Genomic DNA, 72,089 nt, shown 5'->3' on the forward strand with positions numbered 1-72,089 from the left:
AAGAATATCAAGGAATAGAAAGGAGAAGTTTCTAGAGTGTGTCAAGCTGAAGTGTGGGGCAAGGATTAAAAGCTGAAGGCCGCAGTAAGAGCCAGCTTTGTCAAAATATTAGAGCAATAAAGAGTAAGTTCGTTGACAAAGGGGACATGGGTGTACCTATGGCTGATTCATGTTGACATTTGACAGAAAACCACAAAATTCTATAAAGCAATTATCCTTCAATTAAAAAAATAAAGTGGAAAAAAAAAAAGATCACAAACCTCCTGGGTCAGAGTCATTTCTGAATTAAAGAATCCATGTGAGAAAGGGCTAAGATAAAGCCCAGGGGACAAGAAGTTGCAGTCCTCCTCAGGCAGATTTGCTTTTTTTTAAACTGTGAAATATTTCCTCTTTTGTGGCCATAGCCTCTACGTATTTTATTTATTTGTATTGAAATGCAGTTGATTTACAGTGTTGTGTTAGTTTAAGGTGTAAAGTGATTCAGTTATACTTTAAAATACTGACAGTCCAATACTACTCCATTCTTTGAACATGTTCAGCGTTAATGCTGTTCCATTTTGTTTGGTTTTGGTCATGATTAAACTTGTTCATAAGCTCCTATGACATGGAAGGTCGAAGACTAGACATGCATATATATATTTTTTCAGATTCTTTTCCATTATCGGTTTTTATAAGACATGGAATATCCTTCCCTGTGCTATGCAGTAGGTCCTTATTGTTTATCTATTTCACATACAGCAGTGTGCACCTTTCTCTGTGTATTTTATAGCAGCATCACTTATGAATTACGAAGGACTGTGCATCCAAGTGAGTGAGATAACTGAGTTGCAACCTGTCTACACAGCAGCACCTCTCTCAGAGTCTGTACCCTTGAGACTTCTCAAGTTCCTAATAACTGATGTCATTGTTTGGAGAGAAAGCAAGAACTATGGTACACTGAATTCCCCTACAGTGGGTCTGGGTTCCCAGTCCCCCAACTGGATCACTCAGTCTAAAGTCCACAGGTGCAGGAGAGGGTGGGATGAATTGAGAGAGTACATTGAAACATACACATTATCATATTAAAACTGGATACGCAGAGGAAATTTGTTGTATGACACAAGGAGCTCAAATCTTCTGCTCTATGGTAGCCTAGGGGGGTGAGATCGTGTGGGAGGGGGAGGGAGGTTCAAAAGGGAGAGGATGTGTGTGTACCTATGGCTGATGCATCGGTTTCCCTGGTGGCTCAGGTGGTAAAGAATCCGCCTACAATGCGGGAGACCTGGGTTCAATCCCTGGGTTGGGAAGATCCCCTGGAGGATGGCATGCAACCCATGCCTGGAGAATCCCCGTGAATGGAGGAGCCTGACGGGCTGCAAAGAGTGGGACATGACTGAGTGACCAAGAACAGCACATGGCTGATTCGCGTTGATATATAAACAGAAAAATCCACAGGCTATGGCAGTGTCATTGTTGTGCTACATTACAGCCCCATCACCACTCCCTTCTGAACTTTGCAGTCAGTCTCTAGAAGCTTCCTTGGGTTCTTTAACCAGGAATCTGAGGCCTTCTACCATCTTTTATTTTCTCTAGCCTTCTGGGAGTCCTTTGCCTCCAAACTTGCCGGTTTCTCTCTTTCCAACCACCCAGCGCTCAGCTTCTCACTCTTGGGTCTGCACTCAACTTCTCCACCCTGTCCCACTTCTCTGCCTTCTCTTTTAGAGACAGAGAAAAAGCAACACCAGGGATTTAGTCAATCTGAATAGATCCTGCCTCCGACATCAATAGATCTTCACCCTGGGAGGAAGTCGCTTAACCTCTCTGCGCCTAGTTAGTAAAAGGAGCATGGAAATCTGATCCAGGTCCCTGCTCCGTTAATGTTCAATAGTTCCCAGCTGCTGACTTGCTCAGGCCATCTAAGTGCTCTTCCACCCTTATCTGATGTATTCTCAGGGGCACACTGGGCTTTGATAGTCACTCACAGGAGGTGCGTGCATGCTAAGTCACTCAGTCAAGTCCAACTCTTTGTGACCCCAGGGACTATAGCCCACCAGGTTCCTCTGTCCATGGGATTCCCCAAGGAAGAATACTGAAGTGGGGTGCCATGCCCTTCTCCAGGGGATCTTCCTGACCCAGGGATCGAACCTGCCTCTTTTACATCTCCTGCATTGGCAAGTGGGTTCTTTACTTCCAGCACCTGGAAAGCCCATACATTTAGAAGAGGTGGCAGCTAGACTGATGGAGATACACAGTTGCTACCCTCCCTACTCATGCTTGTTGTAACCTCTGCATTGATTTAGAAAAAGGCTCTTGTACAGAATATAAGTTAAGTTCCATTGCTTAGTATTCAAGGCACTTTGAGATCAGCCTGACTCTGACTCCCACTGTCCTACCCAGCCCACAGCCTCCCCGAAACACAATCCTTCCATACTCACACACACACACACACACACTTTAAGCCCCTGCAATACAGAACTAACCAAGCTCTCTTGTGCCTGCAGACTTTGGTCCACTTTTCCCCAAACACACCCTTGCAGTATTTTTATTTTGTTTTTTGTCAACTTTTCACCAGCCTTCAAGTCTCAACTCAAATTCTATCCTCATTAAGAAAACTCCCCTGATACCCCCAGGCAAACTACGTTTCTCCAGCAGCCATGGTGCTCCGCAGTTGAGACCCTCAACTAGGGCAGTTGTCTTGGTGTTTATCTGCAAGTCTAGCACCCCTCAGATGTTAAACTCCTTCAGATACTGTGTCTCTTGATCTCATCTCCAGAATGAACATAGTACCCACCACACTGTAGATGCTCAGTAAATGCTAGAAGAATACATGAATATTAACAAAGTCTTCTACAGATCCTCCCCAAAAACTACAAATAGAAGCAGCAAGCGTTCAGTATTGTGGCTTTCTCAACATGGCATTGTCTTCCCAAGTGTCTCAGACGGTAAAGAATCTGCCTGTAATGCAGGAGACGTGCATTCCATCCCTGGGTCAGGAAGATCCCGTGGAGATGGAAATGGCAACTCACTCCAGTATTCTTGCCTGGTGAATTCCTTGAACAGAGGAGGGCACAAGGAAATATGCTCAATATTTTGTAATAACCTATTAGGGAAAAGAATCAGAAAATGTATATTAATATATATATATGTGTGTATATATATATTATATACATATATATGAAACTGAATCACTTTGATATATACTTGAAACTAACACAACATTATAAATCAGCTATACTCAATTTAAAAAATGTACCAGTGGTCTCATACACTCTTCAGGCACTATGTCTATTATGAAGGCTGAATAACAATTTGCTCAAATTGTCCTACACTAAATGCAACTTCATCTAGAAACTTATCAAAATTGACCACGCATGTGAGGTCCACATAACCTTGATAGAGTTGTAGAGGATCAAACTGTGCAACCATCTAATTCACATTCATTGCAGTAACTAACTCCACGAGTAGGGAATAGAGGTAAAAAGATGAAGATAGCAATTCAGAGGCCTTCAGAATTAATGAGCTTTAGACAGGGAAAAACTCTGCTGCTTAGGGTCTGGCCACATTCTGAATTTTAGCCAAGTATTTTCACTAAGGTAAGAAAGTGCACACCATACATTCATCTCCATGGTTGGAAAAAGATTCAGTGCCTATATATCAGGGTGGAGGAAGGATGATATGATTTTGTTAATAGAAGTAAATACATAAATAAACATTACAACTGAATGCTTAGAGATGATCTAGTCTAGCCAACAATGCAGTCAGAATCACACTTAGATGTGACATGCAGTGCAAATTGAATAAGACAATCTTCCTCCTAATTTAAGCTTGCCTCCATGTTATCATAAACTAGTAATAGTATGCAGTTCACCTACAAATGCTGAGATAACAATAAGGCCACAAAGTACTCCTGAATCTCCAGACATGCTAAGCAAAGAAAAGCAATTTTTATTTTTTGCTGATAAATGGTTTAATCAAACCTAACAGATGAGGCAATATATTTTGAGAACATTTTGTTGTTCAGATCGTGGGGTCAGTAATTTTCTTTGGTGCAAACACATTACAGTGTAACCGAGTGTTTGCTGGGGGAGGAAGTAATGGGAAGGCATGACATAGATTTTCTGCAAAAGGTAGTATATTATGTTCTATCCAAAAAGTATTTTATATTCTTAGATTTCAAAAGGGCTATAAGAGTAGAAAGGTATCAGAAGTGAGAGTTTCCCTGTGATTTTGCAGAAAGAGAACAAAATAGAAATGCATCATCATGCTCCTCAAACAAACAAAAACACCAAAAAAAAAAAAAAAACCATTAAAGTAGCAAAAAGGTGGATGCTAAATTTCGGTACAGTTTTCAAAATTCAACTCATGCTGTCTGTGGTCTGAGGCCGACTTGGGCAAATGTCATGAAAAATAATGATCAGGTTGCTCTTGTATAATTCGCACAATTCAGCTCTGTATAAGAGATGGTCCCCGGCTGTATCACAGGAAGACATTGCTTGTAATGACCAGTCGGCCTTTCATCACAGCCAAGAGTGTCCAAGAATTGCAGCCATGCACCATGCACTTGCAGATTTGCCTTGTGATTTCTGCACAGGTCTTTTTTTATATGCTTGAGAGCAGACACTTCTCGAACTTACCAACTATAACCATTAGTGGAAAACAACCGCCGGCATTCACATCACATTGCTACCGGATAATGGAAGTCAGTCACATTTGCAGACTTTAGGTTTTTAGGTGATTCTCACACACTAGCCTATTGCATGTCCAACAACACTGAGATGTGTATAGGACAGGCACTGATCCGTTTTCCAGATGAAGACTCTGAAGCACAGAGAGGCTAAATAGCCAACCCAAGTCATCCCTAAGGGGTGGTAGGTCTTCCAGCCACCCACCCCAAATCCCTGGACCCCAGCGCCAGGACTCCACTCCTCACAGTTGCCAGAAGAGGGGGCTCTGCAGATGCTCAGTTCTGTGTTTGCATTTCTGTTCCATCAGTTACCTCTCCGGGCTCCTGCGAAGATACTGCCAAGACCTCTACCTCCTCAGGGCTACCCAGGTGGTGCTAGAGGTTAAGAACCCACCTGCCAATGTAGGAGACAAAAGAGATGCAGGTTTGATCGCTGGGTCAGGAAGATCCCCTGGAGGAGGGCAATGGCAACCCACTCCTATCGTTGCCTGGAGAATCCCATGGACAGAGGAGCCTGGAGGGCTACCGTCCATGGGGTCGCACAGAGTCGGATACGACTGGCACGACTTAGCAGGCTTGCACTGCCTTCTCATTTTACGGAAAGCTGATGTGATCTCAGAGACCCTCCCTTCTCACTTCACCTTTTGTAATTTTTCCATACAGTTGCTTTACTGCCAGAGGTTCTACAACTTAGGAGGGCAGGAGTCCTAGAAAGACAGCTTCCAAGGCGTGAGAATTCTTGTCCCAGTAGGCCCAGTTGGCGCTGGGGCTGAGGGGGTTCCCCACGCATGCACCACTTTCTGGGCTGAGGCCAGGAACAAGGGTTCTCTGAAGAACTGGGTCTTTAAGTATAAAAACTAGGACATAGGTATGTGCTAAGTCACATCAGTCATGTTCCAGTCTGTGAGACCCCACGGACTGTAGCCCGCCAGACTCCTCTGTCCATGGGATTCTCCAGGCAAGGATACTGGAGTGGATTGCCATGCCCTCCTCCAGGGGATCTTCCCAACCCAGAGATTGAACCCAGGACAGTCCCAGGCAAACCAGGGCAACTGGTCATCCTAGTTTGCAAAATTTTAATGAGCTATCAGAAACAAGAACTTAGTTCACCAAAGATGTTTGGAATGTTGTGTCGTTTATTTCCCATTCACCCATCAATGACAATGTACCAAAAATTCATAGGAAATGAAGCCAAATTGTGAAAAACCTAGTTTGGGCAAAAATTGGAAATGAACTGATCCTTCATGGGGGAGCACATGGAGCCATGGGAGAACGCTGGCCCACGAGGGCTTCTGGAAGAGACGATGAGCATTGACCCTCTACAGACTTCTCTTAGAATGTGCTATGGATTTTCAGGTCACACCATCACCTTCTAATGAGGGAGATAGAGAAGGACTATGTCTTATCACAAAACTTTGCATAATAGACACAATAAAATGGATGGAGGAGCCTAAGGAAACATGACAACAAAATGTAATGTATTCTGGATAGGATCCTAGAACAGAAAAAAGGATGTAGGTTAAAAACTAAGGGATTTCTCTGGCTGTGCAGTAGTTAAGACTCTGTGCTTCCGGGGATACCAGTTCGATCCCTGGGTAGGAAACCAAGATCTGATATGCTCCATGGTATGGCCAAAAAAAAACCTAAGGAAACCTGAATACAATGTGGACTTTAGTTAATAGCAATGTATTGATATTTGATCATTAATTGCGACAAATGTACCATGTAACAGTACAATGTTAATTGTAGGGAAAATACTAGGTATGGAGTACATGGAAGCCCTGTACTATTTTCGCATTTCTGTAAATATAAGTCTATTCTGAAATTAAAAGTCTTTCTTAAAAGCAAAACTAAATAAAGAAACATTTTAAAAATAAAAAATATGTGAGAGCAAAGAAATAAAAGATGGATTGATGGATGGGGGTGTAGATGAATGGATTAATGGTGAATGAAATGAGTGAAGGGAATAAATGAATACTGACCAACCTGAAAGGAGTGAGGCAGAATGGTCATCAGTTCGTGGAAATTGCCAGCCAATAGCACTTTTATGTTGAAAAAGGATTTATTGAAAAGGTGCTGGATTAAATGGGCCACTAGTTCAATTTTGTTTTGTGGAGTTTGACCCTTATCAGTTGATTCTTGTTGTTTAGTATTTATTGAGAGAGATTTGTTCTGTACTTAAGCTACTCCCAGGGAGGTTAGACACTTCTGGAAACTGCATTAACTCTTTCAAGCCACTTGGGTGCTATTCAGTAAATTACTTCTCAGTAATTAAAGACGCTGCGACCCAGAAACACAAAGTGCTGTGAAATGGGAGGTAATCTCTCTGCCCGCCCTCTCCAGCTGCCTCCCTCTGATGAGCAAAGAGATAGGGTGCAAATATGCAGGGATTACACAGTGACAGTCAATCCTGCTTTCATATAAGAACCTACGGTAGTCTCTTCCTAAAGCCCAAGAATTTTTCACATTAGAGAACAAAGATTAGCAGGATCAAGTGACTAAAGCACTTAACGGCTCTAATCCTCATTCCTGCACAAATTCACTCTGTGGTTTTGTACTTATCGCCTTCAAACTCTTTACCTTCTTTACCCCTCTCTGTGCATCTGGAGGATGATAAGCACCATTGTGGGCTCTGGACAACCAACATCTCTCATCTTTTTCCCCCTAATATAAAAAATAGTGCTAGGCTTGAATGACTGCCTGTCTTTGTTCGTACCCATACACATGCCTGAAATCTATTCATTAAACAGAAACCATCTGCCCTTCCTATCCTCATCAGCTCGCCCCTTTAAAGCCAGTGATATTCACTTTCCATTTTCAAACATCTTGAGCTGCTCTTTTGCATCTTTAATTATCCAGGGCACCGGTCTTGTTTTGTATGACTTACAACATGCAGTTTTGCCCTTAGTTCATTTAAGCAAAATCCTCCCTCGTTTGAGCCAAGACATATTCAATATACAATTACCTAGTGGGTCAGGGCTCTGTCGTTTTGTCATTTTTACTGGCATTTTCTCCATTATTGCTAAGTACTGAGCAGTTGAAGCTGTCAAAGCCACATGGCTGGTCTGAAACTTAATTTTCCTAAATTGCACAATTCTTCAGGAACAGCTCCCCCCACCCCCCACCGCCAAGTGCGGTTCCCTTGAAAAGGGGCAAACAGGGTTAAACTTCAAACTGAGTTATACAGAACTTACCAAAAGCAGTGGTAGAAGGAAGCAATTAAGCAGAAGTTGGGTTTGCAAGACTGCATGAGATTTTTAGAGACAATACAGAACATAAGAGGCTGTCAAAAAGGCTGCTCAAAAAACTTTGAGTAGCAAGAGATCTCAGAACACGACATGCTGGGGTCAAAAGAAGCAGAGACAAGGCAAAGATGCTTACTGAACACCCACCATTTAGAAACTGTGTGCTCGACATTTGATATGCATGGGTTCATTCATTCTAATAATAACCAAGTAAGGTAGATAGGCTTATTCCCATTTTAGAGATGAGGGGAAAAGAGAAAAGTTAGTGGATTGACTCAGGATACACAGCTGGGAAGTGAGACAGTCTTCTGAATGGCTGTTCTGAATCCATGCACAGTGTTATTGTGTTAAACCATCCCAGAGATGGTTTAAAAGTAGTTCTTTATTAACTGAAGACTGATCATCTAGTATTATAGTCTCTCTGGCTATAAGCCCTGAGAAGCGGCACACGGTCGCACACCGCCCAGAGCTTCCTGGCCTTACCCTATGACGCTCAGCATACGCACCTGTATTCTACTTTGCCTCCAGGTGATTTGAGGGAAGCGGCGCCTACTCATTTTCCTATTCAGGGTGACTGTGAGCTCCCTGCACTGACTTCTCATGAAGAAAAGCTCTTTGAAACCCCATAAGTCACCTGATCTCCATCAGTGGGTTGGGCGATGAGGCTAAAGCAAGCTTAGCCTCTTGCTTTGCGTTAGTCTCAAAGACAAACTGCCTGTTCCCACTTTTAAGGAAGAGCAGAACAAGATTGCTGACCATTTCCTAAATCAGAGTGTCTCAGTGAGCAAACGCAAACCTCAGAGCACATCAAAACACAAGTGCTAATTATTTGGAGATAACCTGACAAGTTTTCCAAACCCATCCTCTCTCAACCTTACTATAAAGGACTGAGAGCTTTGAGAATTAGTTTTAACAATGTTTCTTACTCAGACACCATTAGGTATTTCTGTTTTCATCTGCATGAGGATGAAAACTTAGATTATGGGTTCCCAGCCACTGGTGAACTACTTGATCATAAAAACTAGGACAAGCCCACAGATTGGACTATTTTGACCAAATACGCTTAATACTTTCACTTCCACTCAAATGGCATCTCCACCAGGGTTCATGTTGAGCACAGCTCAGCACACGCAGATCTGGGCCATGGCAGGTGAACAAGAGTCTCTGGACAGCAGCGTGGTCCCACCACCCATCCCTTCCCTCTGTGCCCTACCCTTTCACAACCCAGCAGGTTTACCCGTGTAGGAACCTTGGGTCAACCCCCACTGCCAAGCTGCACTGTGAAGAATTAACTCTACTCAAGGAGAGGTCTGGCCTCGTCCCCACTGTGGGGAGGCAACCTCTAAACTCTTGGAATTTCCTGAGTGACAGGGGTGTCTTTGTTGGTGGTGATGGATCCCTTAGACACACGTAATAGTGCATGCTAACTAGGTGAGCTGTGATGGGCACCCAGTAGTTTATGCTGAAATGATGTCAGGTGAGACCGCAAATCGGGGGATAGGCTTAGACTGGGGGCTGCCAGCACCAAAGAGACTGACCCTGTGATTACAGTGGGAGTTTGGGGTCACGTGGAATCAGCTGTCCCTGGGGAAGAACGAAGTTCAGTCACATGGACAATCACTCAGTCCATCACACCCATGTAATGAGTTTCAGTAAAAACTCTGGACACCGGAGCTAACTGACCTTGCTGGGTGGAAAATTCTCTGCACATTGCCACACACTGATATCAGGAAAATGCTGTGTTGCTGAGGACCTTGGAGTTTCATATTCGGAACCCTACCAGTCTCAGATTTTACCCTAGGCATTTTTCCTTTGACTGGTTCTGATTTGTATCCCCCTACTCTAATAAAACTGCAACTGTGAGTATAGTTCTCTCTTGGTATCTCTGGGGGATTGGATACAGGACCTGCCATAAATATCAAAATCTACGGATGCCCAAGTCCCATAGTTGACCCTCCATATCCTTGGATTTCACATTTAAGGATTCAACCAACCGCAGATCATAAACATAGTAGAAGACCTACGCTTGGTTAATTGATGCAGAACCCATAGACACAGAGGGCCAACCATATATTTATTGAAAAAATATCTGCATATAAGCAAATCTGTGAAGTTCATGGGTAAAATATACAACACTTCCCTGAGTTCTGTGAGTCGTCCTAGTGAAGGATCAAACTTCAGTAATTCTCTAAGGACCCCCAAATTTGTAGCCAGCTGGTCTGAAATGAGGGTAGCCCAAGGGACTCCCAGACTCGAGGCATACCTGGAAGCAGACAGGACTGTGGCCTCATTTTGAGTCTGACTGACCCTGGATACAAAGCCACTTTCTTGAAAGTAGTTGTTTCCATCTAGTTTCCCTTAGTTCTTCTCCTGGCTCTGAATCACACCTCCTATCTTTCTCACTTTCTAATTCAGTCTCATTCTAACACTTCGTATAGTGTCCTGAGCTGTGTCTTTCCCAGGTTCGCCCTAAAAGTCAAAGACGAAAACCTCTAATTTATGATCACTACTCCCTCTGTCAAAAGACATGACTCGAATAGAGATTCATGGCTTTATTCATTCCACACACATCAGGACTCATCCAAAGACCAGAGAGGCGCTGAGTGGGAGAAAAGCAGGACTGGAGATTTACAAAGTGAGCAGGAGAAGAGAAGAGTGTCTCTGTGGTCTCACTCAGGTAGCTGTTTTCACCTTTAAATGATCTGAAACTCACACTTGGAATGTGGCTCAGGATCACTGGCACAATCCCACCCCAACAACTGTCAGAACAGAGTTTGTAAGAGATGTTTGTGCCAGCCGTTCAGTCTGTAGGGCACTTGGGGTTTGGAAGCAGGAAAGGTAGCAAAAAGGGGAAAAGAGAGAGAAAAGGGAAGGAGACCAGGTTCAAAGGTAAGAGAAACAGTGTCCCCCTCTATCAAGCCTGGTTTAGTCTCAAACTCCTTACTTAGAGAGCCCAACACCTGGACATTTAGAAGTGAGGTAGTCCCCCCCAGTACCTCCTCCAAGCAGGCAGACAGGCAGCAGCATCACTGTGTGGACTAGACCTTCCCCCGTGAGACCCAGGCCCAGAGCCCCACTCCCCATGGGTCTGCATGCAACAGAGAGATGCATGGCTTGTCTTCTGGGATCTTTGCTGAGACATGCAGAATCTTGTTGACATTTTACTTGGAGGCTTAGAAGTGAGTCTTGTGGAGACAACCTTCTGAAAGGAAGAAAATGTTTGCAAATGAAGCAGCTGACAAAGGATTCATCTCCAAAATATACAAGCGGTTCATGCAGCTCAATATCAAACAAACAAACAACATAATCAAAAGATGGGTGGAAGATCTAAACGGACATTTCTTCAAAGAAGACATACTGATAGCCAACTCACACATGAAAATATGCTCAACATCAGTCAAAGTCATTTCTTTCTATGAGAGAAATGAAAATCGAAACTACAATGAGGTACTACCTCACACTGGTCAGAATGGCCATCAGAAAAAAATCTACAAGCAATAAATGCTGGGCAGGGTATGGAGAAAAGGGAACCCCTTTCCATTGTTCATAGGAATGTAAATTGATATAATCACTATGAAGAACAATATGGATGTTCCTTAAGAATCTAGGAATAAAACTACCATACGACCTGGCAATCCCACTACTGGGTAAATACTCTGAGAAAACCATAACTCAAGAAAACACATGCACCACAATGCTCACTGCCGCACTCTTTACAATAGCCAGGACATGGACGCAACCTAGATGTCCATCAACAGATGGATGGATAAAGAAAATGTAGTACATATATACAATGGAATATTACTTAGTCATAAAAAGGAACAAAACTGGGTCATTTGTAGTGGTGTGGATGAACCTAGAGTCCATCATATGGAGTGAAGTAAATCAAAAGGAGAAAAACAAATATCATATATGAGCATACATATATGAGCTGATTCACGTTGTTGTACGGTAGAAATTAACACAACATTGTAAGGCAAGTATCCTCCAATTTTTAAAAAAACTAAAAAAAAAAAAAAAAAAGGAAGAGAAATGAGTCTTGCTGGCTGCCTGGCTCTCTGAGCGTCAGGGATGGTGATTCTGCATTTTTACACTTCCACGGAAAATAAGCCTAGCACAACAGCAAGCCTCACTCACGTGCTCACTGCAACGCTGCTCCTCCTCTGGTGCCCAGGTCTCTCCCCTTATCTTCCTCTCCCTCGACAACCAGGACAAGCGTGTTCACTGAGCTGTTGGATGCTTGAAACACAAAGGACCCTTGAATGTCCCTAAATACTTGTGCTACTTGCTTTACACTGTTTATTTTGTCGAAAACAGTTTGTCAGTTTTCTGCACAAGGTATCAGGTTAGCCTTCCATGTATAAAAGTGGGAGAACTGGGAAAATTTAAACAAGCACCTTTTTAAAACAAGAGAGAAGAAACCTTAAAGGAAAGTCTTGCTATTGTAAAATGTAACATGGATTGTCCAATGCTTCTACTGCCCCTGCCCCTTCCCAAGCCTGGTGGAAGGGAAAAGTCCCTGGTGTGAAAGTCCAAAGACCTGGTCCAGTTCAAGTCCAGTCCTGCCCCTAACGGGCTACGTGACCTCAGGCAGGTCACGTGACCTCTCCAGGCCTCAGCTTCTTCATCCATCAACTTACAAATGATCTTTTTTTTTTTTAATGGAAGGATAATTGCTTTACAGAATTTTGTTGTTTTCTGTCAAACCTCAACATGAATCAGCCATGGGTATACTTATGTCCCCTCCCTCTTGAACTTCCCTCCCACTTACAGATGATCTTTGAGGTCCCTTTCGGCTCCACATTTTTATAATAAAAAGCAGGCAAAGGAACACTTGCTCCTCAAAGGACTGGAAGTGGGACAGAAGAAGATGAGCAAGAGAAAGGAGGCCCTTGGCCACGTGACTGGTGTGAGGAATGGTCCGAGCCCCCTTTTGTAATAAGGGACTGCCTTGCCTGCAGAGGCAATGAACACCTCAATGCTGAGGGATGTATTAAATATCTAAGAACTGCTATTATCTAAGTGATGACAGGAAGCCGCAAGATTGCAGTGGAGGTTCAACTGAGGCCAATGAATTTTATGCCATCCTTAAGAGCCGACTGTCAGACAACTCCCTGAGAAGGCATGATGGACCCTGAGAAAGAAGAAATGGTATCTACCTGACAATGAAATAAACTGCCATGAACCTACAGGGATCACTTTAATAGTGGGATGGAAGGTAATTTGAGATGATTCTCTTAAATATCCTTATTTACATTTCAGATGCAGTGGTCACTGATGTCCCAGTTGTACATGTGTTATTACTCAGACACTGAGAAGACAAGGTCATGCTTGGAAGTTTTTTCTGTAGTGTCCTGGTTGGAATTTAAATCTGTTGTAAGTTTCATAGCACTAACACCCTTCTAGTTTGAATCCATATTGTTGAGCATCTGAAGAGCAAAAGCATCAGCACTCTGAAATATAAAGAATAAAGCAAAATAAATGAATATGCCAAAGGTTCAAGGATTATTGAGATCCATGTAGCTTCCTTGTTGACAAAGCAAAAGTCAGTAGCAAGCAGGTGTTTATACTGTGGGAACAGAAAATAAACATTTAATCAGCGATGAGTCTCTTTCTTTTTAGGGATGGAAGTAAAGTTTGTTTCACTTTTTTTTATTAAAATTAACACTATTTGTGAATTCCTTTCAACCTGAGTTTAGATGGACTCATCTGAGTTCTGTGTTCATATTAGCAGATATTCCGTGTTTGAGATTTTATCAGATTTTGCCAGATTTTAATCCTCAGCTCCAAGGTGCATGGGTTGAGAAGTATTTAAAAAGCAAAACCACCTATTATATGCCAAACTCTATCCTAGAAACTAGGAGGAAAACAAAGATGGCAGAGATTCCTGTCCTAACGAGGGAAACAAACATGCAAACAAATATCAGAGGATTGTTAAAAGGACAACAGGGAGACAGTCAGAAATGACTAAGTTTGCTTAAAGCCCCTGGAGAAGGCTTCTTTCCACAGAGCTCTGTTTTCACACAGCAGAACATGCCTTCAGTTCCTAAACCCTGCAGACGGCAAAAGCCCTCTTAGAAGAGACACAAGGGCACATGACCATTGGAAAGGGTGAGGATGGTGAGTTATAAGTAACGACTGCGTGCACTCAGTCACTAAGTTCTGTTCAACTCTTTTGAGACCCCGTGGACTGTAGCCCACCAGGCTCCACCGTCCATGGGATTCCCCAGGCAAGAGCACTGGAGTGGGTTGCCATTCCCTTTTCCAGGGGGTCTTCCTGACCCAGGGATCCAACTCACATCTCTTGCGTCTCCTACATTTGCAAGCAGATTCTTTGCCACTGGGCCACCTGGAAAGCCACTACCAATCACGTCATCCAGCCGTCTTTCTGTCAGTTAATCCTCACACAGAGCAAAATACACCATGAACCTCTATTCTGGGAACGTTATTTCTCCTCACTTCCCAGGGGTGCTAACTGCCGGGGTCCCAAAGACCCTGCTTGCTCCTCTGACTGTCCTGCCAGTAGCATTGGCACATCAGACCCCAAAGAAAGAAAACAAGGCTATATATAAAACATGACTGTTTCTTCATGAACCCACTCAACCCCCGAGAAGTACCAGAGAATGAAAAATCAAGCCTTACGTGCATGCTCAGTCACTTCAGTGGTGTCTGACTCCGCGACACTAAGGACTGTAGCCCATCAGGCTCCTCTGTCCATGGGGTTATCCAGGCAAGAACACTGGAGTGGATTGCCATGCCCTCCTCCAGGAGATCTCCTTGACCCAGGGATTGAACCTGTATTTCTTGCATTGGCAGGTGGATTCTTTACCGCTGAGACACCAGAGAAGCCCTAAAAATTAAGCTGACACCTGCTATTTAGCTTTGCTGCAGAAAGTCTATTATGGTAGTTGTTAGCATTCCAAATAATACTTAAAAAATGGTCATCTATTTATAATTTATTTTCTAACATAACACTATTATTTCTGGAAAGCTTGCAGCAAGATGAAAATGGCCTTATTCCAACCACCAAAATCAATTCTTCTGTACAAATTTGATATAGGCAGCCTGTGTACCATTTGAAAAAGCTCACTGACCTGTGAAGCCTGGCATTTGCACCATAAAATTTAGACCTGATTTGATGAAGTTATTGAATACTGTGCTTACCTCATCTAAGGTTTAAAAGCAATCATACATACTTTCACTTTTTCTCTTTAGGAAGAAGTTTGGGCTAAGTGGCAAATCAAGTTGTTTGTGCTTTGGATTGGGGTAAAGACAGACAGTCTAGACTGCACTTAATGAAAACTATAAGTTAATTTTGAGTGCGATGCTGGAGGTTCATTGCCAAGTAAAAATGATGGAGATTATCTTTAAAAGGCAATAGAAGAGGGGGGAAAAAAGACATAATGCAATATTTGAATATGAGTCTATTTTCTTCACTAGATTGCTAATTAAAAGTTTATTTTCATATAGTCTAATCTTAGGATTCAGGGGACATGAATGATGCACAAAATCTATCTGGCCTGTTAAATAGGGATAATTAAGAATAAAAATATTCACCCTCCTTAATATTTGGCTCTGCAGCAATCCAGACACAAATGAATCTCCTGATTTTTCACTGCCACATAGCAGCCAATCATGGATATTGACTTATAATATTAAATAGTAAAACAAAAGCAATCCCAGCCTTTCCACTTTATTTATAAAAAGAGCAGCTTAGTTATAGCCATTCAACATCATTTAACGAGGTCATAAAAATATCAATATTTAACAGGCTGAACCATGAGTGAGAACTGTTGTGCACAATTCTTATCTCACACAGGTTCACATCACTGACAAGAGCTCCTAGCATCCAATTTCAGAAGCCTCACACTTGAGATTGGCTGGAGTGGGACAAAAGATCCAAACTTTTCAGGGTTGCTCTGAAAGTGCTTGTTTGGTGGGCAGGAATTGTTTCCATCTCAATCCATTTCTTTAGAAACTTAACCAAATTGAAAAAGCAGACACTTGATTATTTGGATAAGTCCTAAGGTTTTGATTTAATAGGCAACAGAAGGAATTTAATGCACTCAATGAAATCCATAAATCTGTTCTGAAATTGTAACTTTGTTTCTGCAAATTTTTAAGTGATCTGAGTGATTCTTTTAAGCACGGGCTGTTTTGCTTTAAAAAACTTCTTAGTCTGTACTGTTCAATTCACAGACACTTTGAGTCTGGATACATGAGTATGTCATAGGTATGTGTGGGAGAGCAACCATAAGATGATCTGTGTAAGCATGGAAATAAGGTTGTCTTCTGAGCTGTGCCCTCTAGAATTAGCAAATAGGGGTTCAAAACATAAGTATATACAGTCACCATAAAGAAGGAGACTCTCTCTCAGGACAGTAGCTCTTGTCCATAACCTATTGGAAGTAAGTAGCCAGCTGCATTGTGAACTTGACAAGGACTGTCTCTGCTTCCTGACTCCAAGGGCACTGAAATGGATACATCATGTGGTTATCTGCTACATAGTGCTATATAGGCTATACAGTGCTAGGAAGCACACAGCCAGAAGTAGTAACTCCTTCCACTGCCATAACCACTGAGCAGCTGCTGATAATTTGGCTTCTTATGTGGTCTGTCTACAGGGTGAAATAAGCTAATCAAGCCAATTTAAATACATAGTCCACTTGACATTGAATATATCAATGCAAATCATAACAGCTAACCATGATCCATTGCTTACTGGATGCCAGACAATGTTCTAAGCACTTTACATCTATTATGTTGTTCAGTCCTCTCAATAGGACTAAGAGCTGAGTCACTTCACCAAGGTCACACAGCTTGTTAGTAGAGAAGCCAGGATGTGAGCTTCAGAAACCCGCATCTCGAGTGTGTAGCCTTCACCCTTGTGCTACCAATAATCTGAGGGTAGTCAACAGGGTTGCTGTGAGTTTTGACATCACTAATTAATATCTTAACACCCGTCATTTGTGAAGCACCAATAATAAGACCATATTTCCAACACTAAAGGGCTACAGCTAACCCAGGACCATAGACAATTCCCCAATGACACAGCTCCCTGTTGGGTGAACTGCCAACCCATGGTTCTCAGAAAACATTTCCACACACCACTATCCAATGCACCTTGATTTTAAATTCCTCACTTGGAGAAATTAGCTATGCTCTTGTTTTCTGTGTTGCAGTTTTGATTTGACTGTGTTTGGATTATTTGTTGCTTTAGTAAAATATTATCATCCCCTCTGTCACTGGGAATGCGAGAAATTGTATTTCTTGTATGGGTTAGTTCAGAAGTCAGTAACCTAGCCTCCTGGCTGTGTAAACCAAATCCCTAGACTCTGCTTTGAGGTTTTCCAAATACCACCCAAACTGTAAAGAGTTAAAGACACGGACAGGAACACCATGGGAATTCACAGTGTGGTCAGTGGCTCCAACATGGAAAGCAGGCGTGAAAACTGGGTTCAGTGTCCCTCTACTTCTGATACAAATAAACAGTCAAAATCTCCCTCCCCCATCACTTTCACTTCTTATTCCTTAGTTGAAATAAAATTAGTTTATCCCTACATGGATTACCTCTCTCAAATACCCTGAAGGTACATGAGTAGGTGCTACCAGTTCTCATGTCCCAATTAAATCATTAAAACATACATTTGTGAATATGGAATATGTGATCACGTTAGAGCGTGATATTTGCCTACTGATTCCATTTTAAATATGCTTTTGATAAGGTAATATATTATTGTGCTTTTTAAAATATTAAGTGCTTTACAAACACTGTTCATCATAATTCAACATTTTCCACAATGTGTTCTCTAGAACATTCATTACATAGCATATTAACAGCAGTGACCCCAGAAGGGAAAAAATGCAGCGTCTAAGGCCTAGTAAATATTAGAAACAGTGAGTGCAGTGGGTCTCTCTGTTGCAGGGCTTCTCAGGGATTTCAACTTATGATGTATTATACATTGTGAAGGGGCTTCCCAGGTGGCACATTTGTAAAGACCCTGTCTGCCGGGGCAGGAGAGGCAGGAGACCCGGGTTCGATCCCCGGGTGGGAAAGACCCCCTGGAGGAGGAAATGGCAACCCACTCCAGTATTCTCGTCTGGAGAATTCCATCGACAGAGGAGCCTGGCGGGCTGCACAACAGTCCATGGGGTCACAGAGAGTCAGACAGGACTGACCACACACACATATATTGTGAATTTCTAAGGAAGGGCAACAGCATGTTGACATTTCTCTCCCTGTGGTGAAGAATCGGTTTTCAGGTTTTCCCCCAATTCACAGAGGAGCTCTACTTTACTAAAATATAATAAAAGTGATTTTTTAGAAAAATAGAAATAAAAAAATAAACAATGCAAGATACAACCTATTTTTATGAATAGATTTAACAGATGTAAAATCATGAAGTCAAATTTCTCCTCAAGTTTCTAAAAGTTTAGTCTTGGCTTTTGTATGTGTCCCGTAACGGATAGACAGGAAACAAGTTGTAAACAGGCATTGTTTGTTTGACAGATCACAGTTTGAGCCACAGTGCATACAGCATTTGCCACCTGTATTTGATCACCAATATTTGATGCAGATAATCTAATGAGTCTAATGTTTAAGGAAATATGTGTTGAAAAATGCTGCTTTGTTTTCCAAATCCATTTGATCACTTATCCTAGTTTAACTATAAGAGGGAAATCAGCTGCATTCAATGTCAAAGAGGCAGTTTGAATTCTCCTCTCTGAACACAAAGTGGTAAACATACTCCAAGTGAATGAATAATTGAGTTTGGTACATGAAAATATGGAAAATGAGGCAGGTTAGGAAGGCATGATGAAAGAGCTGCCTGGTCATTGTTCTCTACTGATACTTGCCAAGTCCAACCAAAGCAAAAGCTAGTAGAAGAAGAGAAGAAAAAAATGTGCAGCGCTTGCTTGCGTTTGAGTTTCTTTATATAAATTTCCCTAGTGAGGAGACAGAGTCTCCTATCCTGGAAGTAACAGCATTCTGTAGCATCCCACGTGGTCATGTGAATTTCAACTAAGCTGATTTTACTCTCTCCTCCAATCATTTTGGATCAATCAATTACATTTTGATTTGACTTCTTTGTACCTAGCAATGTGTCAGATTCTACATCTTTTCTGATTCTGAGCCTGTTTTGTAATATAAAAGTCAAATAAAAGGTTTCTTAAGAGCTGTTGGTGTTTCGCCTAAGGTTCTGTTCCTCATCAGAAATGTTAAATTATAAAATCATAAAGTGCAGTTTTAAGAAATGTGCCCCTGTCTAGGAGAAAAGATTGACTGTAAAATTCAACTCCAGGTTTGAGCCGGTGGAAGAGTTCTAAAAAAACAAAAAAACACAAAAGCAAATAAATTCTGTTGATGTTGTACCTTGACACTGTTGTGGAAACAGAAACCACATTACTTGAATGTAGTTTCAGGTGATAAAAATGAACACTTCCTACAGCAAAATGTTTTAACCAGAACTTAGACATACAGGAAAGTTCTTTCCACTTGTCAGTCTTCACAATGGTTTTGAAGAAAGGTGGAAACTTGTGCTATACACACATGCAAAAGACACTTGAGTGGTGATAATTGTAATTGAAATGTGAATAATCACAATAGATGAAATGGGATATTCAGCTTTAAAATCCTTTTAAAAAGAGAAAACATTCTTGAAAACTAAATGAATGACTCTGAGACAGGGATAACACTGTCAATATTTGAGGTCAGAATTATCATTCATTACCCTTTTGCTGAAGACTGCCTCCGTAGACTGGAAATCCAAAGCCAATAGTAGAGTCAGAAAAAAAAAAAAATATATACTATTATTGAGCCTATCTCCACTTGCCTGGAAACCTAGAGCACTCATAAGTAAAATGTTGTTGATTTCAGGTGACCTTTTCTCTCCCTTACTCTTCTTACTCTTGCTAATACCCCATTTTAACTCTTGAAAAGGTCATTGTCTTATGCAGTCAGACAGGAGAGAATTGATAATGATGATGGAAATTCTGCCTTCCCCACAGAGTCAAACTATGACACAAGCTGCTTGACATTCTGGTAGAAGCAGGCTAAATCCTGTGGAGAGGTATTACAGGTGATGCCACTTGAGAAGTAGCAAAATGTCCATTTTGTCCTCCAAATTTCTCTCCCCCTGAATGCTATTACCAGAAATTTTCAGCCTTGAAATCACTATTTAAATTAAGATAGAAAGTCCTCATAGTATCAATATCCTTCCCAAGCCTGCCAATACAGGAGAGGCAAGAGACACAGGTTCAATCCCTGGGTCAGGAAGATCCCCTGGAGGAGAAAATGGCAACCCACTCCAGGATTGTTGCTGGAGAATCCCACGGATGAAGGAGCTTAGTGGGCTGCACTACAGGCCATGGGGTCGCAAAGAGTCGGGCATGACTGGCTGAGCACACACACAGCACACATCTGTCACCAGATGAGCCGGACTCACTGCAGGCTGTGAAGACATGGGAGGCAGGTTGCAACACGGGAGATGCAACATCCCGTATCCACTGAGCACTGCGTGGTGAGAAAGCGCTAAAGGAAAAGAACCACCTAGAGGAGCAGGAGCAGGCAACAGAGGATGTAATGGCTGGTGGGCATCACCGAGTCAATGGACATGAGTTTGAGCAAACTCCAGGAGATAGTGAAGGAAGGGAGGCCTGGTGTGCTGCAGCCCATGGTCACAAAGAGTTGAACATGACTGAGCAACTAAACAGCATAAAGAGGCTCCATGGACATCACAGATAGAAGGTAGGCACCAGTGACAAGATGCACCCGTGTAGAGCTTAGCCTGGAGATCACTGCTGTGAAGTTGCCTGGAACACACTTCACACTCATGCACAGCAGATGCTCAATAAGCAGTCTTTGTTCTCTTTTTCATTCTTCTAGGCAAGAGTCTAGTCTATGGAATTGGCTTCCATCACAGTAAACCTGAGCTGGACTTCCTTGTTTTATAGTTGGAGATTGACACCTTACGACACCTTATTTCCTGTAAGTCTCAAAACTGGAGCGAGAAGAGTGAAGGTTTTAGATATGACAACACATTTCAATTGTTTTTTATTTCATCTGTTTATTCATATTTTCAAAAAGAGTGCTTTGACAGTGTTACTTTTAACTCGGATTGGTTGTATTGCTTACATGGACATTGCCTCCCTTTGCCCTCTCAGCATAGTGCTGAAGGAGGGAAAGGTGGGTGGCATAACTTCCATTTAAAATGGGAGGAAACTCAGGTATAGGATAGATAGGAAAGATCAAGGTTAAGAGTTAGATTAAGAGTCCCTAGTCTCCATTATGCCACCCAATGTTCTATGAAACTAAATTTCAAGCCCTAAGTCATGCTCTGAAGCCATTTTGGTGGCATTAGGTCAGGACCTGATGAAGCTCAATAGAGGGCAAGAATGAGATCTGATCTCTGCTCTATCACAGGGACCATCAATAAAATCTCACATGTATTAGATGCTCAATATTTATTTGTTAAATCTTCACGTGTGTGGAAGAGAAGCTTCTGAGAAAGAGCTGAGAAAGAACATGAAAAGAATGGAACTTAGCAAGATACATTTTAAATTTCATTAGAGAAAGCTCGGGCAACCTATTGTAACAGGTAGCTCTGGTGAATATGAAGTTTCTTCCTGTCCCCTTGAATTTCAGCTGCAGCTACAGTAGACTATTCTATGGGAGTACAGATTCACACCTCGCTGATTCACACCCTGTACCTTTCTGCTTCTGCCCCAGGGCCCTTCCTCAGGCTTACAAGTCTCCTTGGTTCACACGCATGTCATCAGGAAGAGAGGGAGTTACTGCCTCCAGGAACTGCCTTCCACCCAGCAGGATGTGAGCCTGGGGATAAATGTCCCAGCCTCCCCTCCTTGAGGAGACAGTGTTAAGAGAAATTCTGTTTGCCACCAAGGAGGTAAATTAAGCCCCATTACCTATGGCCATGACCTAGAAAACACACCCCTAACATGGGCTTCTCCTCCTTGTCCTCTTACTGTCCTTAACACCTTCCCTCCTGGTTACTGGGAGCAGTTTCCAAAGAAACTGCTTGCATTGAGTCTTTGATTCAGGTGCAACTTTCAAGGGAAATCAACCTAAGATAATCATTTAAAGGATGTATTGACTTTGACTCAAAGTTTGGCAGGAAACAGTTCTAAAAAAATAGACAATTAGAATAAATATAGGAAATGTTTTGATAGAGGCAGTAAAATGGGTCATAGTCAAGACTGATCTTCAGCTCTTAAGAACAGCCACGGGGCCCAGCTGTTAACAGAGTTTAGTACTTCTGTACCACCTGGAAGATTGCTGTTGCTCTGAGCCGCAGAGGGCCTCCTCACCTCAGCCTGCTCCCCAGGCCTCTCTGTTACGATGCCCAAGAGTGCCTTGTGGTCCACCAACCAAAGGAACAATGCCAGGGGCTCTCAAGACCTTGCCCAGTGCCACAGCCATTGTAAGATTCATGCCCATTTGACACTGATTATTAAATATTCTTAAAGTCATCTTTGGCTATCACAGTTCATAGGAAATACACCAAATTTAGGGATGGGGAAGTGATTATTATGAAAGATATTCCTGAAGAACTGACACTAAAGTTGGAAGGGGGTTACACACAGAGGAAATAGCTTGTGTGATAATCTAGAGATGAGAGAAATTATAGCACTTTATAGGAAGCAAAGGGGCTTCCTAGGTATGCAGTGGTAAAGAATCCACCTACCAATGCAAGAGATGCAGGAGACACAGGTTTGATCCCTGGAAGATCCACTAGAGTTAGGAAATGGCAACCCACTCCAGTATTCTTGCCTGGAAAATTCCATGGACAGAGGAGCCTGGTGGGCTACAGTTCATGTGGTTGCAAAGAATTGGACATGACTGAGCGACTGAGCCGGAGAAGGCAATGGCAACCTACTCTGGTACTCTTGTCTGGAAAATCCCATGGACAGAGGGGCCTGGTGGGCTGCAGTCCATGGGGCTGCCAAGAATTGGACACAACTGAGCAATTTCACTTTCACTTTTCACTTTCATGCATTGGAGAAGGAAATGGCAACCCACTCCAGTGTTCTTGCTCAGAGAATCCCAGGGACAGCGGAGCCTGGTGGGCTGCCGTCTATGAGGTCGCACAGAGTCGGGCATGACTGAAGCAACTTAGCAGCAACAGCAGCAGAACCACTGAGCATGCATGCACAGGAAGCAGAGGACATTCAACATGGTAAGGCAGGAATATAAATAGAGTCTGCGTCACTTAGGTTATCCCAGACGAGGTTAAGTGTTGACGCTCCTCTCAAAAACCATTGAAGGAGCAAGGCTCTAATCAGGGAGATCATGATGGCCCCTCACATCTAAGTCAGGGCATGAGGTCCCTGCCCAGGAATGGATGAGCTCCCTAAATGAGCTTCTGTCCAATGACTTTCCATGAATTATAGTCTCGAATGTATAGGACATTGTCTGCTTGCTTCCAGCATGCCAGCTATAATTAATGCATTTGTATAAAGGCATTTGATCCTCACAAAAACCTGTGAATTAGACATTATTGTCATCCTCACTTCACAGATGAGAACACCAACTCAGAAAAAGGTGAAATAATTTGGCCAAAGTTACAGTGCTAGCAGGTGGATGAGCTGGCTCCTGAATTCTTATGTTTTATACTTTAGAGAGGCTGATGCAATCTCAAATTACAGACATGAAATTCAGAAGCTGTTCCACACAGTGTTTTTCTCAGAGCTGGAGCTGGTTTTCAGAAGAGTGTATCTATCTAGATTAATAATGAGTGAATAGAAACCCAAGGGTCAATTACAGGAGTTTGAGTCTAAAAACACAGCGTGTTGGGTCAGCAAATCCCAATGCCAGTGATAAGTTTCACCACATCATAAATATATAATGTACAGAAAATAGAAGAAAACTCAATGGCCAGTCAGTGATTGACATTATAAAGAACATATTTGGGATTTTGAGAGTAAGTGGAGATGAAAAGGGTGAAATATTTATAGATCTCAACTTCTCATTTACCAGTGAATGCAAGTGTCAGTGATTCAAACATCCTTAGTGGGTACCACAGTTGTAGAAGATACAAAAAAGTAGGACTCATGCTCCCCCAAAATGGGGACACGCTTCCCAGTCTCCAGCAGTGTACCATCTTTAGCAGATAGCCCAGACTCACGCATGAACAATGACAAAATGAGAAAAGATGAGATAAATGCTCTGAGACTGCCTGAGTGAAGTATTAGGGAACCCTTGGAGGGTGGACTCCAGAAAGCGGTAGGCAGAAGACGTGGATCTTGAAGTCAGCAATGAGGGGGATGGGAATATTCCAAAGAGAAAGAAGAGCAACCAAAATGAGGACATAGGACATAATACCATTTTGCAATTGAGAAAACAACAAACAGTTCAGACCATGTCACTTCAGCATTACAAAGTAGAGTGAAGAGCATTCATTCAATTATTTTAGTCTGAGGCCTCTTAGATCTCAAACACTGTGTTAGGCATTGCAGATGGATATATTAGTGGACAAAATGAGCCTTGGGAGGATTATTCACAAGGGATTAGCAGACAGGAAGGAAGAGAAACCAATAAACAAAGTGATTAGGTTGAGAGAAGTAGCCCGAAGACTGCAAAGGTACAATGGTTTTGCAGCCAAATCTGTTTCAACTTCTGAGAATGCCTGGTGAGAAGTAGGTGGGGGGTGACAATCAGAGGGTTTTTGAGACTCTTAAACTCAGGATGAAACGTGGGAGGAGAGATGGGAGCAAGAGGACTAGTCAGGAGGCCGCTGTGTTAGTCTAGGCAGAAGCTGATGGGGCTGAAGTAAGATAATGGATGTTGAAATGTATGGAAGTACACACAGGCCTTGATGGACAACTGGATGAGCAGATGAGGGACAAGAAGGAGCCACAGTCAGCGTCTGCTCAACCAGGAGACCTTGGAACCAGCAGAAGATGGCTTTGAGATGAAAACAAATGTCAAACTCCGGTATAATATCCATTTGGAAATTCTAATAGGCCGTAACAATCAACATCTGAGTACCTATCTTGTACTAGATACTTCCTTATTCAGGAATGGGCTTCCCAGGTGACTCTGGGAGTAAAACATCCACCTGCAATGGTTCAATCCCTGGGTCGGGAAGATATCCTAGAGAAGGACATGGCAACCCACTCCAGTATTGCTGCCTGGAGAATCCCATGGACAGAGGAGCCCAGCAGGCTACAGTCCATGGGGTCACAAAGAGTCAGACACAACTGAGCAACAGAGCCTGCACACACACGCAGTATCAGAGATGCTTCCAGTAAGTAGATTAAAAGCCCGCCATTCGGGGTAGCAAATCTGAGCTAACAATAGTGCTCTATGGGAATTATCCATGCAGACACGATAGCTGAAACTTTAAGAAAAGATAGTAATACCAAGACACATCTGACCCCACACATCATCGGGATCTCTTTTTAATTTTAGGTAGAATTATATTTTCTAGGCCAAAAAACAAAGAATAATGCTAGAGCCCTTCAGAAATATTTTCTATCAAGGCCATGCTTGGCTTTTCATGTGAATCTCCACCACATTTGTCTTGGGAGCCTTCAACAAGCACTGGCCTGCATACTCCTAAAGCCACTTTTGTATTCCCTCCTGCATTCAGGACTGGAAGCCCAGAGGAAAATAACAGTTCTGCTGCCAGAGTATGAGAAACTGTTTTATGTACCTCTTTAAAGCTATTAGATTCTACTTAACTGCTTTTAATATTTACAAATATTAATTGAATAACTTACCCTTTCATTAAAAAAGATATTAAAATTGAGAGAGAGAAAAAAAAATCCCTTCTCAGCTATCCGTACTGGCTGCTGGCGTCTATCTAGGTCAAGAGGAGGAGCCCAGACCTCAGCGGCCACAGGAAGCAGTTCACTTAATAACAGACAGGTCTTAGGAAGGACAAAAGTGGCCTCTGAAGCCTGCCTTGGAAATCTATTCCTGTATTGCTAGTTTTCATTCCAAGACGCTGCCTACATTTGCTTGAAAGTAATTTCAGGCAGGGACTAGAGTGGATAAAGGTGAAGAGGAAACAAGATTGCTTGTGAAATATTTGTTGAAACTGGGTAATGACCAAATGGGGGTTCATCATACCATTCTACTTTTTGTCTGTGCTCACATTCCCCATAACATTTCTCATTTTAAATGTATTTCTAGAAGTATCTGGGCTTTGATGCTGTTTGCCTCTGAAAGAAGCAAGAAGAAACTAAAAGAGCCAGTGTTGTCAGAGACTTCCTTACCAGTCGTTAAGACTCTGTGCATCTGCTGCAGGGGTTATGGGTTCCATCCCTGGTGGGAGAACTGAGATCCCACATGCTACGTGGTATGGTCAATTTTTTTTTTTTTTAATTTAAAAAAATCACATAAAAAGTGTTCCCAACAGCTGCAGTCTGACATGGTCACAAATTGTGTCCACCTCATGGGTGACTTTGAAGGTAGACTGAGCCCCCACTTCCCCCCCAGGTACTAAATAAGAATCACCATGAAATAGCATGACTGCTGGATAAAAGGGAAATTGATCCAAAAGTGCATTGTGAATAAGAGATTGATCTTCATTAGTTGGGGACCCTGCTGAATTTCTGAAAGACAGACATATACATTCAAATGGAAGTTTAATGTAAGCAGAGGAAGGCTTAGGAGAGGGCTACAGGGTAAGTAGAAGCCATTTTTTTCCCCAGAAACTGGAGAAGCCTGGACCCTGAAAGCATGAGAAGGAGTGGAACACCAATCAGGATAAGTCCGCCCAGCACGCTTGTCTCCCCGTCACTCTGTGCAGAGATGTTAACAGGGGTGGTGCCCCCGAAGGGAAGTGGGAGGTTAGCTCTCAGAAAAACCGGAAAAAGCCACTTGGGAAAGACTGAGGAGAAATTCTTGGGCCACAGATGTTGAATTTGCAGCCACTTCTTTGTAAGAAGAGTCCATCTGGGGAAGCACACCTGCAGAATGCCAGAGGAAGCCCTGGACAGTTGTCTAGTACTGAAGACAGTAATGTTAGCTAACTGGCAAGGAAGTCCAGACAGTACAGAAGAAGATAAACACACTGGAGAAGTTATCCCTGAGGACACAGAGATAATTTAGGAAACAAAATATATTGTTAAAATAAAACTAGTAAACTCACCCATCCCAGTCCATTTTAGTTCACTGATTCCTAAAATGTCGACGTTCACTCTTGCCATCTCCGGTTTGACCACTTCCAATTTGCCTTGATTCATGGACTTAACATTCCAGGTTTCTATGCAATATCGCTCTTTACAGCATCAGACTTTACTTCCATCACCAGTCACATCGTCAACTGGGTGCTGTTTTTGCTTTGGCTCCATCTCTTCATTCTTTCTGGAGTTATTTCTCCACTTATCTCCAACAGCATATTTGGGCACCTTCCAACCTAAGAAGTTCATCTTTCAGTGTCATATGCTTTCACCTTTTCATACTGATCATGGGGTTCTCAAGGCAAGAATACTGAAGTGGCTTACCATTCCCTTCTCCAGTGGACCATGTTTTGTCAGAAGTCTCCACTAAAATGGACTGGAATGGTGAATTTAACTCGGATGACCATTATATCTACTACTGTGGGCAAAAATCCCTTAGAAGAAATGGAGTAACCATCAAAGTCAACAAAAGATTCCAAAATGCAGTACTTGGACAAAAGATTCCAAAACGCAGTACTTGGATGCAAACTCAAAAACAACAGAATGATCTCTGTTCATTTCCAAGGCAAACCATTCAGTATCACAGTAATCCAAGTCTATGCCCCAACCAGTAATGCTGCAGTTGAATGGTTCTATGAAGATCTACAAAGACCTTCCAGAACTAACGCCCAAAAATGATGTCCTTTTCACTATAGGGGACTAGAATGCAAAAGTAGGAAGTCAAGAAATACCTGGAGTAATAAGCAAATTTGGCCTTGGAGTACAGAATGAAGCAGGGAAAAGGCTAACACAGTTCTGCCAAGAGAACACACTGGTCATAGCAAACACCCTCTTCCAACAACACAAGAGAAGACTCTACACATGGACATCACCAGATGATCAACACCGAAATCAGATTGATTATATCCTTGGCAGACAAAGATGGAGAAGCTCTATACAGTCAGCAAAAACAAGACCAGGAGCTGACTGTGGCTCAGATCATGAACTCCTTATTGACAATTTCAGACTTAAATTTAACAAAGTAGGGAAAACCACTAGACCATTCAGGTATGACCTAAATCAAATCCCTCACGATTATACAGTGGAAGTGACAAATAGATTCAAGGAATTAGATCTGATAGACAGAGTTCCTGATGAACTATGGATGGAGATTTGTGACATTGTACAGGAGGCAGGGATCAAGACCATACTCAAGAAAAAGAAATGCAAAAAGGCAAAAGGGTTGTCTGAAGAGGCCTTACAAATAGTTGTGAAAAGAAAAAAAGTGAAAGGCAACCGAGAAAAGGAAAGATATACCCATTTGAATGCAGAGTTCCAAGAATAACAAGGAGAGATAAAAAAGCCTTCCTCAGTGATCAGTGCAAAGAAATAGAGGAAAACAATAGAATGGGAAAGATTAGAGATCTCTTCAATAAAATTAGAGATACCAAGGGAACATTTCATGCAAAGATGGGTACTTAAAGGACAGAAATGGTATGGACCTAACAAAAGCAGAAGATATTAAGAAGAGGTGGCAAGAATACACAGAAGAACTATACAAAGGACCTTCATGACCCAGATAATTATGAAGGTGTGATCACTCATCTAGAGGCAGACATCCTGGAATGTGAAGTCAAGTGGGCCTTAGGAAGCATCACTATGAACAAAGCTAGTGGAGGTAATGGAATTCCAGTTGAGCTATTTCAAATCCTAAAAGATGATGCTGTGAAAGTGTTGTGCTCAATATGACAGCCAACTTGGAAAACTCAGCAGTGGCCACAGGACTGGAAAAGGTCAGTTTTCATTCCAATCCCAAAGAAAGGCAGTCCCAAAGAATGCTCAAACTACCACACAATTGCACTCATCTCACATGCTAGCAAAGTAATTCTCAAAATTCTCCAAGCCAGGCTTCAACCATATGTGGACCATGAACTTCCAGATGTTCAAGCTGGATTTAGAAAAGGCAGAGGAACCAGAGATCAAATTGCCAACATCCGTTGGATTATTGAAAAAAGAAGAGAGTTCCAGAAAAACATCTATTTCTGCTGTACTGACTATGCTAAAGCCTTTGACTGTGTGGATAACAACAATCTGTGAAAAATTCTTCAAGAGATGGGAATACCAGGCCACCTGACTTGCCTCCTGAGAAACCTGTGTGCAGTTCTAGAAGCAACACTTCAAACTGGACATGGAACAACAGACCGGTTCCAAATTGGGAAAGGAGTATGTCAAGGCTGTATATTGTCACCCTGCTTGTTTTACTTATATGCAGAGTACATCATGAGAAATGCTGGACTGGATGAAGCACAAGCTGGAATCAAGATTGCTGGGAGAAATATCAATAACCTCAGATATGTAGGTGACACAACCATTATGGCAGAAAGTGAAGAGGAACTAAAGAGCCTCTTGATGAAAGTGAAAGAAGAGAGTGAAAAAGTTGGCTTAAAACTCAACATTCAGAAAACTAAGATCATGGCATCTGGTCCCATCACTTCATGGAAAATAGGTGGGGAAACAATGAAAACAGTGACAGACTATTTGGGGGGGGGGGTGTCCAAAATCACTGCAGATGGTGACTTCAACCATGAAATTAAAAGGCACTTGCTCCTTGGAAGAAAAATTATAACCAACCTAGACAGCATATTAAAAAACAGAGACATTACTTTGCCAAAAAAGTTCCATCTAGTCAAGGCTATGGTTTTTCCAGTAGTCATGTATGGATGTGAGAGTTGGACTATAAAGAAACCTGAGGACTGAAGAATGGATGTTTTGAACTGTGGTATTGGAGAAGACTCTTGAGAATCCCTTGGACTGCAAGGAGATCCAACAAGTTCAACCTAAAGGAAATCAGTCCTGAATATTTTTTGGAAGGACTGATATTCAAGCTGAAACTCCAATACTTTGGCACCAGATGTGAAGAGCTGACTCATTTGAAAAGACCCTGATGCTGGGAAAGATTGGAGGTGGGAGGAAAAGGGGACGACAGAGGATGAGATGTTTGGATGACATCACTGACTCAATGGACACGATTTTGAGTAAACTCCTGGAGTTGGTGATGGCCATTGAAGCCTGGTGTGCTGCAATCCATGGGGTTAGAAAGAGTCAGACAGGACTGAGTGAGTGAACTGAACTGAGCAAATTCACAGAGATCTGAAAAGGTAAGTCAGTTGTTAATTAGAAAAAGATACTATTAAACAATAGAAATCTGAGAGAACTCAAACTGAAAAATTTGATCATCAGAATGAAAAATTGAGTGAAAGACATGAAAGATAAAGGTGAGTTATTCTCCTTAAAGATAAAGATGAGGTATTCTCCTTATTGGGCTTCCCTAGTAGCTCAGACAGTAAAGCGTCTGCCTGCAGCGCAGGAAGAGAAGGGGACGACAGAGGATGAGATGGCTGGATGGCATCACTGACTTGATGGGCATGAGTTTGAGTGAACTCCGGGAGTTTGTGAAGGACAGGGAGGCCTGGCATGTTGCGATTCATGGGGTCGCGAAGAGTCGGACATGACTGAGCAACTGAACTGAACTGACAACGCAGGAAACCCAGGTTTGATCCCTGGGTCTGGAAGATCCCTGGAGAAGGAAATGGCAACCCACTTCAGTATTCTTGCCTGGAAAATCCCATGGACCGAAGAGCCTGGTAGGCTACAGTCCATGTGGTGGCAAAGAGTAGGACACGGCTGAGCGACTTCACTTTCACTTTGCATTCTCCTTAAACCAGAGCAATACTACAACAAAAAATGAAAATGTCACTCAAGATATCCAGTATTCATCTAATCAAAATTCCAGAAAGAAAAACTAGAAAGATGGAAGAGGGATAATAATTTCCAAAAGTAAAAATAAATTTCCCCAATGCTGAAAAAAAAATCTAGCTTGAAAGAATCTACTGAGTTAAAAAAAAAATTACACTTATATAGAACCTTATGGAGTTGAAATATTAAAAAATATAATGTAAAAATAATGGTCTAGCTGTTAGAAGTTGGGAAAAGAAAAACGTAAATCTCATCTTGTGTAACAAGGAGTCAAGACACATAGTTTGCATTTGTTACAAGAAATAGAGGTTTACCTTATCACTTGAAATCATGGAGGTAGCCAACAGAAGATCTAAAAATAATAAGTAACAAACAGGAGTAAAAGGAGAGAAAGACAAGGGCTTATGTAGGTATGTTATATTCCTCATTTCACAACAGCATGGCAATAGATCCTGTCTGAAATCCAAGAATTGAGATATAAAAGCACAGTATTCCAAGTTGTATTGATACCCACCTGAAAGTGAAAATGAAAGTCACTCAGTCGTGTCCAACTCTTTGCAACCGCGTGGACTAAACAGTCCATGGAATTCTCCAGGCCAGAATACTGGAGTGGGGAGCCATTCCCTTCTCCAGGGGATCTTCCCAACCCAGGGACCGAACCCAGGTCTCCCGCATTGCGGGCAGATTCTTTACCAGCTGAGTCACCAGAAAAGCCCTAGAAATAGCCAGAAGAATTAATAATTAAATGGTGGACCTGTCAGGCCTGGTCCTCCCCAGTGGTTGATTCAGCTTCTCCAGGGAGCTAATCTCTTTAGCCTGAGGACAACACCACAGGCGTGAGCACCTCTGCCCAGAGTTGTGGGGAAGTGAAAGCAGGTGATTACCTCTGGGGGATAAACCAAGTGGATGGGAGCCTGTGAAGGGGTGGGAGAACACAAGAAGGTTTTATTTTACAACCAGATTTTATGAACCTGAACTATAATACATATGCTTAATTTATATGGAAAAGCCCTCACCACTAGATAAAAACAAAACAAAGAAACAACAAAATAAAACAATAAACTTATGAATCTTTTTCAAATAGGTGAATATATCACTATTATAGGCTGTGCCAAGCATAAGAAGAATATTGCCATGATTAAAACAACTATAATGACTTCATTGTAGTGTTTGCAAAAGCCCATGACAGCAATGATTACAACCAATGCATTATAGGTGAGAATTCTCACAATGGATTGGTGCTGGAAAAGGCTGTGGGCAAGGTAGTTCAGTTATATATTTGCTAGTTTTTTTTGGTTGTTTGCTTCAGGAGCAGTTTTTTATATATGAAATAAATAAAAATAAATTATGCTTTTAAATACAATGTATACATTTTAACTAACAGCAAACATCACCATAAAATATATAAATATATAAAATATAATGGAAGACTGTTAGTGAGTAGAGAAAAAAATATGCAAACACAGATTAATACATTAAAATACACTGACCCCCATTACTAGAAGAAATAATACATGTATATGCAAACAAACACAGACTCTAAGGAAATTATATAACATACCTGGTAGACAAAGGTTACCAGCTTATAAAATACAAACCTATTTAGTTTGTGTAAAATACAAACTAAAAGTTGAACAGTTCTATAAAGACCTACAAGACCTTCTAGAACTAACATTCAAAAAAGATGTCCTTTTCATTATAGGGGACTGGAATGCAAAAGTAGGAAGTCAAGAAACACCTGGAGTAAGGCAAATTTGGCCTTGGAGTATGGAATGAAACAGGGAAAAGGCTAACAGAGTTCTGCCAAGAGAACACACTGATCATGGCAAACACCCTCTTCCAAAAACACAAGAGAAGACTCTACACATGGACATCACCAGATGGTCAATCCCAAAATCAGATTGATTATATCCTTGGCAGCCAAAGATGGAGAAGCTCTATACAGTCAGCAAAAACAAGACCAGGAGCTGACTGTGGCTCAGATCATGAACTTCTTATCATCAAATTCAGACTTAAATTGAAGAAAGTGGGGAAAACCACTAGACCATTCAGGTATGACCTAAATCAAATCCCTTATGACTATACAGTGGAAGTGAGAAATAGATTTAAGGGACTAGATCTGATAGATAGAGTGCCTGATGAACTATGGTCAGAGGTTCGTGACATTGTACAGGAGACAGGGAGCAAGACCATCCCCAAGAAAAAGAAATGTAGAAAGCAAAATGGCTGTCTGAGCAGGCCTTACAAATAGCTATGAAAAGAAGAGAAGCCAAAAGCAAAGGAGAAAAGGAAAGATATACCCATTTGAATGCAGAGTTCCAAAGAATAGCAAGGAGAGATAAGGAAGCCTTCCTCATCGATCAAGGCAAAGAAATAGAGGAAAACAATAGAATGGGAAAGATTAGAGATCTCTTCAAGAAAAGTAGAGATACCAAGGGAATATTTCATGCAAAGATGAGCTCAATAAAGGACAGAAATGGTATGGACCTAATAGAAGCAGAAGATATTAAGAAGAGGTGGCAAGAATACACAGAAGAACTATACAAAAAAGATCTTCATGACCCAGATAATCACGAAGGTGTGATCACTCACACTCACCTAGAGCCGGACATCCTGGAATGTAAAGTCAGGTGGGCCTTAGGAAGCATCACTATGAACAAAGCTAGTGGAGGTGATGGAATTCCAGTTTAGCTATCTCAAATCCTGAAAGATGATGCTGTGAAAGTGCTGCACTCAATATGCCAGCAAATTTGGAAAACACAGCAGTGGCCACAGGACTGGAAAAGGTCAGTTTTCATTCCAATCCCAAAGAAAGGCAATCCCAAAGAATGCTCAAACTACCACACAATTGCACTCATCTCACACGCTAGTAAAGTAATGCTCAAAATTCTCCAAGCCAGGCTTCAGCAATATGTGAACCATGAACTTCTAGATGTTCAAGCTGGTTTTAGAAAAGGCAGAGGAACCAGAGATCAAATTGCCAACATCCACTGGATCACTGAAAAAGCAAGGGGTTTCCAGAAAGACATCTATTTCTGCTTTATTGACTATGCCAAAGCCTTTGACTATGTGGATCACAATACACTGGAAAATTCTTCAAGAGATGGGAATACCAGACCACCTGACCTGCCTTTTGAGAAACCTGTATGCAGGTCAGGAAGCAACACTTCAAACTGGACATGGAACAACAGACTGGTTCCAAATAGGAAAAGGAGCATGTCAAGGCTGTATATTGTCACCCTGCTTATTTAACTTATATGCAGAGTACATGATGAGAAACACTGGGCTGGAGGAAGCACAAGCTAGCATCAAGATTGCTGGTAGAAATATCAATAACCTCAGATATGCAGATGACACCACCCTTATGGCAGAAAGTTAAGAAGAACTAAAGAGCCTCTTGATGAAAGTGAAAGAGAAGAGTGAAAAAGTTGACTTAAACATTCAGAAAACTAAGATCATGGCATCCGGTCCCATCACTTCATGGCAACTAGATGGGGAAACAGTGGAAACAGTGGCTGACTTTATTTTTCTGGGCTCCAAAATCACTGCAGATGATGACTGCAGCCATGAAATTAAAAGACGCTTGCTCCTTGGAAGAAAAGTTATGACCAACCTAGACAGCATATTAAAAAGCAGAGACATTACATTGCCAACAAAGGTCCGTCTAGTCAAGGCTATGGTTTTTTCCAATGGTCATGTATGGATGTGAGAGTTGGACTATAAAGAAGGCTGAGCACTGAAGAATTGATGCTTTTGAACTGTGGTGTTGGAGAAGACTCTTGAGAGTCCCTTGGATTGCAAGAAGATCCAGTCAGTCCATCCTAAAGGAAATCAGTCCTGGGTGTTCATTGGAGGGACTGATGTTGAAGCTGAAAATCCAATACTTTGGCCGCCTGATGCGAAGAGTTGACTCATTGGAAAAGACCCTGATGCTGGGAAATATTGAGGGCAGGAGGAGAAGAGGACGACAGAGGATGAGATGGTTGGATGGCATCACTAACACAATGAACATGGGTTTCGGTGGACTCCAGGATTTGGTGATGGACAGGGAGGCCTGGCATTTTGCGATTCATGTGGTCGGAAGGAGTCGGACACAACTGAGCAACTGAACTGAACTGATCTGAAAATACAAATGCTGAATGACTAAAACACATCTGAAATAGGATTGTTAACCTTAAACAATAAAAGCTTTAGAGGGACAATCTAAAATGTTAGTGGGAAGAGGGAAACTACATTAATATTAATGTCAACGTATTTGATTTTCCAATACTGGAGCTTTGATTATTTCCCGTGGCACATAGTTTGGAAACAACCATTTGTCTGATATCATTTTATTTCCATTATTATTCCCAACAGCTACTTTTTCAAATAGTGAGTGCAAAATAAAACTGGATTTGAAAAGTTTGGAAGGCTTTTTTTTTCCCAGTGGGTTGGAGTTGACAAACCTTCTAAATAGAAACAGATCAAGAAAGATCGATTTGGTCAAGCAGGGCTACTGATTTAATAAAATCATTCTTTAAATCTGGGTTAGTGTTTATTTAAAAAGCTCTGAGTCCATCTCAGATTGGCAACCCAAAGTCCACAAAAACAGCTCCTGCCAACCATAAAAGGGTTGCACGTGGAGAATTATGACAAGCTCCTGAGAAGGCATTCCATTTGTCTGGGTCCACTAAGTTTCGCTGGAGTCCAGCAGTCTTTTGAAAGATAAATGCCTTTATGTGAGATAGGGAGGCTGACTGATGGAGGCTGATAGAGATGCCAAATTTGGACCAGCTATCATTCTGGCATTAGGAAAGCTTCAAAGCCTCGCTAATCCCGACAGCCTTGAGCTACCTGGTATCTGCTTTCTCTCCCTCCCTCAACAGAATGGAGTTTCTAGCAGCCAACAGCTTGCCATGTAATTTGCAAGATCAGTCTTCTCAGGAGCTCTCTCTCACGTTTTTAGAGTTGTGGAGCACAAGTTTCTATTTGCATATTCTTGAGAATGTGTTATTTTAGAGCTATCTAAAGGTTAATATTCTTTTACCTATTATAAAGAATGCTGGTCTCAGTAATGTAGGCTTACAGCCAGGCAGCCCACACTGCTTATTTGCTGCCTATTTTAATAATAGAATCATGCCATAATGAAACCTTTTTAATGTATGGTAATTTAATTGCGGAAACCCTGTCTGTTTCAACAAAAAGCCTTCCATAAGTAGCTTTAAAGATTAAGTTATGGGAGGCGGCTCTCTTGCCATCTCCCAGTGGATGTGTATTACATTGCCTTACATCCCTGCCATTCTGAGCTGGCACAATGGCAGGCTTGGATCTCCTTAACTCAGCTCTGAAATTAAAACTTGGGTTTATAAACCATATGAACCAATGATTCATTCTGCACAGCTGAGGGAGTAAGCTTTCAACCGACATCCGAACTTAATAGTCTGTATTGAGAATCACAGAAATGGGAATAGGCAGGATCCTCAAACGGAAATAATGATAGGCTTGCCCTTGCTCATATTTTGAGGTTTACTCTAGAAGTACACTATTTCCTCCTTGAATTTTAGACCTACCGATGCCAGTGAAGGAAGTCCTTGTCCCTCTGAGTGATCCAGCCTAATTCATCAGGAAACTATGGTTTTCATGGAATAATCACAGCTGTCTATTCCCTTGAAATTGGTAGCAATATAGAGCTGGTCAGAGATTCAGGAGTCCCAGCTCAGTTCTAGCAGATTTCAACTTTCTCAAGTCTTATCCCAGCATGTGGTATGATCTGGCATTCTAGATCATTCATGGGAGATCTAGTTAGGAATAGAGTATACCCAAGAGGGCTCCTTGTGATGAGAGCATGTCCTCAGAGTTCCTGAAGATCCAACATAAACTACAAAGTGTAGCACACAAGAGGAATCACAGAGATGAGACACGATTAGAAAGCAAGTGTGCGTCAACAGAGGACATTAGAAAGAGAAAATATGTAACCTACAAGGAATGAGAATCACAACGTATTTACTGCCTCTTCCCCTTAGGGTGGGGCTTCCCAGGTGGCTCTGTGGGTAAAGAACCCATCTGCAACACAGGAGACACAGGAGATGTGGGTTCAACCCCTGGGTCGGGAAGATCTCCAGGAAGAGGAAATGGCTACCCACTCCAGTATTCTTGCCTGGAGAATTCCAAGGACAGAGGAGCCTGGTGGGCTACAGATTATGGGGTTGCAAAGAGTTGGACGTGACTGAAGCAATTGAGCATGAGTGTATGCCCCTCAAGGTAATCATTTAACAACTGCATTAACCTTACAATGATGCATCACATTTCCTTGATTTGCAGAAGTCTGAAATGAATGCATGTTTGGAGAGGTACCTTCCAGGCCAAGTAGCCTCCAGAGTACATTTTGCAGTGTATTAATATCATTACTGAGTCTCAAAGCAGAAATGATAGAATAAAACAACAATCTTCAGGGACTTTTTTTTCCTGGCCTGAAGGACAGCTCCTGGGTGTTTTCAGAAAATGGAAAGTTCTAGCCTTGCTCCGACCTGCAGTACACCAGCGGGAGGGCTTCGCCACAAAACAATATTTATACAGAGTTGCCTTGTGCTACTTTTCCAAATCACCAAGACTTGGTACGGAAACGATCTTAAGGAGATAGCTTCACGTTCCCATAATCATTGGTCACTGTTCTGTTTAAGTGTGTGATGTGTCGATACTCTTTCCCAAGCACCACCAAAAGGAAAATAATTAGCATTTAATAGGACTATTTCAGAAATGGTGAAATAGAGTCTTTCTGACTTAACATGCCTAAGCGATTTGCCTGAGATCATCCAAAACACTATGGTCCTTCGAAAGTCTGAGTCATTGATTCCCAGGCCACTGCTGGAAACATGAGCGTGTGTACTCCATCACCCCTGTCAGAACTCGGCACGCCTGCCTTCAGTCCTGAGCTATGCCTTCCCATTGCACTCACTGAGTTCAGTTCTACTTGCTATTCTTTAAGAATGAATTGTTTAAATGGTTCATACCTTATGATTATAATTCGACAGGGCACTGTTACCTTATTAATTAGGTGAGCACTCTGTAATTTATTAGTGCAAGAGCGCTGGGTGTTTTCTTTACTTATAATTGCTCTGAGCACACTCAGGGAATCTAAAATTGGAGGGGCTGGGGAATTATTAACCCTACCTGAAGGGAGACAGTGTAATAATTCCTTCTTGCTTATTCACAGTGATCCTCTAGGTAGACCAGGTGACTGAAGAAGGACAGGAGCTGGCAGAGTCCTACCTGCCTGCCCACCCCCTCCCCTGGCCCTGCTCAGGCAGAGGGAGGGAATTCAAGGAAGCTGTGCTGTTTAAGAAGTAATTGCCTTTTGTAGCTCTAATTGACTTCTGAGAATCCCTGAGACGCTGAGGTAAAACAAGGTACCTTGCAACCTTCACAATTTATCTTCCTTGGGAGGAAGGGCTAAGTGGATTCAGATCCTGAAAATCAAGCAAGTCCTGTAAAAACACTGACCTTCTTAACTGAAGGAGAGATATGTATGTGTATGCTAAATCACTTCTATCGTGTCCAACTCTGCAACCCCATGGACTGTAGCCTGCAAGGCTCCTCTGTCCATGGGATTCTCCAGGCTACTGCAGCGGGTTGCCATGCCCTCCTCCAGGGGATCTTCCAGACCCAGGATGGAGCCCACATGTCTCATGTCTCCTACTTTGGCAGGTGGGTTCTTTACCATGAGCGCCACCTGAGAAGTAAGGCAGAGATGGCTGACAGCAAAACTTCTTCCCAAAGGATTTGAGTGGGAAACATCATGCTTGCCTTCCCCACCTGGCCTTAGACTTGTGGTCAGAGAGGATAGGAGATAGCTGGCAGGAAGGCAGGCTGAGAGGAGAGAGAAACCAGAGATTCTGAAGGACTGATGGGAGAGCAAATGTAGGCATGGAAGCAATGTGATGATTGATGCCTGGAGAACTCCCAGGGGGCTCAAAGCTTGCTTGCTTCCATAGAGATTTTTTTTTTAAATGTGACTGAATTCAAATTTATTTCCCACCTGGATAACTTTGTCAAGAACTCTGGTTTCTAGACTGCTTTGACTTTGTCAATATCTGTTTTACCTGAAATATTTTCCCAGCTTCCATATTGGTGGTTATTCTCTATAAAGCTAGTGAAAATCTACTTGTAAAGCTCTAGGTATATGAGCCAGTCTTATCTGCATAATAAGAAATATCTGTCATAATATTTTTGAGTACTTGCAATGGGCCAAACTCTATGCAAATTGCTCTTTTATTGTTGAGTTGCTCAGTCATGTCTGACTCTTTGCAACCCCATGGACTGCTCTTTTATATCAAATATAAAAGATATATCTGCTCTTTTATATACAGATCAAAAAATCTGTAGAAGACAGAGGCTAGATGCTTGGATTTTGCAATCAGAAAAAACAAAGGTCACATCCTAGATCTGCATTTTATGATTTGTGTGAACCTGAGCAGATCTAATTAGGATCAAACAATTTCTAGTTCCTAGAATGTGGGAAGGATTAAGTAAATTAGGAAAGCAGATAGCACAATGCTTGATGCACAGTAGCATGTCTTTAAATAATATTTGGGGTGGCCTCTTTGTCAGAAGCCAAAGAGTAGGTGGACAAAGTACAGGACACGTTGTAGGTACAGAAATGGGACTTGAGTGCCCAGAAAACTGAGCCTGTCTATAAACCCACCTCTCAGTTCAATCCTTATTTCCCGGCACAAACCTGGAAATACTAAGAAGCCCCAGGATTAAAAGTGAAGCAATAAATCTGCTCTCATCACTGGGTCTTTGGTAAGGGGTCAAAGAGAGGCTCCATGTCCTTCCTAGCCAGTTTCTGAAGATTCCTGCTCCTCTCTGCATGACCAAATGGCTCCCAGGTTACAGCACTGACATTTCCTGATCATTTCAGTGTTGGTTTTATCCTAATCACTCTCCCAGCATGCTTCACTGAAGTGTAACACCCAGTTACCTCCATGCTCATCCCATCACCCCATGCCGGGAACTGCCTCACCATCTACTACAGTGCCCTAGGGCAGAGATAAATTCTATCCTTGGTTCTCAAAACTGACTCACTTCTGATTACTAGCTCTCTCCTTAGGAGCCTGGCATACATTTCCGAGGAGCCAGGATTGGAGACAATTTAAGAAATGATTTTATACTGAAAATCAACTGCTAAGTCTGCAGACCTATCTTTCTCTACTTAATGTAAATTCTGTTCTCCTCAGATCCTCTACTTGGGAGATCAGACAGCGACAGCGGGACTTAATTTTCAAATGCTAAGAAATCAGAACTATGCTTCTTATAGTCCTGAGAAGCAAGGCATCAACCTTAATAAAAAGCCTACGAGATCCCAAAAAAGACCTCAACTGGTCCGGCAACATGACCTGTCTTAATCTTTTGTTGTCTTTTTTGTTGCTGTTGTCAACATTCTTTGTTTGCCTGAGTTCCTTAAGGATGCTTTTGGATGTCTTTATTTAAAATCAAAAGAATTCAAGTTAGAGGATCACAGTGGTCCCTGAAGCCAGGTTCTGGGTGGTGAATCTACCCCTGTTACAAATTCAGCAGCAACCAAAGGATGGGCAGAGATGGGGGAGAGAACCAGGACTTAAGGAACCTGGAAACAATAGAGGCTATGAATCTTTCCTCGCCAGGCTTTGTCTCCCAAACTTACCCTGATATATTTGTCAGAAATGACTTATCTGAAGGGAGTACTACACTTTAAATCATGTATAGTATTTTCTAGCCATTGTAGAAGGGTTCTCCAAAGGTGTTATGGAATTCATGAATTGGGGGTGATTGGATAGTTTATAAATTGATAACAGTTCACAAGATGCTATGATTTTTTTAATCTTTTTAAATCTTTTGCCCATCACTTAGTTGTACCTCCAGAATGGCTCTGCTCTCCAAAGCATTGATAAATTCTCAGGGATAGAGTTACAGAGTACCTAGAGTGACTGGAGATTAAGCAGCAAGAGAGAAACAGTGACATTTCAGAGGAGATTGGAAATTAGATGGAAAACTGGTGAGAGAAAGTTGATAAAGGAAGCCAGGGGCCAGCGAAGGAGGTCCAGCAAGATGGCAGGCTAGTCGGGAAAGAAAAAAGGGATTTGTAGCAGCAGCAAGGGCAAGAAATAGAAAAAGCAAAATTATTCAGCCTCACCTTTTAAATTGCCTTCCAACTTTGTGATTTTCAAAGCAAGTTAAGATGCAAAGCCTCCTGTATTTTCATCTATTCAACAACTTTATACCGAATACCTGCCAGTCACCGTTCTCAGTCCCGGGAGCACAGCAGTGAATAAAATAGACAAAATCTTATCCTCATGGCGCTTAGAATCTGAAGGGGAGGCCGAGAAGAGTAAATAAACATGAAAGATCGGTAATGACAAGCCACGTGATGTAAAACAAAGCAGGGTGGGAGGTTACAAAGTGAGAAATGGTGACAATATAAATATGATGGTCAAGGAAGTCTTTCGGGAGAACTGACAACTAAGCAACAACTAAGAGGCTGGAAAGAAAACACATTCGGGGGAAGAGGCTGCCAGGCGAAAGGAAGAGCAAGAGCCAAAACTCTGAGGCTGAAACTGCGGGTTGGAATTGCACCCTGGAGGCACTTTGATAAGAACCCTGCAGGAGGGGTTTGTTCAATCACTAAGGCCACTTGGACTCTCTGTGACCCCATGCACTGCAGCACGCCAGGCTTCCCTGTCCCTCACCATCTCCCACAGTTTCCTCAAACACATATCCATTTGAGTCGGTGATGCCATCCAACCATCTCATCCTCTGCCACCCCCTTCTCCTCCTGCCTTCAGTCTTTCCCGGCATCAGGGTCTTTTCCAATGAGTCAGCCCTTTGCATCAGGTAGCCAAATTATTGGAGTTTCAGCTTCAGCATCAGTCCTTCCGATGAATATTCAGGGTTGATTTCCTTTAGGATGGACTGGTTTGATCTCCCTGCTCTCCTAGGGACTGTCAAGAGTTTTCTCCAGCACCACAGTTCGAAGATATCAATTCTTCAGTGCTCAGTTTTCTTTATGGTCCAACTCTCACATCTGTACATGACAACTGGAAAAACCATAGCTTTGATTAGACTGACCTTTGTCGGCAAAGTGATGTCTCTGCTTTTTAATACACTGTCTAGCTTTGTCATTGCTTTTCTTCCAAGGAGCGAGCATCTTTTAATTTCATATCCGCAATCACTGTCTGCAATTTGGCAGGAGGGAGAGGGGTAGACAGAATCAGAGGTGCTACATAGAAGGACTTTAGAGTTCTGTTATAGTTGATGTTCCAAATGCTCCAATGAAGTAACAGAAAGAGATGCTTTACCCTGCTTTACAGCTCAGGAAATAGAAGTACAACTTGAATTCAGGGCTCCTTTACTACAAATCTGAAGAGTTACCAGGTAGGACAAACAGAAGAGATGGTGGTTAGGAATGCTAAAATGAACTTAAGAAGAAATGTAAACTTTAGGAATGTATTATAATTTTGGAGGGAAAATGGGATCGTTTCTATCTTCATGGCCACTATTATGCATGAAATTCCACCATTAGTAATTCATTCCTTTGAATGTCGCAAGTTTTTCCATAAACACAGTATATGACCTTGGTTATTAGCAAACTGAGAAAGTCCCTACTAAAATGAAACACAAAGTGGTAAAATGTCAGTAAAGGGTACGACAGCGCTGAAAATAAAATGGATAAGAAGTAAACATCTCTTTACAGAATATTCTGAGCATTCACTGTTATACGTCACAGCATTGCTTAAGCAATAATTACTAAGTTGGTTCTTATCCCTCTTCATAAAAGAGAGATTCTAACTATAGTAATGATGAACTTCTATTAATAGTAATAGCTAATACATATATGACACCAACTGTAATGTTGAGTGTTTACATTCATTAACTCATTTAATTCCTTTAAAGACCCAGTGATTTATCTCTGTTTTACAGATTAGGAAACTGAGGCACACAGAGGCTACTAATAAGCTGAGTTGCCACCCAGTTGATGATGATGAAAGTCACTCAGTTGTGTCCAACTCTTTGCAACCCCATGGCCTATACAGTCCATGGAATTCTGCAGGCCAGAATACTGGAGTGGGTAGCCTTTTCCTTCTCCAGGGAAAAGGCCACCCAGTTAATAAATGGCAAAGCCAGGTTGAGTATCTGGTTCCATAACCCATGGTATCAATATTAATAATCATACTATGCTACTTTTATGTATTTATTGAATTGTGTTGATTGATAAGTCAGTAAATAAAATTTTTCTCCCTTGGAAAGGGGACACTGTATTAATGCAGTTTGACTAACTGGCAATACAAATCAAGGGTTGGCAGTGTTTTTCTATAAAAAGTCACTAATAAAGATTTTAAGTTTTGACAGCCTTACCACTGCTGCTGTAAGAACTCAACTCTACCACAGAAGTGTGAAATAGCAATAGACAACACAAACAATGTGTAGGCTGGCTAAGAGCCATCAAAATATTATCTACAAAACAGGCAGAGGCTGAATTGGCCCATGTGTCTTTGTTTGCCCACTCCTTGACATAAACAGTTTCAAAAGAAGATACACACCTCGCAAGCACATTACAGGTATGTGTGTATTGTCCTTAAATCAGGAAGTTCAGAAGTGAAGTGTCAGAGATAGCTGTAAATTGCAGGTTCCAGATTATACCTGACTGTCCTGGGTCTGCTTGTTTGGATTTCCACTCAGAATCCTAAGGAAACCTCAGCAGATCATTCAGTAGGAGGACATAAGCATACTGATCACAAACACATTAGTGAGAAAGATATATTTTAAATTAAACACTATGTATTCCCCAAAAAGATATCAAAATTTTACAGTCTCTTGGTATCTTAAATGAGTTTTCCGAAATTTGCAAGCAGTCCTCTGAAAGTATCTCAACCTCTGAAACCATTGTCCCAACCCTGCTCCCCACTCCATTTCCAGCCTGGTTATGCCTCACTCAGAATCTCCTCCCGGCATGAAAGACGAAGACGCATTTCCCCGGACACATGTTCGGAACAGCAAGAAGCTTTTCCTGGAGATTATTGCAATCGGGGTCAAACCTACTGAAAGAAGAGAGAGAAACTGAACTCAACTCCACTGAAGCAGAGGCAGGAGGATTTTCAAACCCTGGGGTGAGCTCATGGAAAAGTTCTGGAGGATGCTGGCCAGGGTGGTGGCGGGGCGGGGTGGGGGGTACAGCTGCCGTCATTTACTGAAGTTAGACTCCTGCCCTCCACTGGAGACTGGGAGACAGGGGACCTCTTTCCTGATGACAGCATTCCAGAGGGATGGCTTCCAGGTCCTGAAGAAAGACATTCCTGGACAACAGCATATTGTACCTCAAAAGGCAACAAAGACAAAATTCACAGTTGTAAGTTTTCCATAAAATAAGAGCTCTAAGAAAGGGAGATCAGGGGTCTAGAGTCAGGAAAAAACCTGTCTGGAATTTAGTCAAACTGAGGGCAATGCGGAGTGCTCACTGGGTACCTAAGGAAGAGCAGGGAGGTCTCAGAACCTGTCACCAGTCTTCCTGTCCTAAAGCAGGCGCACACTCGGCGCCCTTTCTTTAAGGCCTGAGCACCCCTCGTCTGCAGAAGCCCATGGACAGAGGAGCCTGGCGGGCTACAGTCCATGGGGTCGCAAAGAGTCAGACACGACTGAGTGACTAAGCAACAAGAATCTCTCCAGACGGCTGCACAAAGGCCCATCCAGAGACTCACTGAGGCGTGAGGCCAGGTCTCCAAGCCCTCAGAGGCACCCTCAGGACCACCTACAACGCTTTCAGAGAGAAAGCTGGACTCAGACTCTTTTCCTCCATCTAAGGGAGTCCGTAATCACACTGCAAATCAGTAACTGGCCTAAACAATGTGAAAGAAACCCTTGCATTTATTTTTCTGACATGCAGCAGCCAGCCCATGTCTTTCACTCTCTCCCTGACCACCCCACTTCATTTCTAACTGAACCTGACTATCTGTGTCTGTCACACTCTGGTTCCTCTATTTACCCAACTCAGATTTAAAAAAAAAAAAAAATTATTTTAAAAATGTTTTATTCATAGCAAGTTGATTTTTAATAGCTTTTAATTTTAGAATAGTTTTCAATTTACAGAAAAGTTGCAAAGACAGTACAGAGTTCCCATATAAATCCCCCTTCCCACTCACAGTTTCCCCCACTGTTATCCCACATTAGAGTGAACCATCTGCCTAATTGATGAACCAATGCCGATATCTTATGATTTCAGATTTCCTTAATTTCTTCTCTTTCTTGTTTTATGAACCCACCCAAGACATTACCTTTTCTCAAATTTCTCCATTGCTCCTCCTTGTGGTTTTGAAAATCTAAGGAATTTTTAAAACAATCTTTTGTAAAGCCCATGAGATGAGAAACAATATATGTTTGGGAAATTTCTATTTGTTCTACTTTCTAGTTACTGGCTGGATCCTAGTTTTGACATGTGAAAAGCAAGAAATTGGGGCTAGAAATGGGAACTTCACATCCACAGTGTGAAACTTTATTCTGTAGAATCAGAAGCCATTAAAGAATCTTTTCTTTAAGCAGAAGAATGACATGAAATGACTCTGTAATAAAAGTAATCTGTCTGTAATGTGCAAAATGGTTTGAGAATGAAGAAAATTCTGGAAGCAGAAAGATGGCTGGATCAGCCAGGGTCATAATCTATGTGTAAAGTCATTATAGCCTAATCTTGGTTGCTGGCCAGAGGAGTAGAAGAAACATACAAATAAAATTTTGAAAGGAAAAATTGCTAGAAATTGCCAAATGATTAGAGATAAAAGTGTAGAAGAAAAGAGAAGATATTGAAGATCTTTAACGTTTTCATGCCCCAAAAATAGGAAGGAAAGTTGCCCTAGCTTCAGGAATACTGAAATCAAGAGGGATAATTGAATTCTGGGAAACAATAGGCACTGTGTATTTAGACCTCCTAAGACTGAGATGTGGGTAAGACTCATTTGGCATGTTAATAATAGAGCCTCTCTCTTCTCCCCAGTGGCAGGGCTACAAATACATCACTTACGTGGAAAATTTTCATATAACCCATCACTTCATGGCAAATAGACAGACAGGGAAACAGTGCAAACAGTGGCTGACTTTATTTTTTGGGCTCCAGAATCACTGCAGATGGTGACTGCAGCCATGAAATTAAAAGACACTTACTCCTTGGAAGGAAAGTTATGACCAACCTAGACAGCATATTAAAAAGCAGAGACAGTTTTTCAACAGAGGTCCGTCTAGTCAAGGCTATGGTTTTTCCAGTAGTCATGTATGTATGTGAGAGTTGGACTATAAAGAAAGCTGAGCGCCAAAGAATTGATGCTTTTGAACTGTGGTGTTGGAGAAGACTCTTGAGAGTCTCTTGGACTGTGAGGAGATCCAACCAGTCCATCCTAAAGGAAATAAGTCCTGGGTGTTCATTGGAAGGACTGATGTTGAAGCCGAAGTTCCCATATTTTGGCCACCTGATGCAAAGAACTGACTCATTTGAAAAGACCCTGATGCTGGGAAAGACTGAAGACAGGAAGTGAAGGGGACGACAGAGGATGAGATGGTTGGATGGCATCACTGACTCAAAGGACATGAGTTTGGGTAAACTCCGGGAGTTGGTAATGGACAGGGAGGCCTGGCGTGCTGTGGTTCATGGGGTCGCAAAGAGTTGGACACAACTGAGCAACTGAACTGAATTGAACTCTTCCATCCTATCTTTGACTTGATTATCTTGCTCTAAAACTATCTAAAAATTGCCACAATGAACAATCGACTGAAGGGCCAACCCTCTTTGAAGAGATCTACATCTACAGGCCAGATTGCTCCTGCTTAAATGGCACTGGATTTTCAACACTGTCACCAAGAGTTCACATCAAAAACAAAAGACAGAAAAGAACTATGTCATCTTTGACTCTTTCACATGAAGCTGAAATCCTGTTCATATTTTCTGGGTTGGTGCTAACATTATGTGCATTTCTCAATGTCAATCTTTATGAAACATAATAATCTATATAGAAAAGGAATCTGAAAAAGGATGGATATAGGCATAAACTGAATCACTTAGCAGTACAACTGAAACTAACACAACATTGTAAATCAACTATACTCTAATATAAAATAAAAATTTAATTAGAAAAAAAAATCTCTAAGGGACATAGACCCACCATCCATGAACTAGAATAAAATTCTTTGGTCAAAATCACAAAGATTCTACAGATCTATCTACCAGTATCATGTTTTAAAAGAAAAGATAACTGCTTTTATATACAAAAAGGAAATTCCAAATCCAAGGAATATTAGCACTTCTGAGGTTAATAAACTTGGGAATCAAGGGCCAAAGGCCAAGTGATATGATTTAGTTGGTGGTGGTACACGATGTACAGGTAATGCTGAATTGCTTCTTTCTGGGCCTATATTTGAGCATTCACTATAACCTCTAAAACAAGATGCTCTATCTAAAAACGCATTTGCTTGCAGCTACAGCCTGGTAAGCTTTTGCCCAGTGCCTTGCCTATATTTCCTTTCCCATCACTGCTGATTACCTAGACACATATGTGTGTAGAGAGGAGAATTCTCATTTGTAATTATCCTGCTCCTTCTGCTTAATTCAGTTGGATACATCAATTCAAATTTTGTGACATCACAATTTTACCAGGATGAAAGGAAATGTCATATCTCAAGCTGTGGGCTGTAACATCAGTGAATGAATCAGACAGCAGGGGAAGGCTTAATTTTAAAAAGGAATTTTTATTTACACTGAAAAATCCTGTGTAATCAAATGGAAAAGAAAAGACACAAGCTGTTCTGAAAGGATTTTGGATGGGCACAGAGTCCAACCATTGTTGTTGACTCAAACCATATGGAAATTCATAGTTTTTCCAGCAGTCATTTTATACTTTTGAGAATTGCCAACACATGAAATCACAGAATCAGGGCAGATCACAGAGGTCATCCAACCCAACCCTCTGACCTTCTGCCTGAGGAACTGGAGACCTCAGAAGTGACTGTCCCAAAGGCCCGCAATGAACAGAGCCAGACCGAAGCCTGGGGCTTTCACACACCCATTCCGGGAGTGTCTGGACGCTTCCACTTCACCTAGATGTGCAAGGGCTTTGAGGAAGAATTCAGAAGCCCTTTGTATCAGAGATTCTCAACTAGCTTGGTAGCTTCACAAAAGAACTAATAAAATCCATACCAAAAAACGCAAACTATTCTTGTTGTATTTTTTAAGATAAAGATGTTTTCATACATGTGTTCTCCACATGTTCTATAATACACCTTGGTGGTTACAAATTTACATTTCAGTATGATAGCCACTCACATAAAATCTTCAATATGTCTGGGAGTAATCTGGATTATTTTCTCAAAAAATAGTTTGTCTAACTCAACCCACATTTCCCAGAATGACCGCTCCACCACTAAGCTGGATTTTGCTGAGCATATTCTAATGTACAAGGCATCACTTCTAGTGATTGTGATGGTGTTCTCTGCAAAATACAGAGGTCTTCGAGTGCGAAAGGGGAGCTTCTGTGGTAGTTCCTTAATGATTAGTGTTTCCAAAGGAAGGAGGAGAGGACTATGAAATTGGATACCACTCCCTACTCTGATAGATTCCTTTCCCTTCTTTCCAGATGAATCTCTTGGCAACCTTATTATTATGCTTCCAGTGTGTGCAAGTGTCAGCAACCCTGATCTGAAGACAGAAGCCACAGATTAATCTTCAGCTCCTGTCTTCCCTGCACTTTCACAATGAATTAGTAGCCGACTCCGCTTTATCTCAAAGGAAAGCATCTCTCTCACATGGCTCTTTCTATAGCCTCCTTCACTGATCAACAGAACAGGTAGTCTTCTAGGTGGACTGTTCAGGATCCAGGAAGGCCACTATGCTCCCAAACATCTCTACTCCTCTGTTCCCCAGTGCAGACACCACAGTCTATGGTCAACCCACACAGACGCAGAGGCTTCAGGGGCCAACAGCCTCTAAAGGTTAAGCAGCTTGTCCAAGCGTTTGGCTATGACGGGACTTCCAATGCAAGGCATATGCTCTGCATACCTCTAACTTTGGTTGTCTTTTGTGAATACATCTTGGAAAAGTCCCAAGGCCAAGGCTTTTAACTTTAGCTACAAACCTTTTGCCCAGGGTACTGCTCACCCCTCCACTCCTATCTTGGCCCATTCAGTCAAACCTTCTCCAAACCAGTGTGTGAGACAGTAGTTCATTTTTACCCCACAACCTGATAATCTGCTTTCCACATGCCAACTAATAAAACCTGCCTCCTTTCTTATCCCTCATTGGTCCATTTAACATTTCAGCTCCTTGAGTGCAAGCCCTACAAACGTGGGGTTGACGTTATAACTTGACACTGTAACCTTTCAGAGAAGAAGTTCTCAACAACTAGATCATGAACATTATCAGGAAGGTATAAAAAAACTTAAGAGCAATACTTTTTAAAAATATAGAGACGTTTTCAGATCTGAAAGAGACATGTGCACCCCAATGTTCATCTCAGCACTGTTTATAATAGCCAGGACATGGAAGCAACCTAGATGCCCATCAGCAGATGAATGGATAAGGAAGCTGGGGTACATATACACCATGGACTCAGCCATTAAAAAGAATTCATTTGAATCAGTTCTAATGAGATGGGTGAAACTGGAGCCCATTATACAGAGTGAAGAAAGCCAAAAAGATAAAGAACATTACAGCATACTAACACATATATATGGAATTTAGAAATATGGTAACGATAACCCTATATGCAAAACAGAAAAAGAGACACAGATGTACAGAACAGACTTTTGGACTCTGTGGGAGAAGGCGAGGGTGGGATGTTTCGAGAGAACAGCATCGAAACATATATATTATCTATAGTGAAACAGATCACCAGCCCAGGTGGGATGCATGAGACAAGTGCTCGGGCCTGGTGCACTGGGAAGATCCAGAGGGATCGGGTAGAGAGGGAGGTGGGAGGGGGGATCGGGATGGGGAATACATGTAAATCCATGACTGATTCATGTCAATGTATGACAAAAACCACTATAATATTGTAAAGTAATTAGCCTCCAACTAATAAAAATAAATGAAAAAAAAATTTTTTTTAATAAAAATATAGAGAGGTTTTGTTTTCTATTCACATTTAAAACAATAGTTTCATTTATCTAGTCATTTCTTTTATTATTTACTTCTGGCTGTCCTGGGTCTCTGTTGCTGCGTGGACTTTTCTCTGGTTGCAGTGAGGGGGGCTATTCTCTGGTTGCAGTTGTGCGGGGCTCTCACTGGGGGAGCTTCCCTTGTTGCTGAGCACAGGCTCTAGGATGGGCAGGCTTCAGCAGTTATGGCACTGGGGCTCAGTAGTTGCTCCCAGGCTCTAGAGCAGGGGTTCAATAACTGTGGTACCTGGGCTTAGTTGCCCTGTGGCATGTGGCATCCTTCCAGATCAGGGATCGAATCTGTGTCTCCTGCATTGGCAGGTGGATGAGAAGGGCAATATTGAGAGTTTTTCATAAAGTGAGAGGACTGAAGGACTAAACTTTGGTCTGAAATTATATGCTTCCTACATTTTAAAATTAGTTAATGAATTTATTTGGCTGTCCCAGGTCTTAGTTGGGGCGTGTGCGATCTTCAACCTTCGCTATGGTATGTGGGGTTCTTTAGTTCTAGCATATAAACGCTTAGTTGCAGCATGCGGGGTCTAGTTCCCTGGCCAGGGATCAAATCCAGGTCCCTGCATTGAGAGCATGGAGTCTGAGGCACTGGACCACCAGGGAAGTCCCTATGCTTCCTACAACTTATGAATTCTCATAATTTTACAACTCCAGAATTTTCTTTTATCAAATGAAGGTAAAAAGCAGATAGTTAACAGAAAAAAAAAAAAAAAAAATAGGCATCCCCATATCAGGTAGCCCCCTCCTCAAAAAAAGGTGTCTAACTGTGAAGTTTAAAAGTTTGGAAATATTACATTGAAAGATGTACAATAAATCTATAATTCTCTTTTGGCTGTGACCAGAGTTATTGCAAATATTCAGAAGTAAAATCAGATAATTTAAGGAAGGCTTCCTAGTCATTGCAGCTCAACAAGTGTCACCTGATCTCCTCCTGGTTGTCTGGCAGGATCGCATCCTCTTACCCTTTAAAACTATACCTGCCCATGCAGTTTTCTTTCGCTAATAACTTGTTATCAGTTCCATTCTTCTGAGTGGAAGTTCTGAGAGCGAAGCATAATTTCACCACTTCCTCTTTCTTTTTTCCACAGTACTGGTCATACTCCAGAAGATAACCAACAATGAGGATGACAAGACATCAGACATCCCAGCCAATCCGTGCAGTGTCAGCAGGAAATAAACCTTGTTAGTTTATGTTATGGAGATCCTGAGGAGTACAAAGGCTCTTTGAAGGTGTTAGAAAAAGCATATGAAGGTAAGGTATTCTTACTGCTTTCTTTGAAACTGAAGAATAGGAAATAGACCCAAAAGAAAATTAGAAGGAAGTAAAGAGTTCATCTTATGTCAGAGCCTTAATTTCACATATTTCCCCAAGAAGGAGATCTGACCAACTATTGGCAGATCAATTAGCACTACAACAGGGGAGGACACTGTGGAAGGACAGGAGGCATTTACACCATACATGTCAGGGCCGTTTGATCTATTCAAAATGAGATGTTATCTGGAGCTTCCTCTTTCAGCAAGTCTAAGAAAACTAAATGGGGAGGAAAATAGTTTTATTTGCTCCAGTGGCTAAGGCTGAAGTGGCGTAAAACACAGGACTGTGGGCATGAACATCTACATAGCCCTCAGTTTCCATTTGAACAGAAAAATTCTGCATCAATACCCTCATCTACTGGCCTTGCTGCTGAAACCTATCCCCCTAACTTGACAGCAGCCTGACAATATTTTCATGGAATTTCAGATACCTTCAGATACCTTTCAGCTCAAAGTAGACCTGAGACAGTCACTGAGGGGCAGGAGAGGGCAAAGAAGATCAGAAACCTCTCCGACCCTTGTAGGTTTCAGGTGTCACGGTTGCCACAGTTGTGTAGTCAAAACTTCCAGTTCCAGGGGTTTCCCTGAGGGTCAAGTGGTTAAGACTCTGTGCTTCCACCACAGGTGGTGTGGGTTTGCTCTCTGGTTGGAGAATTAAGATCCCACATAACATGCCAAAAAAAAAAAACCCATCTCCATCCCACATTTCACCATATCAGGTTGCTGAGTGAGAGACGCTTATCTTTAGGATCCAGCTGCTTCAAAGAGTACACTTACCAGGCTGCTCACTGCCCAAAGCATCCTCCCAAAAGGTGAGTGTGTAAATGCAAGAGGCTACTGGCCAGGGCCACTGTATTTGTTTCCACTGTGGCATCTCAGACCCTGGCATTTTTAAGTATTCCTGAATACCTAACACTAATTTTGTTGAAACTTTAACCACGATTTCCTCATTATGAACTGCTCAGAAATCCTCATGCACTTCTCACTAGCATGAGCTGAGCACAATTGAAATGAGTGGCTCGCCGAAGCCCAGCAACACAGTTAATGAAATTGTCATCAGCGTGAGCGGTGAGTGGCAGCTCCATCTTGCACTTCGTGGTTAGGATGGGAAGAGTGAGAACAAAGCGAGCCTGTTATATTTTAAGTGATGAGCAATGGACTGCCCAGCCTGAGCAAGTGTGTCCGTATAGGCTTCCGGGAAGATCAAAGGGAACTCAGGCAAGAGGAAATCACCAGGAGAAAGAACGACCCGGTAATGTGAGTGGCATGGGGAGCCTGGTTTCGAGTGCAACTCTGTTACTGAGCAGCTGTGACCTTAAGAAGGTCACAGGGTTTCCCTGAGTTGGTGTCCTTATCAGGAATATAAGGAGACTGAACTAGATCATTCCTAAAGCCCCTTCCCTTTCAAACATTCTGCAGTTCTCTGTGAAAGACGTATTGAGTCAGGCCAAATGGAGAAGCATTCAAAGGGCTGCTGCTCTGGATTCATTGAGAGTCCCATCCTGATGGAGTGAGCACACTAAGATAAACAGAGTTCTCCCCCTCCACAACCTGTGAAGACTGAGGTCTGGAAGGACTATGGAGTTAGAATCAAAGGCGAGTGTGATAGCCCAAAAGTTATTTACCTTTGCTGGGTCTCTTGACTTCAAGCATTACTCTTGATCTAAAAGAATCACCCAAATCTTCTCAGTCTTTCTCAGGTTCTTCACCTAAGCCTGGTTCTAAGATGATAGAGTCACTAGCAAGATCCTCAACAGTTTTGCAAGATCCTCTAGCTAGATTCTCTAGCTTCCCTCTACCATGGCCCTGTCACCACAGCCAATTCTACCTGCATCTCCTGGTCCTAACTATTTTGACCCCAAGTTATAAGCTCTCCCCTGCAATAGGATAGTTTCCTTGTAGGCCCCAGAGACCACTGCTCAATGGTTCTTTCTGGCAGCCAGCAAAGACTTCCCTCCAGTCCTAACAAGATTATGGACTAGATCTAGGTCTAGAACCAGCTATCAGGATCTGGCCTGAAGTGAGCCAAGGAAACAGCCCTCTAAGCTGTGTTACTGTCTCTCTTCAATAAGCCCTAGACCCTAAGGTCTTGAAGCGGAGTTTATGTCCTTAGCTCTCCACCAGATTCTCTTTCATCCAAGGTTCACTCTTGCCCATCCCAGAAAAACTTCGCCAAGATTTGAGGGCAGCTTTGGACAGCCTTTCTCCCCATCTTTCTTCAACCCCAAACCCAGATTCTGTCTTTTGATCTCATGCAATAATTTCTGGCGGCCTGAAGTGGCACATCAGAGTTCCTGGGCTTGGTGAGCCAATTAGCATCACCAGAGCCTTCGGTTAGAAACAAGCAGACAGACAGACAACTACAATGCAGTTTAGGTGATACAAGAGCCAGGTGTGTGTCCTGGATGATAAATATCATAATCATTTTTGAAGATAAGAAATAACCTGAGAGCTAAAGTAAAAATAGGCTGTGTTATCGTCCCAAATAAATTGTTGAGGAAGAGGATAAGAAAATGTATTTACTGTCTTTCTATGCTGTTCCAGAAACTCTTCTAATATTTGTCTCACTTAATTCTTACAGTATTACCATGAGTTTGACATCACTGTTATGATTTTATAGATGAAGAAATAAAGGTTGGGAAAGGTAAATATCTCATACTAAGTCACTTGCTTAATATATAGCAGGGTGGGTCTGTAAACAACAGGTCTATCTGCTGATGAAGATGTTAAGTCCATCCTGGGGTTTCCCAGGTGGTACTAGTGGTAAAGAACCCACCTGCCAAGGCAGGAGGTGTAAGAGACGTGGGTTCGATCCCTGGGTCAAGAAGATCCTCTGGAGGAGGGCATGGAAGCCCACTCCATGGAGAATCCATGTTCTGGAGAATCCCATGAACAGAGGATCCATGTTCTTGCAATCGCAGAGTCAGACACGACTGGAGTAACTTAGGACACATTCCCATCCATTGTGCTAGTGTCTTTCAAAGTCGGAACCATGGACTTCCTGAATCAGATGTACTTGGTTCACCTCTTAAAATGTAGGCTCAAGGGTCTCTTCCCAGACCTACAGATTTAGAATCTCCAGGCATGGTTTGACAATCTCTGCAGGAGACTCGGATTCACTGAAGTTTATGTACCAGCTATTCTATAGCATGCTGGCACCCTCTAAAGTCAAAGGCTGTGTCTCATAAATCTTCTATATCCTGGCAGCATCAAGCACAGAGCTGAGCCCCTGGTAGGTTCCTAATTAAATCCATGTAGAAACAAATTTGTTCAGATACAGTCTTTTCTTCAACTGAGCAACAGTGTCTGTGCAGAGGTTAAGGCGACAAGAGCCATTCTTACAGAAATACAGGGCTGCAAAACCAAACAAAATGAGCTGCCGGGGAGGAAAATAGTCAAAGAAGTTTCCAGGGCTCTCTCACTTTGATTCCTTCCGCGGCTCCCATGCTGGTCCCTGGGGAGAGGGGTGCAGGGTGGGGGCAGGGGCTTCCTGAGCCCCACTCTGAGTCAAAGTGGCTCTCCTGTGTGCCTCTGTACTCCTGAATCTCACTCGAAATTCAAGAAATCACTGGGCCAAATGCTACTCGGGAGTACAAAGGAAATATTTACAGAAAGTACAAGTCAAATGAAAACAAGACTGATCTCTAGGATACAAATGTGACGCCCTCATCGGCCTTGAGATTTCGCAAAGCAGAGTGACAGTGATGAGCTGATGGAGCCTAAACCCTCTTCTGAGAGAAAACCACATTTCTCCCCTAAGGGACTGGTTCAACATCAAAGCAGCCGTCCTTCTTCTCTCAGATCTTTGTTTCTACATGAATTTTAGGTTAACTGATTTTTTTTTTCCAAAGTAAATACTTATTCCCTTATGCAGGAAAGAGAAAGGCAGGAAAGTGGCTGAACACAGGTCTTCCATGCACACAAGGAAACCCAGAATGTGCAATCCACCAAGGAAAAAATACAGAAGCCAGCCTTTATGCATCTCCTGAAACCCAGTCCACAAGGGAGAAAGGACTGATTTTCTCTAGTGAGTAGTTTTAAAATTTACATGTCAGCAGGGCCTTAGTGATATATTCAATTAAAATTCAGCCTGATTATTTATTGATTTTACATTTTCCTGCCCTGCTACTGTCCAGGCAATTTTCTAGCCACTCTCAAATACCTCTCTGGCTTTCTGGGGAAAGGCTGATACAAACCAAGAATTCCCAAACAAGAGCTGAAATACAAAGCTAATTATTTCAGGCATGCTTCTGCTACTCCAGCAGGTCTTTATGGGTTCAAGGGAAGTCTTAGGTCTGCTGCAAAGGCCAGATTTCAATTTGGGTAATTAGACTTTGCCCTACCCTTGAGAGTTACTCTGACATCGTTTCCCTCCTTTGCTTCTTAAATCTCTACACATCTGTTTTGTTTTTTTTAATAAGCTTTGTTCCTTCACATTCTTTTTCCGAGTAGATGGCTCTGACTGTATATTTCTGGGTATTTCTCATCAGCAAGATCAGAAGCAACTGTTTCAAATCCTTCAGGACCTGGGTTAACATTGCCTGCCCTAAAAATCTCTCCCAGCCCCCTTCCCAGAGGAAGCAATCATAGTTTTCTCTCCTATATCTTTCTGTCTCTCTTATTAACACACTTACTTCATTCACACCCGCCCCCCCATGATTGTCAGTTGTATGTGTCTTTCTTCCCTATTGGAAGGTAAACCCTTTAAGATCATAAACACATCATTTGATTTCTGTTAACCCTCCAGAGCTCCTAAGTAGGGGAAGGGAGAAAAAGCTAATGCTTATTAAAGCTTTTCATGTACTAAGCACCTGGAATACTCCTAAATACTCACTAAATCCTCCAAACAATTGATCTTAATTTTACAAGTGAAAAGAAAAAAAAAAAAAGGATGCTAAACAAGATGGCATATCTTATCCTACTTAAGGTGGGAATGCTAAAGGAAGAAAGTGAAAGTGAAAGTCATTCAGTTGTGTCCAATGCTGTGACCCCAGGGACTACACAGGCCATGGAATTCTCCAGAGCAGAATACTGGAGTGGGTAACCGTTTCCTTCTCCAGGGGATCTTCCCAAACCAGAGATCAAACCCAGTTCTAGTAAGTGCTAAAGCAAGGCTGGGTTTCCAGGACTGGTGGACCCCATGGTCCACTTCCTGGCCCAACACCACCTCCCTAACCTTATCCAGGGCCTGACCGACCATGGGCACTCAAGGTTGTGGATGAGCTTTTATTGAATATCTTTCTGAATCTAATACCTCTCTGTACCTGTTTCTGTGCTGATGACTAGTCCACCAGCCATTTATGGGGTTCAGGGATCACTCTTTGCAGGCTCCTACCCCCTCTCCCATGGGTCTTAAGATTTTGATAGAATCCTGTCTCACTCTACCCACAGCCACTTGAAAGGTCTCTAAAGAATGATATCACATCCCTCTCTCTACTGCTACACGACTGATTCTGATCTAATGTATCAGACCAATGTTCCCCACTCATAGATCACACAGATTGATATCTTCCCTATTTTTAGAGTTTCCATAGCAAAAATCACGATCTTAGGGTAAACAATAAGGAATTAACTATGTGTAAAATAATGGATGTTACAACAGGAATGAGATACATCCTGCCCAGCCATGAGTATAAATGAGCATATGTTCATCCCAAACACATGTTCATCCACCCCTGTTGTGCCTCAGGCCTCCAAAGTCCAGCCAAAGGTGCAAATCAGAGGCCAAGGTTCTACTGATAAGGAACCTCACTCTCAGACCTGGCAACTCTGAAGATAGCCTCTGCTCCAGCAAAGCTTTCTGTCCCTCCCAGTCTGGTAAATGTCAATTAAAATGCCTCTCACTCCTCTCAGAGCATCTGGTATGTGAGGGGTTGAGGGATGGACTACACACCACAGTAAAATGCATAAAATGCAAGTGATTTTTGCCATTTGCCTTTTCCATGAGAAACATACGAGAAATGGTATAAGAAACATCAAAGATGCAGAAGCAAGCCCTCTTTTGGCTAGACTCTCCTCCAATGCAATTAAGTCATTTAGTTAATAGGAAAGTAATTTGAAGTTTTTATTTCAAGTTGTACAAAGACCAGAGACATTAATAAACTTTTCATTTCTTTTTGATTCAGACCCTCTACTGACTGAATTCTATATTGAATATTATCTATATTGATAATATTTTCAATTTTTATTCCTGGAGTCATTCCACTGCTAACCATGAAAGCTACTCTCTTACTGGGTGAGAAGCCAAAAAGTCTCTCTGTTGAGGACAAGCAACAAAAGGAGACGTTCTCTCATTGTATCCCAGTGTTACCAAGTCCTAGCTCACTCTGCTCACCACAAGACAGGCCAGTGAATTTGAGAGACTAGGTGTTGAGGCAAGGAATAACAACTTTATTTGGAGAGCTGGCTGACTGAGAAGATGGCCGACTAATGTCTCAAAATAACCACCTTGTAGGGGTCTGGATGCCAGGTTCTTCTATGGATCAGAGATGCGGGGAGGTGAGGAAACAAAGTAAAAAGGCCACTAATCTTGCAAGTATTTCCTACAATGGCAAACCTCAGGCAAGAGGACGTGTTAAATTCTTCCTTCCTGCCATCTACAGGTGGCCAGGGTACTCAACAGGGTACTTTCACTGTCAGGCAGAGGGGCAGGATTCTCTGAGGCAGGCCATTATGTCTGATTATAACAAAAGCAATGAAAAGCAAGTCAGAGAAACAGTTCCAATGTGGAGCCATAATTCATTTCTCCCTGCACCATCAGGTGCTGGAATTTATTTAGAGTCCCCTCCAGCATTACATAGGAGAGCTCCCCGGAGGTGGCCAAAACATGAGACTGAAATTTCAACCCACTTTTCAGAGAGAAAAGTTGTGATTTTTAAAACAATCAAGAGAGTTATTCATAATGAAATATACATGTGAGAGATTACAACTGGAATCCTGGATGCAGACTGTCACATGCTGGTTCTCTTCAGATGTCATTTTGGTTGAAAATATTGTTTGACTCTCAGGCTTCAGAATGCCTGCCTCCAGAAACATAGCCAATAGATGGTGCTGGGTCTGTATCATTTTGGAGCTATTTAAACCAACAACCCAAACCTGGCGGTTCTAAAGTATCTTTCCATAATTCTGTTTTGATCATTCTGGGAGGTATGAGATTGTAAAGTGTCTTTTTGGACACCATCAGCAGCGGAAGAGAAATACATTAGAGGAGGGATGTGGAGGGAGGAGTTACAGGACACCCCCCTGTTGGCTGAGACAGAAGATGGTGGAAGTGGCAAGAAGCAAGAGTATATCTCAGAGAGCAGGGAGCCAACCCCTCCTATCTGGAAGGGCCTGCTCATGTCTGTCTTGGTGTTGGTGACTGGACAGAATTCTCTGGTTAAAGGGACTTGGTATCTTCCTGAAAGAAAGAGTGTTTTGTATCCCATGGCAAACATTCAGAAGAGGGGAAGGAGCTACACTTTATCAATTACAGCTGCATCTATAAAAGCCAATTAACAGACACAGATTCTGCCCTTATTAGAAAAGATTGGCATTGATGATCAGCGTATTAATAATGGCACAAATGCTCAGTTATAAATATATGGCAGACACCATAATAATGGTCCAGATAAAGTTTCAAATTAATTGTTCCATAAATTGCATATGTCTGTGTGTTTATTTCATAATCAGTTTCAAATAAGCTGACTGATTTTGACAAAATTTGGCTCATTTTTCAAGGGAATAAACTTACATCACATGAAACCCATGAGTCAATGCATCAGATGACAGCCAATAAAAGCTTTCAAAGGGCTCTATTTTCTATAATTTGCAATTACTTTCAGAGCTTCATTCTCTTCCCTCTTAGGCCACACTGCAAGACACCACAAGATAAATTTCCCTGTTTCAGTTTATTTCACCATTTTCTATATTATTCTTATGCTTAAAAATTTAGCCCACAAAGTCTAAACTCTTCCACCTGACTAATGATTTGATGACTAATTGACCGATAATTGTGCAGGATATCACCTACAATTCACAGGATCACAAATATTCAGACATTTTTCACAGGGCACAGAGCAGGACAGTTCATGAAACTTACATTTGGAAGGTCAGAAAAGGGATCAGCTCTCTCAAGTTAGACAAGGAAACTTGATAGAAACTTACAGGACTCTGAGGAGAGTTGAAGGTGTCCCTGGCATATGTTTCTATGTGGGGCAGAAGTTCTGATGTGGTCAGGAGAGATATTTAGAGAGTCACCTTGAAAAGGAAGAAGTTGACCAGCTCTGTACGTTCTAGTCAGTAATCTTGAAACTATAGTGTACCTGCAGACCACTGAAGGTCTTGGAGCAATGCAGACTCTGAATCAGGAGACCTGAGGTGGGGTCAAGTTCCTATAAATCAAACAAACTCCTGGTGAGGTCCATCATGCTGGTACATGGACCACACTTTAAGTAGCTATCTCTAAGTTGTAAGAAATAGTTCTAACAGAGCTGAGAAAAGATGAGAGGGGGGACTTCCCCCGTGGTCCAGTGGTTGAGAATCCACCTGTCAATGCAGGGGACATGAGTTCAATCCCTGGTTCAGAAGAGGCCACATGTTGTGGGGCAACAAAGCCCCTGCACCACAACTGCTGAGCCTGTGGACCCTAGAGTCCATGCTCTGCAACCAGAGAAGTCACCACAATAAGCCCATACACCACAACCAGAGGGTATCCCTGGCTCACCACAGCTAGAGAAAGGCTGTGGGCAGGAGTGAAGACCCAGCACAGCCTGGGCCTGTGCTAGTAAATAAAATAAACTTCACTTATTTAAAATAAATAAATAAACACTTAAAAAAAAAGATGGAGGGTGGGAATCTGTCAATGGTGACAATAAGTTTTCTCAAGAGATGCTGTTATGATAAATGGACAAGTGCAACGTTCAGTTTTAACCCAATTCTATGGTATAGGGACTCCATGTCTTCATTTGATTACCCCCTTCAGAATCAGTTTCCTCATCTTAAACATGGGGATACTGAAAATCAACTTGCAGGGGTAGTGATAAGAATTAAATGAGCTGAGGGTGTAAGGCACCTCTCACAGTCTCTGCACGAAGAGAGAGTCATCTTAAAAAGGAGGAAGATTGTTCAAAGGGAGGGAGATTGTTATAGGTCTTCTTCCCTTCACCTCAATTACCCGCTTCCTCACTTGAGATGTTCAAGCCGAGTCTCAATTGACACCCATGAAGGAAGTTACAATGAGCACGCTCACCTCAGGGTGGACGCATTGATCACCCTGAGACTCCGCAGTGCGGGTCGCTGATCAGCGGAACTGGAGGGCAGTGATTTCCGGGAGGCGAGCCCCCGGATGCAGCCGGATCACTCAGACCCGCCATTGTTGTGAGCTCTCCTATTGTGCTCACGGGCTAGATCAACAGGCTGGAATCAGCAGCTAATGACAGCTAAAAAGTGAATAAACAGCTCAATACCGCTGTGCACGGCTGCATAAAGATGTTTCCATCAATACTCTTTAGAAAGAGCGTTTTATACAAATACTTCCCACTTACACTGTCTTTCAAGAGCTCGCAGTTCTGTTATCGCATTTGAGCCTTAAAAGAACCCTAGGAGTGAGGCTTATCATCCCCATTTGATAAACAGGGAAGCCATTTGTGATCTGCCCCGGCCCCCTCCCCACCCAGGAGGCCCAGGACCACTCCCACAACCTGATACTGAATGCTATACTCTGCACTCCAATGCCCCTCTGAATGAATCCTTAACTCTTCGGATCCCAACAATAGGTAAGCACCTTTCCTGAGCCAAGTCTTGCACAAGGGGAAAAAAAGCTTGAATTAAACACTACAACATTCAGAAGCGTTTGCTGGCGGCTACTCCAACTCTGTCCTCTTACAGATCAGGTCACTAAAGTTCAAAGAAATGCAGCGACTTGCCTAAGTTCTCGCCTGAAAATGGAAAAACACATCTGTAAACATTCCTTTAATCCTGCGTAGCAGCTTTTAATATCCTGCACTCCAGGACATCCCGGGTTCTCATTTTTGTTTCAAGTTCTTTCTGACCTGCTATAATTACCAATTAATCTGCGGCCATAACATACTTACTCTAACAAACATGTAGAATCTTGATATTTCCATCAGGGGAGAAAGCAAGCCTCCAGTCATCTTGTCCTCTTTAAGTCCAATATTCTTAGGTGATTTTGTGTTAATATTTAAGGGTATGAAACATAGCTAATGCACCAAAGCCAACCAGGACTGGTGCAGAGAAAGTTCAATTCTTCCTTGGTGGGAAGAGTCACGTTTACCATCTTCTCAAAAATGAATTAGCCAAGGACTGGCCACTCTCCATTCCATTTCTGCTACTTCCTTAATCAAAGCTGAACAGAATAAATTGCAAATAAAAAGGGAGAAAAGAAAACATTAAATATGAAAGGCCAACTTGCTTGCCTATATTTTTAGTTCAAGTGACAGTTTTAAAATTACAAAGGTAAAACCCCTTTGCTAAATCGGGTTTTAAATGTGCCATTTGTCAAACTGGTACATTTTTACGATTTTTAAAACTACTGTTTTATCATGAGAGGTAAAAATACAAAGTGGTGGTATTATTCTTCATTTCCACCCTGTTTGCATTTGGTGGGGGGCGTTGTTTTTCTAGGCAGGAGACTGGGCTGTTCTCAGCAAAACGCTTAGACACATTTTCATTCAGGGAACAAGGTTGTTAGATCATTTTCCAAACCCAGAGCTGTTATTGTTTCACAGAAATAGGGAAAATGATCCTTGTGCTATCACAGAATTTCATAGCTGAAAGCAACACAACAGGTCCTCTCGAGCAGCGCCCTCTCTTCACAGATGAGAAAGCTGAGGCCAGAAGGGGGACGAGACTTGCCTGGGTCACTCCAACCTGTCTGAAGCTGAGCCTGGCCTGGGTTCCAGTCCTCTCCACAACTGACAAGTGTTTTGGCCTCACGAAACAATGTCCTTCCTGACATTACACGGCCCTAAACCATCAGTACTTTCTGGTTTTGCCCCCGGGTCTCTTCTCCTCTTCCAGCTAGAGTTAGTAGCTTGACTTATAGAATGACCCTAACCCAGAAACCTGTAGAGTCTTTGTAGAGATGGTCCAGAGCAAAATACCTTTTCTGCAAAGTCAAGGTCAGCACCAACTGGTTGTTTCATTATAAAAGGGATGTGGGTATCTGGGAATGAGAGGCGAGAAAAGAACAGTATCTCTGGGAGAAGAGGATGCTTATGAAGGGAACAAGAGAACCCTCCTCCACCCCGGACGAGTCTGCCTTTTTGCCATGATTATCTTGAACAACTTTGTTCGTCTTCCCTGAGATGGGAAGGGAGAAGGGAGGAAAGACTGATTTGAGTCACTCGCAGGCACTCTGTACAGCTGTAGAATCTGTGCCTCTGAATATAAATAGCTATGGCTGATAGGAAGTGGGCTGAAACTGTCATCAAGCCAAAAAAACAGCCCTGGAGTGAATTCTCTGACCAGGATCTGCCTCGGGTCCTGTAAGAGCCTCTGACCAAAGCCCCAAGCGCTCTGCAGCCCTTCATGCTTACATCTTAAATGGAAGCTCCAGTAAAACATTTATTGTTGTTGTTGTTTAGTAGCTAAGTTGTGTCTGACTCTTTTGTGACTCTATGGGACTGTAGCCCATCAGGCTCCTCTGTCCATGGGATTTCCCAGGCAAGAATACTGGAGTGGTGGATTGCCATAAGACACTTGCAGATGGTCTTATTTAATACCATCCTGGGAAGATCCCCCAAAGGAGGGCATGGCAACCCACTCCAGTATTCTTGCCCGGAGAAACCCATGGACAGTGGAGCCTGGTGGTCTACAGTCCGTGGGGTTGCACAGAATCAGACACAACTGAAGGGACTTAGCATGCAAGAGCCAGGACCCACCAAAGTTGTCCATTTCCATCCTTGCCTGTGATGACAGCCATCCTGACAGACCAGCCCTGGTCTGGGCACAAGGAGACACCAGCAAAGGAGAAAGCACTGATTAAACATAAAGTGCCACCTAACGGAATTATAGCTCTCAGTCTCAAACAGAGATTTGAATTTTGCTCCAAAAAAATGGGTTCTCACCATATGATTCATTATTAATAAAAGAAAAAGTGTGTATTCACATTTGCTAATTATTTTTCACTCATTTATGGCCAAAAAAAAGTGCTTTAAACCCTATAATTTGGTCACCAATTAGTCTTTGATTTACTCTGATGTACTCGGAGGTTTTTTAATATTAAAAAAGGCTTGCAGCTGAAAATTTACATTTAAAAAGTAATTAATGCCAATTCAATGAAGAAATCCTCAGTTTCCTGCAGAATCACATTGAACTTCAAGCCCTTTCAAAGGATGGAAAGAATTGATCATCAGCTAAGAGGTGCTTCCTTGGTTCTCTGTTGGACAAAATTCACACGACACCTTTTTCTAGGTAAATGGACATCAGATCCCTTCCCACTTCTCTTAGCTTGTCTCCACCACTCTGCATACCTACGTGTGTTGTTACTCAGAAGAGAGCATTTGACGAACGGTCGCTGTCAAGTTCCATTCCTCCCTGTTCCAGCCGAGTGCTTCCCAGACACAGACGGTCACGAGGACAGTGATTCAAGCAGAGCCGCTTGCATCTTATGTCAGCTGAAGCCCTCCCGCCCATCTCTTTACTCCTGTCTTGGTTTCTGAGCCTTCATATACAGAGTTATCTCCCCAGTGCAAACTCACCATCTCATTCTCCATCTCCCTCTGTCACCCCCCAAAACAAGAGCTCCTCTTTGGGGTGGGCGGGTGTGAGGACTTGAAGCAGCTGCAGCCACAGAGCAGTGGTCTAGCTTGCGATAATCATTCTGTGGTTAGAAGAGCTACAACTGTTGGAAAATTAACCTCTGCAAGGTTTTCTGATCTAGATAAAGAAGAGTTGTTTGACAGTCTTTTTACTACTGGAACATGGAAACCTTCTACCTTCCTTTTGCTTCTTGGGTTTCTTTCATTTTTTTTTAATCTTTTTACTTTGTACTGGGGTTCAGCTGATTAATAACATTGTGATAGTTTCAGGTAACAGTGAAGGAACTCAGCCCAACATACACATGGATCCATTCTCCCCCAAACTCCCCTCCCATCCAGACTGCCACACAGCAGAATCGGGACATCTGGAATTGGAAAATATGATCGGTAACTTCTGAATGAATTCTTTACACACTTGATCCTTGAACGACATGGGTTTGAACCGTACAGGTCCACTTGTACACAGGATTTTTCCCTACATGCATATTTGTAGCTCTATGCAATCAGCAATCAGCTGAATCCCCAGATGCAGAATCATGGATATGGAGGCTGATGGTAAAATTATGTGATTTCTGACTACCTGGAAAGTCACACACCCTAAACCCCATGTCATTCAAGGGTCAATTGTATTTCAAAAATCTGGATGATTTCTAGGTTGTGATTATCTAAAGACATTGACATTGTAAAGGATACAGATGTTGCTTTTGGCATCTTCATTTAGCAGCTGTTTGCTGGTCACCTCAATGGAGGTGAAGGGCCCAGCCAGTGGAAAAGGCAGGCTCTATGGGATGTGGAGGAACTGTTCTTAGTAACTCAGCAGAAGTCCTCTCTCTGCACATCTCTGTCTTTCTCAACTCACAGCAGCTTGCATTTCTGGAAAGGCCCACCTTCTGCTCCAAACCACCCTGCAGGGTAGTGGCCTCTGTCTGCCCTCCATGGTCTCAAATCAAAGCATGGGCTCCAGACCTGAAAGGTGAGGAGTCTGTAAAATGTGGGGGTTCCTATATTGCCCCCTAACAAGTTTCTTTCAGAGCCAGCAGTCTCAGGGTTGCTGCCCACCAGAAGCCACAGACCTCTCACCCATCCCATGCTGGTCCCAGCCACGAGACAGATCTCCTGTATTCATTCCCCCTGTTGAAGGTAGTTCCCATCAACTTCTGAGCCTCGGTGTGCAGACCTACTCTGAATCCTGGCACGATCAGGGTCCCCAGGGCCCCCCTGCTTCACCAGCCCTCTTCCCTAGAAGCCGGGGTTGTTTCCTTGTGCTCAGAGTGGGTGGAGCCTGGACACGTGTGTAAATGCCTCCTGGCCCCCACTGCCTCCCACTTGGCTCTCATATAGTCTAACCCACGCCTCTCAGGACCCGCCGCTATGAACGGACCAACTCAGACCCACTGAGCGCTGTAGGCATCAAACGCTTGGATGCCAGTAGCTCTCATTAGATGGCTCTTGGCTCATGCCTCATTCCCAAATCTGATGAAAGGTCCTCTCCCAGGACCAGCTCACTCCCACCCCTCACAGTTTCAGTTGCTGCTTAAGCTGCTTCAAACACTTGGTTTCAGGACTTCACCAATTTTCTTAAAAAAAAAAAAAAAATGTTGATTCTTTTCAAAATGCATTTGTTCTTAGTTTTTCGCTGTGCTGCAGGGCACTCGGGATCTTAGTTCCCCGACCAGGGATCGAACCCACGCCGCCTGAAGTGGAAGCACCAAATCTTAACCCCTGGACCACCAGGGACGTCCCTGGATGCCTAGTTTTCACTGGTTTTACAGAATAGGCTTCAACGCCCCTCCCACCACTCGAGCTGTCCCTCCCCTCAGCGCCATTACAAGGGCGAAGGGAAATGATGGTGTGCCCTCTCCTCTAGTAACCTGTCATCAATCAGATAATCCATTTTTAATTAGAGCCATTCAGAGTGACCCTACAGTAACAGGTCAGCTTCATCTGGGCGCTCTAATTAAACATCGCATGGGGCTCTAGTTCAGGTATTTGGAGACGTGTTTAGAAATAGCTAAATGATGACCAATTTCTTCGTGGTTTAACTTCAGCGACTGCCTCCATGGAAACCCAGAGAGAGGCCCAGCCAAGACCACTCAGGTGTGGATATCCAGCAGTGGTCTCCTCCAGTCTCAGGACCCTGTGCCCCAGGGGACAGTGTAGCAGGTGCTGGAGAGGCCATCCACTCAGCCCCCACTGGGGCACAGAGAGAAGCCGCCCCACCAGCAGCTTAGCTTTGGAAGCTAAAGAAAACATGAACTGTAGAAATGACATTATTTCTCTAGCAATTTCATCCTCTGCTAGAATGAAAGCCAGCACCGCCAAAAAGTAGATTTTTCAACCTCTGTAAGCCTCAAAGACAGGAACCTGATTGCTTACACGACTCACTGTGACCGACTTGCAGATATGTGGTGGCACTCCATTCTAATAGCCTCCTTCCTGAGTCGGAGGCTGCCTCCCACGCAGCCAACCTAATGAGTGATACTAAGTGTACTGTTAACTATATCACTCCGTTAATTGCTCAATCTAAATTAATCAGATATTCGGAAATTTCTCTTGTTTTTCCAAAGGCTCTTGTTAGAGCAGACTTAAAAGAATCAGGGTCTCTCTTAATGAGGCAATAACAATATTCCGTTTTTATGTGCTGCCCTACCGCCTACTAACTCAAAAGCTTACTGTGTCCGCACAGGCAAAAGGAAGTACAGGGCCAAGCAATTGCCTGTAAATATAATTGCTGTAGCGATTTAACCTGGTTCAACTGGCTGAAGGAATATTTTCCGCAAATAGCAATTTAAAATCTGAATTATATTCATAATGACCTTGGCTCTCAATGCTTTCCTTGTTTCATTAGATCTCAGCACCCCAGAATAATAACGCCAAAGGACCATATGCTTCCTTTTAAAAGTCCCTTTGCTGCCTCTGTACCAGCCAAAATATTATCTCCAGGAAAATTTCTCCTCCCAGAGGGGTGTCAAAAGGAATCTGAAGTCAGTGACAGTCTTCCAAATTTAGGCAATATCTGAGACTGGATTTTAGAAGTCAGACAGGTGACCCTTTACTTGTGTGATGTGAAGGAGCCAAATGAGAACCTCCAACCAAAATATCACCTCCCTTAATTTAATTTGATGCTGAAATTATAGAATTACTTGAGGTGTTTTAGTCTCCAGGACAAAGAATGAGAAGGGAAAACCTGTGGTGAGGAATCAAAAAACCTTAATTGAAGTTTCTCTGCCACTTACTAGCTGTGTGACATTGCCAACCTGCTTCACCAAGCTGAGCCTTAATTCTTTATATGTCAGTAGTGATAGTACCAACTCCATGTTAACACTGTTGCAAGCATTAAAAGGGAATTGCACTTATTTAAAGCCCCTAGGTAAGTTCATGGAACATCAAAGCAACTCATAAATGCTAACTCTTTTGTGTCTGATGGTGATAGCATCAATATTGTTATTACAAGTTGATCGAAGCATGGTAAGAAGTTAATGTTGACTGCTAACTCATAGGTGAGGAGATGAGGAATAAGGGACAAGATCAAGAAGGTTTTGTAGGCCAGTACCCTGGACAGCTGCCTTGGTGGAAGACCTCTCAGGCCCAGAGAAAGAAGAGCGCTGTCTTCAAACGTCTCCCATCCCTGAGGTTTTAACTCTCGGTACCATTTCAGGGATGGAGGTGACCTGTTTTTTACCCCAGGTCACTTGTGTTAACTGCTCTGATCTTCCTGTGGCCTACACCAAGACAACAACAATAAAAACAACAACGCGATCGGCAGAGGGGCGGCTCTGGTGGCTGGAGGACCTGTGATGGGGTGCAGTGGGGCAGCAGTAATCCAGAAGGATGGGGGACCTTGCAGCGCTTCTTGCCCTTGAGGTGGCCCCAGGGCAGAGCTTCAGCTGAAAAGTCAAAGGCACGGCCCCATCTGAGTCTGCATCACCGGTGCCTATCTTGGTTGCTGGCCTTCTCCCAACAGCATGCTCTCGTTTTGGCCAACTTCGAGAATATTAACACAAAGGATGCAAAGGGCAGAACAGAAGTGAAAGAAATTCAGATTCCACATTATTAAATACTCGGTTCTATCAGCCACGCTATTTTTTAAATAAGGTGTTTATTGTTAGTTGCACACTGGAACCACACGGTAAAGATATAAGAAAATGTCATATAGAGAGGCATATCAGAAAAAGCAATTATAATATGATATTTAAATACTGATAAGGTACCACAAGGTGCTTGGGAACATAAAGAAGAGGTGGTCAAAAAATCACGCAAGATGTCCCTGTAACAGTGATGTTGCAGCTGGCACCTAATGATGGTAGGAGACAGCAGGAGAAGCTGGAAGTTCGGAAGGTGCCAGGGAGGTAGAATATGTGTGTAAAGGACCAATGAAGTGCTCCACGTCAGAAGAACCAAAAGAATTTCACTATTCAGAGGCAGAGGGGAAAAGTCTTTAAAAACTAGTGAGGACCACATGATGCAGAGCCTTGTAAAAGGGAAGCAGTGACGTGCTCTGATTCAGCCTATGGGAAACGAATCAGAATGCGATCACCAGACATCAGTTCAAAGAGTCCAGGTTTCGCAGGGGTAACAAGTAATCCCCCAAGCTCAGTATCTTGGTACACAAACGTTTATTTCTTCCTTCTACTAAATGCCCACTTTGGAGTTACAGCCACATAATTTTGGGGAGGGAGCTTTCTCACTGTGATCACTTCAGGGACTCAGGCTGATGAAAAGTTCCATTTCCAAAAACTCCTCACAGTGACTTAGGTAAGGGGAACAAACTATAGCCATTCAGCTCAGGCTCGTAAAGCTTCAGCCTAAAAGTGACATTCATGTTTCTTTGGCCAACACAAACCATATGGCCACATCCAGCTTGAACGGGGCAGAAAAGAGCCCCCTACCATGGGTGGAAAAGGAAAAGAACCAGATATATAAGTTGAACTCCACTAGTGACATGTATATGCCCCTTTGCTCCTTCCTCATGCGTATTTATAAATTAATACTTCCTCACCATTGGGTAGGGTAAATAGCTGTTGTCAAAATGCTCTCATAAACCTACTTGAACCACACCAACATGATTCCCTAAAGTAGCACTTTACTAGCAAATGCCATAAGATAAGTCAACTTCCTGGAGCATTGAAATATTTTCCAGGCAACTCAAGGAAACTCATAGAACATCAATTCCAATGGATCAGTTTGGCTATAACGGGGCTTATGGGATTATGAGGACCAACACAGATAATAGACTTCATGCTTCACAAGCCAGTGGCCACCAAAGCACTTTCTGAGGCCTTTTCTTTGATCACAGAGCCTCTGTGTGGGGAGGCAGTTCCAAACATGGAAAGGAGGATGATGCAGTGACTCAACCTAGAACACCGTGTATTGTAGAATGGGCTCCTTTCTGTCGAGCACCAAAGTCCATTCTCATCACTCACCACTACTGCTGAAAGCCTGTTATGGTGATGACTGGGCTTCCCAGCTGGCTCAGTGGTAAAGAATCCGTCTGCCAATGCAGGAGACACAGGTTTGATCCCTGACCCAAGAAGATTCCCTGGAGAAGCAAATGGCAACTCACTCTAGTATTCTTGCCTGGAGAACCTTGTGGACAGAGTCTGGTCGGCTACAGTCCAAGGGGTCATGGACATGACTTAGTGACAGAACAGCAACAAATAGTGATGACCAACTTAACAAAAGAAATATGTAACCAAAAAGAATGTGTTTGGTGGGTACATAAACTCGTGCATACATGACTGGGCACTTGAAATGCAAAAAAAAAAAAAAAGGGTGTCCACGTGCACCCCAATGTTCATCGCAGCACTGTTTATAATAGCCAGGACATGGAAGCAACCTAGATGCCCATCAGCAGATGAATGGATAAGGAAGCTGTGGTACATATACACCATGGAATATTACTCAGCCGTCAAAAAGAATTCATTTGAACCAGTCCTAATGAGATGGATGAAACTGGAGCCCCTTATACAGAGTGAAGTAAGCCAGAAAGATAAAGAACATTACAGCATACTAACACATATATATGGAATTTAGAAAGATGGTAACGATAACCCTATATGCAAAACAGAAAAAGGGACACAGAAATACAGAACAGACTTTTGAACTCTGTGGGAGAATGTGAGGGTGGGATATTTCAAAAGAACAGCATGTATACTATCTATGGTGAAACAGATCACCAGCCCAGGTGGGATGCATGAGACAAGTGCTCGGGCCTGGTGCACTGGGAAGACCCAGAGGAATCGGGTGGAGCGGGAGGTGGGAGGGGGGATCGGGATGGGGAATAAGTGTAAATCTATGGCTGATTCATATCAATGTATGACAAAACCCACTGAAATGTTGTGAAGTAATTAGCCTCCAACTAATAAAAAAATTAAAAAAAAAAAAAAAAGGGTGTCCTAACATGGTTTTCCAGGGACAGATGCCATCACTTCCCCCATGCTTTGCCGCTTGCAAAAAGATTTCAGATGGCAAATCCAAGTTCAAGTCCAGCAAGTCTTCCTGAATGAAACTGGAATCCAGACTCTTAGCCTAGACCCAAACACTTCACTGAGCTTTCGATGTACCAACTGGCCCTGACCTCAAGGGGAGAGTTAGAGAAAAAACAAAAAAGAAAAAGTGCACTCAGCAAGTGGCCTGCCCTCTGCTATCTCCTGGGTGGCTGGGAGCAGTCTTCATTTCCTGCTTTCTTCTCAGGGTGATTTAGCCTTCGGTATTTCTAAAGGTTGGGGACAGAGATAAAGATTACCTCTCTTCCTGCCTGTTTCTCCATCAGCTCGCAGCTGTATATCTGGGACCGGAGACATATGTGTCCTCATCTTCGATATTGAATTCTGTGTTCACCTTATATATCACTCACTTGCTGCATTTCCTCACCATTTTTTTCTCTCTCTCTCTCCTATCCTTTCCCCCCTGCCGAACCTCTGGTTGAGAGAGGCTGCCAGGCGCTTTTGGAACGCGAAGACGAAAATGAATCTAACTTGAGTGCTGAGGCTACTCTCTCTGGAATATTTAAATGAGATAAATGATGCCGGTCGGAACAGCAGTTCCCTGACATCTTGGAGCGCCAAGAGCCATGTAGAGCTGTCACTCAGAGGAATGACTTTCCCAGCCGCCAGCCCTCTGTCCTGCGGTCCTGCCGCCCCCAAGCACTGCCTCATGAATGTGGATTTCCTGCAGGAGGTGAAAAGACAAGCCCATCCGTACAGCTCGGGGCCAAAATGCACTAAGACACTAAGACGCAGGTATTCCCTTCGAATAAGCTCAGCGCACTTTTCCCCAAGGTTTCAGGTGAGGCGTTGAGACTGTGGCGGAGTTGCCTTCCACAGAATAGAGGTGGGTCTGTACTTCCCACAAGTGCCCCCCAGTAGCCAGAGAAGCTGCCTCGGGTGCACGGACCCTATAAATTGGACTATTGTATTCAGGGCTGTCATTTTTCATCTTTAAAACCAGGATCCCTTCAGGTCATCAGTAACCTTGAAAAGAACTGAAGTCTAAAGCACAGGTCTGCCGGAGGTCCTCTGGGAGCCTGGAAAAGTTGGTGAAAAATACAAACATCAGCGCCCAGGCGGGCGGGCCTCCGCCCCCTCCCGGCTCCCTAGCTATCTCCTTCCATCGTCGCCTTGAATGTTTCACAAAGTTTAGACAGGTTTAGGTTATCACTCAAACAGTGTGACTCAAACTCGGGGAAATTGTTCCCGTAATGGAGTTCTCAATTTATTGGTCAATTTCACCTTGATTTCGTGTCACTGTTTGCTTTGCTAGCCCTTCAGCTTGTATTACATACTCTAAAAATGGGAAACATTTTCAAATATTTTAAATATCACCGATAATTTTATTCAGCTCATAATCTCCTTCTGGAAAGATAAATAAAAATAATTTTTTCTAAAAGGCAACATTGTTCTCCGTGCTTGCCTTTTCATAAATAGCTAAAATCTGCCACCTTCTGGATTTTCCAGGACGGCTAAGACATCAACTAGCCTTATTTTCTGGAACCCCCGCCTAGATCTCCCTCAGCTATGCAGTGACATTGCCATCTAGTGGGCCTTTCCCAGACTGTTCATTCAGTAG

Source organism: Cervus elaphus, chromosome 30 (genome assembly GCF_910594005.1).
Source record: "Cervus elaphus chromosome 30, mCerEla1.1, whole genome shotgun sequence".
Taxonomy (NCBI): domain Eukaryota; kingdom Metazoa; phylum Chordata; class Mammalia; order Artiodactyla; family Cervidae; genus Cervus; species Cervus elaphus.